General features: G+C 43.4%; 2 protein-coding genes and 1 long non-coding RNA gene across 3 annotated transcripts; 2 read left to right on the top strand and 1 right to left on the bottom strand.

Moving 5' to 3' along the window:
- The first annotated feature begins 24759 nt into the window (after window positions 1-24759).
- LOC142574066 (uncharacterized) lies at window positions 24760-27113 on the top strand. The gene is made up of 3 exons (XM_075683236.1): window positions 24760-24789; window positions 26130-26400; window positions 27030-27113. Coding segments are annotated over exons 1-3 (276 nt in total). The 5' UTR covers window positions 24760-24786; the 3' UTR covers window positions 27032-27113.
- Window positions 27114-39979: 12866 nt separating this feature from the next.
- LOC142574633 (uncharacterized) lies at window positions 39980-41634 on the top strand. The gene is made up of 2 exons (XM_075683673.1): window positions 39980-40010; window positions 41344-41634. Exons 1-2 carry the CDS (start codon window positions 40008-40010, stop codon window positions 41632-41634), a joined length of 294 nt encoding a protein of 97 aa, XP_075539788.1. The 5' UTR covers window positions 39980-40007.
- A 14572-nt stretch (window positions 41635-56206) lies between these two features.
- LOC142574065 (uncharacterized) lies at window positions 56207-63641 on the bottom strand. The gene is made up of 4 exons (XR_012826409.1): window positions 63247-63641; window positions 61921-62025; window positions 59097-59241; window positions 56207-56316 (listed from the first exon to the last, which is right to left on the bottom strand). It is a non-coding gene; the product is annotated as an uncharacterized LOC142574065 (long non-coding RNA).
- Window positions 63642-72089: the final 8448 nt, after the last annotated feature.

Raw genomic sequence — 72089 nt, 5'->3', positions numbered from 1 at the left:
AATCTACAATCTTCATCTGTGCAGCAACACGTTCTGCAAAGCTCGGCACGTTACATCCCGTCATGTTCCAAGGGCTGTCAATGTATTTTTTTAGCTGTTGTACTTTACAATTTGAGGGCTTTAACAATGTTGCATTTACTGATGTATTCGTTTGATATTGCTCAATATTTTTTTCATTGTGACCACCTGTATTTCGAACCCCTACGATAATGTCGCGCAGGCGATGTAGGTATCACGCATAATAAATAAAATAAATAAAGGTGTCCTATGACACGAATACCACAATTTAACCGACCGAACAAATTCACAATACAGATCTTTCGGTCGGATTGCGAAGAAGCCTCAAAAATAATATAATTGCCAATGTCAATTTGGCTTGGTCTGCAGGAGCCGGTTTTGACCTCGTGATGCCGTTCGATGAATAGCACCCCTAGAATCCCTGGAGGCGGCGCACCCTTCTTAGGCCACAGGAACCAACAAACACCGCGCAGTATTTTGAGGCTGCATTTATCGTGCATTTGTTGATGGAATCGCCGCAGGCACTTTTTTGTACTATATTGATCCACATTTGCACTGTTAACACTCTAACTAGCGGTGTCATTTCATAAAGTTTACCTTTTCTTTCATTTGACTTTACGTGCCAAAACCACTTTCTGATTATGAGGCACGCCGTAGTGGAGGACTCCGGAAATTTTCAACACCTGGGGCTCTTTAACGAACACCTAAATCTATGTACATGGGTGTTTTCGCATTTCGCCCGCATCGAAATGCGGCCGCCATGGCCGGGATTCGATCCCGCGACATACAGTTTACCTAAGGTTGGTCAGTAGTACCCACTGTTGACTGTAACAATGTTTAAGCTTGGTAGGACTGTAGAACAATATATGGACGTAGACTGAGCAGACGCAAGGAGGTTAGAACCTGATTTCGAAGGCTGAGTTGGTGCTCCGTGTAATAATTGCTGGTTTTAAGCTGTCGTAGCACGAGGGTGTTCTGAAGGCGAATAAAATGAAATATACGCTTGTTTTACTTTGTACTGCAAGTAGTAGTGCTACGAACGAAAAGAAGTAGCTCGAAGAAAATAACACTATGATATCGATATTAGATGGCAGCACTTGTCGTGTATTGTCCATGTTGAGTGTTGTGTTGTTTTTCAGGCAAAGATGAGAAAATCTGCCAGCTGTTTATCCTTGTGAACTTCGTATTATTTACAAGCAACTAAACCAGCGGCAGTCCATATATTTGCACAGTACACCATGGCTGGCAATGATCTAATACAGACTAAATTTTATTTAATAGGTGACTCTTATAACAAATTATTTCATTTCTTACTGGCTTCTAGTGCTTTCTTCTGGGCATTCGTATTGCTCAAAACATCCAATTGCTCTTGTTCCTACACCTGGAGAAAAAAAAATTGATCTGCTAACAAGAGACTGCAAGAATGTGCAAAGTGTAGTCATAGGCAGTAGTTTGAGCAAATTGTTTCTACCTCGCTTTTTTAATAACAGTGTCTTGTTGTATATTACGGTGTAGTTGTAAGCCTAATGCTGGCCAACAACAAATGTTCAAGTGACGTGCCTGCAAGTCTTTGTGAGATGAAATATTGGGAAATGTATTGTTTTTCTTTCGTGGTCTTCCAGGCCAGCTGAATCCTGTTGATGCTCAGGAAAACAGAAGAAACCGTGAACGTTACACGCGCAGAAGACAGTGAAGCCATCGAAATTGTACGGGAACACAGAGAGAGAATGCACATCTTTATTCAGGGACTCTTTAAGAATTGCCTTCAGGGTGTTTTATAGATTCCACGAAACCACAGGCTATCGCCGCGTCCACGGCTCTCCCTACCCGCTGGCGCTTGCTTGCGGAATGTCGTTGGCTAGGGCTGTCCCCAAAGCACAGGTGTATGGTATGAATTTGGATTCATAAGGGCTGATTGTACAGCCCCTTACCATGTAGTAAGACGTGCCCTGGGCTCCCCAAAACTGGAAAAGTGGAGAGGACATGTAGGAGGTGAAGCGGTAGTTTCTAGATAGGTGAAATCAGTTGCTTTATAGCACTCTGAGAATGCGGTCTTCACATTTGGTTAGCAAATCAATGACGCCTTATGTCATCTAAATCAATGGGCGGACCATTTCCTGTGTCAGAACCCACAGATTTCTTGGCGTAATTACCGACCGAGACCTCTGTTGGAGCCCGCACGCGGCCTACATGAAACGGCGCCTGAAAGCAACCTCCCAGTTGCTTAAATAATTGACAGGAAAGACGTGGGGATATCAGTAGACGCAATGTTGAAACTCTACAGAGCTCTCTTTCTCGGTTATTTAAGATATAGTCTACCTGTACTGAACAACACCTGCAAGACAAATGTTCGTGTTCTGGAGGCAGCACAAGCTCAAGCACTCAGAGTTTGCCTTGGTTTGCCAAGATGCACGTCAACAGAGGCAACTATTGCGATTGCTAGGGACCATCCAATGCAAATTCACATTACGGTGGAAGCCCTGAGAACGCACATCAGACATTTTGCACGTGCCCCCTACCACCACCTTGCAACACTACCTTCAGACAGGCACCAAGCATCATTCTCTAAAACTATCGCCAAGTACAAAGACAACCTTCCCTCGGGCTTCCCTGCTGCATCTAAACTATCGATACCGTGTTGGTGTCTTGTATGCCCACAGTCCAACTCAACGTACTGGGAATCGGGAAAAAGTCTGAGCTGTCGTCACCTGTGCTGAAACTGTTTCTGCTTTTTCTGCACGGGAGGTACTCGGACAGTGTAGATATTTATACCGATGGTTCCACAAACATCCAGTGTTCGTCCGGTGCTGTGGTCGTCCCAGCAAGAGGTATTACCATCAGCTTTAGCGCTGGCCACCCAACGACTCCTACATCCGCGGAACTAGCTGCTCTTCGCGCTGCAGTTTGTTTCGTCAATCGGGAACCATCTCGACAATAGTTAATCTTCAGTGACTCAAAGGCAGCCCTACAATCTGTGCTATCAGCTCTGCGTCGTGGGCCATTTTAACAGCTCGTGTTCGATATCTGATGCCTACTCCATACATCACATGAGAAAGGGCATCACGTGACGTTTCAGTGGCTGCCAAGTCACTGCGGCGTCATAGGAAATGAACACGTCGATAAAGCCACTCGAGCAGCTCTTGAAGACACACAGGAAGACGCCATACTACTTTCGCGGTATGCCGCAGACATCGAGTGCTTGCACGGAAGATCACGCTCTCTCTATGGTGCACACCAAGCAGCCAGACCAACCGGAACATTCGTCAATACAACCTGCCCTCTTTGATGCATCTCTGTATGCCAACTGGACTCCGCCGAAGTGAGGCCACCCTGCTTTATCGCTTATGGCTAGGGGTGGCCTTCACGAAATCTTACTCATTTCGCATTGGAATGGCCGACAACGCTCTCTGCAATGCCTGTCTTTGCGAGGAGACACTGGAACACATTTTGTACGACTGTCCTGAACATAATGTTCAGAGACAGTTCCTGGCGTCCGTTGTAGCGCACCTTGACAATAGACCATTATCACTTGCAACTATTTTCACATATGGCCGACAGAAGACATCGCAGCTGAAGGCGACGAAGGGACTACTTCGGTTTATGAAGGAGACGGGCTTGGACAAGCGGCTGTAACAGTGATGTCAAGTACCACGCAAGAGTGATAGACTGTAACTAACGATGTGTGTGCGGTGTTATGTGCTCTCTCTATCTCTTCTACCCATCTTTCATCTCCCCCATGCCGCTCCCATGTTTAGGGTAGCAAACCGGTTAAGCTAAACTGGTTAACCTCCCTACCTTAGCATCTCCACTATTTCTTTCCGTCCTCAATGAATAAAAGTTCGCAGTTCTCGACAGCATAGCTTGGACATTAGTGCTCGTGAATTTATGCAAGATGTATTGTGTACGCTGAGAAATTCTTGATGAATAGACTTCAGTGCCGAAAAAAAAGGAAGTTTTAGCAATTTTCGGCATAAAATGATGCCTTACTTCCTAAATTCTGCAGATTAACACAGAACATTCTTTGAACTGCAGGAGTCATGCATTTCTTCTCTAGAACAAGAGCTATTTATGCGCCGAATATTGCACTGCGCTACTTTAGCGTAAGAAAGTTCGCGTACCTAGTTTCACTGTGGTATTTTCGCTGAAATGGAAGACAAAGTGTGCCTTATTGATTTTTAGAATATATCATTGCGCGATGCTTTTCATAACATTATTCACCCTTTTGTACTTGTCAGGTTTGGTAGGACTGCACTTCAGTGTGCGCCAAGAAACATGTGCCATTCGTAATTTTCTTTTTCGATGGGTGGTGCCTGCGCACTGCGGAGTTCGGAAAATTCTTCAATAATTTCGTACACCTAATTTCTTGCACATAAGCGCCGCCGGCAAATATTTCAAGAAAAATAAAATAGCGACAGATTGCAGTCAAACGTCTCTACTGCAAAATGACCTGTAATTAAAAAATATTGACTATGTTTCGGCCGAAATGATGTATATCTATTACAAATGCGCCTACAAGGAAGACGACAAATTTGCCATTACAAATAATTTGGGTGCCTCGGAAGGGCCATTTGCCGCTTTACAACAAACCCCACGTAGCGGTAGCGCCATTTTCCACCGCCGATAATACAAAGCTATACTCTGCGCTAGCGATAACAGCGGCGCGCACAAAGCAATTGACGGATGTTACGGTGCCTGGTGTAGTCCTACCGCCGTGCTCTATGACTTGATCAACTCGTACTCGGCTTGTAACGCGACAGCGCTTAGGTCGCCTGACGTTACATCACAGTTATGACAATGTGATGATGTAATCGTAACTGAAGACGCCTTCAAAGCCATCTAAGGCGCAAAAGAACGGCAATGAATCTCAACGAAGGCAATAGTTAGGAAGCTACTCTAAAGGAACCAGTCAATTTGAAGGCTTACGCTGCGGATCGTGTGGTTTTGCACGTGAATGATGCTGGGGACCACGGTGCAATAACATTGGCGACAGTCATACATTTTGCCCACGAAAGCGCGAATAAAAACCGACGACTTATTTCACTAAGTGTCCTTGAATTCATGTTAAATAATGTGTGTGTGTGTGTGTGCGTGTGTGTGTGCGCGTGCGTTTGCGTGTGTGCATGTGTGTGCGTGTGTGCGTGCGTGCGTGTGCGTGCTTGTGCGTGCGTGCGTGCATGCGCGCGCGCGTGTTTGTGTGTGTGTGTGTGTGTGTGTGTGTGTGTGTGTGTGTGTGTGTGTGCGTGTGCGTGTGCGTGCGCATGTCTGCGTGTTTGTGTGCGTGTGTGTGTGTGTGTGTGTGTGTGTGCGTGTGCGTGCGTGCGTGCGTGCGTGTGTGTGTGTGTGTGTGTGTGTGTGTGTGTGTGTGTGTGTGTGTGTGTGTGTGTGTGTGTGTGGAAGGCGACTATCTGAATCGGTATTAAACGCACCATCATGCCCAGTACATAAGTTTCATGTAAGAGACGAGTGCGCTTATTAATAATACTATTAATTTAATAGTATAATACTACGCGGTATAATACTACGCTTTTAATTAATACTAGCACCGCGGTTTACTGAAATATTTTATTATTAAGTGAAATATTTAGTGAAATATCTTATTATCAGGTTCTTGTGGTAGTTCACACGTATATGTTGATATTGTATCCAGAAGACGAACTGAGTCACATGAATGAAATTATGATTACACCGTTATTATGCAGTGTTGGGTAATCTCAGCCGCAGTTACTTGGCTTTTTTGACCATCTTCCGAAACATGCACATGTTTCACGGAACAATAAGAATAAATTTACCCATCAATGAATGCCTTCATGATGTAGATTCAGATACATATAACCCGCCGTGGTTGCTCAGTGGCTATGGTGTTGGGCTGCTGAGCACGAGGTCGCGGGATCGAATCCCGGCCACGGCGGCCGCATTTCGATGGGGGCGAAATGCGAAAACACCCGTGTGCTTAGATTTAGGTGCACGTTAAAGAACCCCAGGTGGTCAAAATTTCCGGAGTCCTCCACTACGGCGTGCCTCATAATCAGAAAGTGGTTTTGGCACGTAAAACCCCAAATATTATTATTATTAGATACATATATACCATGGAGGAAACTTAACAAAACTATATAGTAGATAGCTTGCACAAGGTATAAAATGAGAGTTCTATTCGTTGACAGGCTCATATTTTTACACAATAATGTTGGAAACTAATGACTCCGAGCACACACCAAAATAACGATATTGCTCCTTTGACTATCAGTGTCTACTTCACAGAGACGTGATGGGAATGAAAAAGAAGTAGGAGCTCCCATGCGACTGACCTTACAAAATTGCAAAAAGTAATAGGACGACGTGCATAGACACTGATCAACAAAGTACGAAGGCTGAGACATTCCACGGCGTCGCGAGCATTTCTATATATTCCGCTGTACCTTCTTGTTTTGCATATCGGCCCGTGCGATCAGTGTGAATTACCCACAAAATTAACGGACCGCATGTAAATTGCTGCGGATGATGCAATAAGTGAAATATCCTGGCGTCCAGTCGTTGAGAAGCATTGGAGAGGGAAGATTGATTGGCGCGTGATAAAACACCCCTAATGCCATATTGGCTGCCGCTAGTATAAAAGGACCGCATATAAGGCTGAAGCTCGTCAGTTGGCTCATCTTATAAGCTGCTACTACATCCAAACATGGTGAGTTACTACAATCTGCTGCATTCACATGTCCGATTCATTCCTTAGTATTAAAGCGTATCTCCATTGAGCCCTTCCATTTTGGAACAGAGGTCAAGAAAACCAAGCTTTCGTGTGAAATTAAATACAAGACCCGCATTCACACAAATCTCTAACGCCTAAATTATTCGTAAACAAAAATTTAATCAATCGTGATGCACGACATGGTCTTAAGGAAGGCGGTTGGCCAATGACGAACAGTACTCACTCGAGACAAGCATTTTCAATTTGGCAATAGAATTGTAGCCGCGCTGAGGACAAGTGCATATTGGTCAAGACCTCAAGGAAATAGCCAAAACGTTGCCGCTAAATAGAAATTATCAATACATCCATGCCTGAAATAGCCTCAGAAGTAAAGAAATAACCTGCCTCACGGGTAACTCCACGGTGCATGCAATTTAACAACGGGATAAACGGGAATTTGTGTAACATTCCAACTATGCTTAGATGCGTTTCAAGAAATGTGTCTTCCCCAAACGACTTTCATTACCACGTCACCAGTATCAGCCTCATTTAGATGCACGTGAGATGTAAAAAACGCTCGTTCACTTTGGTTTAGGGGTACGTGAATGAACCCCAGGGGATCTAAATTAATCCGAAGCCGCCGACTGCGGCGTCTCGCAGCCAATATTCTACGCTAAACGTCGGGGGTTTACTTTTTTCCTATATTGTTTGGCAGATCCGTGCCTGTGTCCTCATCGCTCTGGCCACCTGTGCCTTTGCCGGCTTCGCCGGATACGCCGGCTACCCTGTCGGCTACTCCGTAGCTGCTCCTGCCTACGCTGCCTATCACGCTCCGATCGCCTCCGTGTCGGCCCTGCACCATGCCCCAGCATATGGCTATGGTCTTGGCTACGGTGTGCCCGCCTATGGCTTTGGACTCGGTAGCTACGGCCTGAGCTACGGATACGGTCTCGGCGGTCTCGGCTACAGCACCTTCCTCCGCAAGAAATGTGAGTGTCCATCTCCGGCTCAGATTCTGAAAAATGTTTCAGGAAAAAAAAAATATTACACTATTAGGGTTAGACTGCAAGGTCGCATATAATAAAAACATTCAAGGTACCACTGCACAGATATCAAAACAACCCAATAAATTCCTTCATTTCGTCTCTAATTCTACGAAAATGATTTTTTTCACAGCACCATTGTATCTGTTATGAGGTCGTTCTCAATTAGGCAGAGTTCTCCGAATTACATGAATTTTAAAATCTTTTAATCTTTTAAAATGTGCGTCAAGCTTGAAAAAGGTCATGCTCGTGAAATTTCCTGACATTAGGGTGCTTATTTTTGCTGTATAATTCGGTCGAAGCGCTTGTTGCACTGAGTGCTTTTTTGTGTTCAGTGTCTGGCGTTATTAAATTTTCATATGTATTTATTTGTTTTTTCAGAAATGCAGTACTTGGTGTCGATTGAAGTCCACAATGATCTTCAAAGGAACCAATGCGTTACAATAAAGCCCTCTAAAAATGTATGAGCGTTTATTTTTATAGTGATCGTCTACAATGAAACTGAAAAAGGTTTCCCTACAGCAGTGCAGTATAGAGTACGGAGGCATGGTACCCTGTCCTATTCGCTGATGCAAAGGCGGCAGGAACCTTGTCGATTGCCCTTTAACGGGTGGCGTGAATCACACTACCCACCTAGTTTTTAGACGGCAAGGTCACGGCAAGCATTCTTTCTGCATCAAAAATGTGGCACCATCCTTATAAACCTCATAAAATGAAGAAAAGGCTGTACCGCTACTCTCTGTGGCCCCAAAATAGATAAGAAGCACTTCCTGTGCTTTAAGTAGAAGTCGGCAACTCTGCCTGCTTTATCGGATCGCGTCAGTTGGAACTTGCAGAAGTGAGTACAAGTGTCTAAGCAATTTTCTGGTACAAGGACAGTTTAATTGAAATTTGCTGCGAATCAGTCGTATTTTTTTTTAGCGAATATAGGCGCCACAGTCGCAAATGTGAGGGTAAGTCGTGCGTTTGTTAGGACGACGTTCGTGCCACGTGGTGCAGACTCGAGCAGCAAACAGTATCGCAGCAATAAATGTTTCTTTTTTCAATTTGGCGCTTTCTGTTCCATGGAAAGGCGTTTATTCCAAGTTCCTTGTAGATCATCATGCAATATAAGAATAAATATTGCTTTTTACTTATCTGAAGCTTGTAAAGTAGCAAGAATACTTCCAACCTAAGTATTTGCGGAAATTTACGCAGAAAAGCAGAATAGTTTACAAAGAGCTTTCGCGACCATGTCCTTAAGATGAAAAAACAAGTTTAATAAACCCTAGTGTCTGGTATAAAAAACAAAAATGCCCTCTGAAAGGGTCTGAATTTTAGATATCCGCTACACTGAAGTATTGAAACAAACAATGCGCACTGTATACGGTTGCCACGCCGTTCGCTACATTAAGATATTTTGTCATGAATTGTTTGAGCGCTGTCGAGGTTTCCGGGTTAGCCTGCTCTGCAATAACGATTACAGCGAAGGCGCCGAATAAAACAATGGATGAAGGAAGGAGACACGGGACTACTACGTAGGCGCACTAAAAACTGAGCGTTTTATTTCTTGACACAGGAATAAACAGCTGCTACCAAGGATCAAAACAACAAAAAGTAACAGTGCCGTCATCGGCCTCGCACAACGAAAACACGATACAGAACAGCTTCTAAGTGCCGCTCCCAAGATACACCAGTTGCTTTGTCGATAGAGAAACTGAGGCTTCACTGATACAATCATCACCACGCTTCTTGTTCTCAAGCGCTTCCAGTATCTGACTTGTCAGTTGATCCTCAGCTCTGTTCACTGAGCACATGCTGCACCAGCATGTGCTCAGTGACTGTGATAACGGCACATATTTCTACTCCCACATATGTTTTGATTGGTCCGAGCAGCTCCAACTTCAGGTAACTAAATTCAGCTTGGATTTGGAACTTTATAATTGCACGCAAGAAAGGTATTGACTTATGGCCCTTTGATAGTTTACCAAAGTGGCAGTATAAAGAGTCCTTACACCAAGGTAATGGTGAAAAGAAATGAAAACGAAATACCACATGTAACTTAGAGGTTCAATTTACGTTAGCGAAACTTCGCTTTATTGTCCAATCGTTTCGATTTACGCAATGCAAACAAACATAGTATGCGTGCGATTTCAATTCAATTGAAATATGTCATTGTGTAAAACATTGGCTTAATTGGAAAACGAGGTTGGTATGGCATCATGTTATACGATGTGCATGCCGAAATGACTTGCCAGGTAATATGACGTTGCTCGAGAGCTAAAAGAAGCAACTTGTGTACAGAGATTAAGCACAGTCATGCCTGTTTAATGCATCAACACATTCGACGGACAATTCAGTTCAATTCAATCAATCAATCAATCAATCAGTCAAGCCGTCAGTCAATCAATCAATAAATCAATCAATCAATCAATCAATCAATCATTCCCAATACTCGATTCATGCGACATCTTAGACCTGCCGCGAAGTTTAGAAGTAGCCCTTTGTCTTTGGTATGCGTCCTTTGTGAATATTCTTCCGATTTTCTTATCGCCAACAACTGTATGGGTTACCCACCACCCATTCTGCTATTCGGCTAAACAAGAACGCCAGACAATGGAAAAAAATAGGGATAGAAACTGCTCAGCGATAGCACTGTAAGGACTGCTCTGCATCCAGAATCGGCCCTCGTTGGAAGCGAGTTAAAAATCCTCGCGAGAACAGATCTGTTGCACTAGTATAAGGGTCAACCCACCTGTTCACCGCCTTTGATAGGACGCTCTCCGGAATCGCCAAAGTTGTTGTTACACCTTTTCCCGGTTTGACCCAAGCACTACTTACTACTAGGCAAGAAACCCACGGAGAAGCAGCGCACCCCGTTTCAGGCAAAATTATATTGCTTTCAGAAAATTTTACCTGTAGCAAGAAAAATTACGCAGGAATGATAGCGACAGGGCCTGTGCATTAGGTAGGGTAGCAGCTGTAGTATATGCGGCTGCATCGGTTGCGATAAAAACTACAAGCGGTCGAATGAGTACCAAGGACGACCACCTCTATAGCAGCTGCGAGCTGCAAACCTGCGCCATTAGGCTTCCTCTTGAAAGAACACTTAATCTCGCATACTCAAGCCTTATCAGGTTTGCACGATACAGCATTTCACGATATATATATATATATATATATATATATATATATATATATATATATATATATATATATAGCGTTGTTCTAACGTTCTGCGTCTTGCGTCTTGGCTTCAAACGCATGTGCGTTTTTCTACATTGACATTCTTGAAGCTAATTCAATTAAGTTATTAGGTCCGATAAAGTTTTTTGTCGGTTTGCCTTTCCGTTAAGGTTAATTTGTCACCGTAACTTTGTTGTGTGGTATCCATCCGGCTCATTTACCACTATGTTACACGGAAACATCTTTATTAGGAATTATTCAGTCTGAGGCTTTTACCTTAATACAAGGGAAGAAAACATCGACTTATTCGTCATCACCTTCACCTCACTTGACGAATTTCGTAGTATGTAAAAGACCGGTTGGAATATCCCAGTAGCGATGTCCTTGCGCTGCTGAGCTCGAGGTTGCGAGTTCAATCTCGGTCACGACGGGAGCATTTCGATGGAGAGGAAACGGAAAACGTTCGTGTAATTCCTGTTAGGTAGACGTTAACGTACAACATGCGTTAAAATTTAATCCGAAATCCCCCTCTACGGCATGCCTAGTAGAAAGACAGTTGTTCTGGGACGTAAAGCTCCACAGTATAATTAATTATTATCATTTCATGGGAATTAACAGATTATCAACTAAATTTTTGGTAAGGCTATCAATTATCCTAAATAAAGCAAGATTAAAAATTGAAAAAAGGCTAAGAAAAAAATCTGCAGTGTGAATCTGCTACTCTCACAGCCTCGTTAAAAACATTCATCTACAATCTTTAATTCAGTCGGCGCGACCCGTACAGGGTCGGCAGGTTTGATCATGGGACAGCTACCGGCAAAGTGACGACGAGGAAAGATTGTCAGCAAGCATGCAATAAGAAACGCATCTGCGCTATCTCGGCTGTTCTTTTCGCCGGTTCTCGTCGTTCCCGGACACAGTTGGCTGCCGCCTACAAAGGCTGGGCATTCTGGGGCCGCATTCAAACTAAGCGTTAACCGTAGAACTGTTCATAAACGAAACTTTTACTAAATCTGCATCATGGACACATATTTAGCGGAAATAGTCGGGCAGTAGCAAATAACACTTACGCAGAGCTTTGTCAATTCAGCCTCTAGTTGGCAGACGCTTTGTGCTGAAACTTTCCCAAGTTGACAGAAGGGCCAGACCACAGTCTAGCGAGCAGTAGAAACAACAAGGTCGCCAATCCAGTGCCTACCTGCCAACTCGTATCGCTCATTGCGAGACATGAGTGTCCGTGACTTGGAAATATTGGAGTGCGGTTGCTCCAAGTGACGTGGCCATGTTTGCGGTAGAGGTTAGACGCGCAAATATTGCACAAATTCAGTTCGGCAAGGCTCGTGGAGTAACATCAGGGTCCCGATAACACTGAGATAAGTGATGAAGCATGTGTAGTTGTCATTTATAATGGCATTTTATTTAGCTAGCATCCCTAGAGGCCAGTGTCGGCGACGCTAGGATGACAAATAGAATTGTCGTAGAGCTCTCGGTGCAGCGCGTCATTCGTCAATCTTACTCGGGTGGTAACGCGGCAGCAGATACGTTTACGGACGCATACGTCAGCGTTATGAAATGCTGATGATCCCAACTGGCGACCGACGACGTCTTCAGAGCCATCTAAGGTGCAAACGAACGACAATGTCGATGAAGGAAGTGGTGAGTATGCTTCTCTAAACGAGCCAGGAATTTGAAAGCTTACGTTGAGTGTCTGTTGGTTTTGTCCGTCAGTCAGCTTGGAACCTCGGTGCAATTAGTTGGGCGGCAGCCAGGAATTTTGTGCGAGAAACCGTGAACAAAAACTAGGGCCTTATTTCGCTCAGCTTCTCTGAATTCATGTTAAGCCAAGATGCACGTGTTTCTTTTTTCTTTTGGAACGCAATTCGGCTGCTCTACTCAGCGTCGTACGTTGCTCGACGCTTACAACTAAGTTACAACTCACAAGTGACCATCATTACAACTATGGACGGATTTGGAGGTCTCAAGCACTTCATTATAAGGCGTTCGACTGCATTCCAGCTCTAGGCTTTTGGTGGCATTACCTCTTCTGGTGCCTCCGGCTGTGGTTCTGCAGAACGCCGAGCAAGGCCAAGTGCCCTTGTAACAGACGAGATCAGGAGATCATTAGCTCTACCGACCGCAATATTTTTGACTCAGTTTGAAGCGACAATACCAGTAGGCTCCACAAGTATATGCAATGCCCCACATAACCAACAAAGGTATCAGCAGCCTTGTTTCACTGGCCTGTAAACAAGTGCCTTATGCACATATACTGTGTGTAAGCTTCTAGACTTTACATTTGTAAACTATAAAGCTGGCAACGACTCATTTTGCGAAACAACATTTGTCAGCACAACCCTATGGAACACAGCAGAGGTTTGCTCGAGAAGTCATATAGGAAAACTGTAGACAAAACAACAAAGTGACATTGTTCAAAATGAGCGCCCTAAGCGACCGTCCTGTGCGCACGTTCTAAGCGATTCTAGACGACCTAGATGGCAACTTACGATCCGTTTCAAATGAGAACCCGTTGGCTCTGAATCACTATTATATACAACGTGATATCCAGTACATAAGTATAAGTTTCATATAAGTGACGAGTGCGCTTATTGCGTTAACTAAAAAAGCTTTAGGATTATGTTTGCTTCATTAGTATATAACAGACACAGTTTTATTGCTTCATTTTGGTAAGTTTTGTAATTTTCGTCTCGGATTATGTTTTGATGACAGTAAGCATGTATAAATAAATGTTAAATCAAGACACTGAATTGTGCCATTTCACTGAGGCGCATTAATGAAATTATGCTTATAGCGTTATGCTACAGTGCTGAGGCAATCTCAGCCGCTGTTACATGGAATTTGTTCTGTCTTCTACAACATGCACATGTTTGCGCGGCAATAAGATTAAATTTACCCATCGTTGACTGCCTTCACGATGAAGATTCAGCTGCAATTGTGACATGAAGAAAACTTCATAAATTTATAGTTACTAGCAGGGACGTACGCAGGGTTTATTTTCGGGGGATGGGGGGCGGCGGGGGGGCGGCAACCCAAAGTAATAATTCTGTGCAAATGAGAGGAGAGGTACCTTTATTAGTAGTTGTGTTAATAATGCCCACCGTTCGTCGTGAGGACGCGTAATCCCACAAAAGAGAACTTAAATAAGTTGTGTCTGACATGTACGCCTGTGAGATACGCCTCTCCTTTACTTGACAAACAAGGAACCACATGAAATGGGCACGCGCAGGCAGGAAACGCATGAAGAACACTGCCAAGAAGAAGTAAGCAAGCGAAAGTGCAAGTCAAAGATTTCTAGTAGTGTTTTTTAATTAGCACTGAAAGATAAATTACAGATAAACATATATTTGCGGAACAATCACAGGTCCTCTGGATCATTCGCTTACTGCTCTACCAAGTGACAAAAACGACTTGTATTGTTATTTGGGAAGTTGCGTAACGATGCGTGTCCGCCAGAGCAGGACGCTTCGGTTCTAGACGCACTGGGCCCACCGCGGAAGGTTAGAAAAACACCAAAATAAGCACAGCAGAGAAATGGCTACGTCTGGAGGCTCGACTGATTTCTTTAGAAGCGTCATTCAAAACACACGGAATCATTCTCCACTTCCAGGAGCTTTTTCTCTACTTTCTCTTTCAATAACAAAGGTGATGATCCATAAATATTTTTTCCAAACAACGGTTAAATTCGTTAATTTTGGCTTTTTCTTTCTGTTTGTCTGCTGCCTAGGCTTTCCCCCTAAGTAGTTCGCTTAGTTTCTCAACTCCTTGCTACACTTGTTTCCAGTGGCCAAGGTTGCATGAAAAGCTACTGATGTATATGTAGTGAAAAATCAGACGAGGTAGCGAGTGAAAGTCGTACTGTCTATAAGTTAACGGTTATTTGAGGCTTTGGATGATGGACGCTGTTTCGCATGATATTATTTTCCACCTGATCTAAGCCATATAGCGGGTATATGGTTCCGGGGATCTGCCAGCATCGCGGTGAGCTGCCACTCGAGGAAATAAGGAAGCAAAAGGAAACGTGAAACGCAAGTGTCGTTTTCTCCGGCCGCATACAGACTAGCTCACTATGAATCGAATCCAATTTCTGGCCCCTGAATCAGTCTAAACAAAGAAGGATGAACTAACGAAGCACCATCGATGTGCGCGACCGTTGCAATAGATGGTGACATCTGAATGCATCTCCAGTTAATTGTGTGGGCACTGAATCGATTAGAAAACTGGTCTTCAGATGCCAAGAGATGCCGATAGCTATACTGCCATGCAAGAGGCGTTGAAAAGGTAGCAAAATGTTCACCGCCTCAACATTGATTTGGCGGCGCTTTAGGTATGTTTGTGAGAAGTGGTGGCGTGGGCGGGGCGGGGGATACTCCGCTTAATATCGAGGGGGGAGGGGGGAGGGACAGGCCTTTTGGGTACGTGCCTGTTGGGTAGCGTGCGCTACAAGGTATAAACTAAGAGCTGTGCTTGTTGACCAGCCTATATTTTCGCCCACTGATACTGGAAACTCGTGACACCATGCGTACATCAAAGTAACGACTTTTCCCAACCGACTATCAGTGTTTGCATCACAGCTACGTGATATAAATGTATATACAGTAGGAGCGCTCATGCGAACGCCCGTAGGAGAGTGCAAAAAGTAATAGGGTGACGTGCATAGGCACTGATCAACAAGGTACGAAGGCCAAGACATTCCAACTCGTCGCACGCGCCTCTGTATATTCCGCTGTATCCTCTTGTTCTGCATATCGGCTCCTACGATCAGTATGAATGATCCACAATATTATCGAACAGCATGTAAATTGCGGCGGATGATGCAATGTGTAAGAGATCCTGGTATCGCTTCACTAATGAGCACTGGAAAGGGAAGACTATGTGGCACGTCGCAAAACATCCATAATGCCCTTTTGGCTTCTGGCAGTATAAAAGGACTGCATCAGGCACAAATTCGTCACGTTGCTCATCCGAGAAGCTGCTATTACCTCCAAACATGGTGAGTTACTACAGCCTGCTGCATTGACTTGTCCGGATTCATTCCTGAGTATTAAATCGTATCTAAACCTTGCCCTTCCATTTTGGCACAAAGGTCCAGAAAACCAAACCTTTCTTTCGAAACTAAATAGAAGACCCACATTCACAAACATGTCTCATGCTTAAATTTTTCGCGAGAGAAAATTTGCAGGACATATTTGCACGAAGAAGTGCAGGACGCATTATTAGTGAAGGCGGTCGGCCAATAACGAACAGCACTCACTAGAGAGAAGCTTTTTGAATTTGGCAATACAATATTTCCCGCGCTGAGGACAACTGCTGATTGGTCAAGACTTCAAGGCACTGGCTAAGAGAACTGCCACTATATAGAAATTATCAATTCATCCATGTCTGAAATAGCCTCAGAAACAAAGAAATAATCTGCTTCACAGGTAACTCCACTCTGCATGAAATTTAAGAACGGGATAAACGGGAATGGTATAACATTCCAACTATGCTGTCGATGCCTTTCAAAAATGTGTGTTCCCCAAACGACTTTCATTTCGTGTCATCGCTATCAGCCGCATTTGGGTGCAGGTAAAATGTACGAACACTCGTTCACTTTGGTTTACGCGCACGTGAATGAACCCCATGTGATCGAAATTAATCCGAAGCCGCCAACGGGGCTGTCCCGCAGCCTATATTCTACGTTAAACGCCGGGATTGGACATTTCCCTTTACTGTTTTGCCAGATTCGTGCCTGTGTCCTCATCGCTCTGGCCACCTGTGCCTTTGCCGGGTTCGCCGGCTACGCCGGCTACCCGGTCGGCTACTCCGTAGCTGCTCCGGCCTACGCTGCCTATCACGCTCCAATCGCCTCCGTGTCGGCCGTGCACCACGCCCCAGCATATGGCTATGGTCTTGACTACGGTGTGCCCGCCTATGGCTTTGGGCTCCGTAGCTACGGCCTGAGCTACGGACACGGTCTCGGTGGTCTCGGCTACAGCACCTTCCTCCGCAAGAAATGTGAGTGTCCATCCCCCGCTCAGATTCTGAAAAATGTTTCAGCAAACTATTACCATACTAGGGCTAGACTTTAAGGTCACATATCATGAAGACATTCAACGTGAGAATGCAGGTATATCAACATAATTGCTTTTTTTCTCTAATACAAGGAAAAGGTATTTTCACAGCACCACAGTATGTGTGATGAGGTCGTTCATGCTGACCTCTTCGGGTTACGTGAGTTGGTAACGTTTTGAAAACTGCTCAAAATTAGAAGACGCTTCCTCTAGTAAAAATTCATTACTTTCAGATGCTTAGTTAAGTGGTCTAATTCAGTCAAAACGCTTGTGGGAGTGAGTGATGTTATTTACTTCAGTGTCTGACAATATTAAGTTTTCATGTGTGCGTATCTGTTTTTCAGAAGCGCAGTACTTTGGGACGTGCGAAGACCACAAAGATCTTCAGAGGAATAAAGGCGTTACAATGAAATCTTCTACAAATGTATGAGTCTTGATTTTTTTTAGTGATCGCCTGCAGTGAAACCGAAAAATGATTTCCTTACAGCGGTGTATTATAGAGTACGGAGTCTTGGTACCCGGTCACCTTTGCTACTGTAAAGGCGGCAGGAACCATGTAGATTGCCCTTTAATGTGTGACCTGAATCATACTTCCTACCTACTATGTGTGCAAAGGTCACGGGAAGCATCACTTCTGCATCAAAAATGTGTCGCCATTTTCATAAACCTCATAAAATGAAGAAAAGTATGTACCGGTGCTCTCTGTCAGCCCAAAAATAGATAGGCAGCGTTTCATGTGCTTTGAGTCGAACTCGGACATTCGGTCTGCTTTATCGGTTTGCGTCAGTTGGACTTTTCAGAAGTGCGTAGAAAGGAATAAGCAATTTTTTTGGATAGATATAGGCGCCACTATAACACATGTCAGCAGAGGAGCGTACGTGGTACATTTGTTAGAATAGCGTCGTGCCAAGTGGTGCAGATTTCAGTATCAAACAGTACCACAGCATGTATATATCCCAAGCTCGCTGTAGCCTCATCATGCAATATCAAAATAAACCTTACTTGTTACTTATCCGAAACTTCTAGAGTAACAGGAATTATTCGAACCTGAGTATTTGCGCAAATTTACGTAGAAAAGCTCAATAGCTTACAAAGAGCTTTCGCCACATGTCTTTAAGAAAAAAAAAGTTTAGTAGACCCCTGTGTTGTGTAAAAAAACAAAAATGCCCGTCTCGAAGGGTCCACATTTTGGATATCCACTGCACTAAAATATTGAAACAAACAATGTGCGCACTCTATATAGTCGCCTCGCCGTTCGCTGCAAATAGATATTCTATCATGAATTATTTTAGCGCTGTCAAGGTCTCAGGGTTAGCCTGCTCTGCAATAACGGCACATATTTCTGGTCCTACAAATTCTGTTATTGCTCCGAGGAGCCCTAAGTTCAGATAACTAAATTCAGCTTCAATTTGCAACTTTACGATTACACACATGAAAAGAATTGACTGATGCCCCTTTTACAGTTTCACATAGTGGCTTTGTAAGTTGTATGGTGACCAAGGTAATGGGGAGAAGAAATGAAAAAGAAATAGCAGATGTAACTTAGTTGTTCAGTTTACGTTAAGCGAAGCTTTCTTTCAATGTTCAATCATTTCCATAAACGCTATGCAAACAAACTCATCATCCGGGCGATTTCAATTTGATTGACCTATGTCATTGTTTAAAACAAACACTGGCTTAATTGCAAACCCAAGTTGGCATGGCGTCGTGTTATGCAACATGGATGCTGCGATGATTTACAGGGTAATCTGACGTTTGTCGAGAGCCAAAAGAAGCACCATGCGTACAGAGAGATAAGCACTGTAATGCCTGCTTAACGCATCAACACACATGATGGAAACCGCAATCAATCAATCAGTCAATCAATCAATCAATCAATCAATCACTCCCAACATGGTAGTCACGCGAAGTCCTAGACCTACAACGGAATTTACCCTAGCAGAAGCCCTTTGTGTTCTGTAGACGTCCTTTGTTTTTGTGTATATCCTTCGGATTTCTTCTTTTACGGCCAACAACGGTGGGGGTGACTTGCCATTGTTTCTACTATTTGGCGAAACGATAACGCCAGACAAGGCAAAAAAAGTAGGGACAGATACTGCACTAGAGCCTATGCTGAGCGACAGCACTGTAAGGACTGCTCTGCCTCCAGCATCGGCCCTCGATGCAAACGCGTTCAAAATCCTTGCGCGATCACATCTCTTGCACTAGCACATGGATCAACCTATGCACCGGTTCACTGCATTTGATAGGGCACTCCCAGAAATAAAAAAAAGTTTTTATTAAATCTTTTCTGGGGTTCACCCACACACCACTACAAGGCAAGAAACCCACGGAAACACAGTAAACCTAGGGGCAGGCAAAAGAGAGACAGCTTTTAGAAAACTTTGCCTGTAGCTAGACAAGTAGCGGAGCAATGAAAGTGACAGGCTCTATACATTATCCATGGTAGCAGTTGTGGTATATTGCGGCGTATCTGCTGCAGTAAAAACTGCCAGCGGTCCACAGAGTACCACGAACCACCGCCTCTATCGCAGCTGCAAGCTGCAAACCGGCGCCATTAGGATTCCTTGCGCAAACGGGATATTATCTCGCAAGCCCAAGCTTTATCAGGTTTTCACAATATCTGAAAACACGTGCATTGGCCTAAAGTTTGGCACCTTGGCTCCAAACGTGCGTGCTTTTTTCTACGTTGACATTCTTGGAGCTAATTCAATCAAGTTAAACTCTACAATAAAGTTTTTCTGTCTTTCTGTCTTTCACTCTGCTGAAGCTAATTTGTCACCACAACTCTACTGCGTGGTAGCCATCCGGCTCATTTAGCCGCTCTGTTGCACCGTAACATCTTTACTAGGGAGCAATATCTCTGAGGATTCTACCTAAATACATGGGAAGGATAGATCAATTTGTTCGTCATCAGGTTCACCTCCTTTGATAAATTTTCTGGCATGTAAAAGACCCGCCGGAATATCCCAGTGGATATGTCGCTGCGCTTCCGAGCTCGAGGGTGATAGCTGAATGCCGGCCGTGGCAGACGCATTTCGATGAATGTGAAACGCAAAAATATTCTTGTAATTCGCGTTATGTAGATGTTAAAGTATAACACGTGGTCAAAATTAATCCAGAATCTCCCACTGCACCGTACCTTACAGCGATACAGTTATGGCACATAAAGCTCCATAATATATTTAATTATTATTGTTTAATAAAAATTACCCGAGTTATCCACTACATTTCTTGCAAGGCTGTCAATCGTTCTAAATAAGAAATGGTTCAAAATACAAAGTAATAAAACTCTGCGCTGCAAGTCTGCTGCTCTAACAGCCTCTTCAAAGAGCTTTCATCCACAATCTTTAGTTCAGTCGGCGCGGCCCGTGCAGGCACGGCAGGTTTCATTAAGGGGCAGCTGACGACAAAGCGATGACAAAGGAACATTCTCGCCAAGCATGCAATAAGAAGCGCCTCAGCGCTATCTCGGCTGCTTTTTTTTTTGTTAGTTCCCACCGTTCCCAAGAATCGTTGGCTGTCATTTACAAATCCTAGGTATTGTGGGGACGTATTCACATTAAGCGCTTACTGTAGAATTTTTCCTAAAAAGAAGTGTCAGTATGTCTTCGTGCTGCGCATATAATTAGAGGAAACGGTCGGCCAAAGCAAAGAACACTTACGAACTAGGAGCTTTCTGAATTCGGCCTCTAGTTTACAGACACTTCGTGATGACGCTTTGCCAAGTCCACCGAAGTGCCAGAACACTCAAGCTAGCAATCCAGGGAGGCATATTATACTTTTGCCTGCTCTGCCAACGCCTGATTGATAGCACAAACCTGCGCACCTCTTTCCATGATGCCAAGCTTCCTTGCCCGACATCCGCAGGAACTTCTAATAGGGATGCTCCAGAGTGAGCTATGGTGATTTTTATGTCACCAATTTGGTCATATGGGGCTTGACAGTGGAAATTTTGGTCCATGTAGCATAACGTTATGAAGGAGATTGCGCAGGCCTACTATATAGGATTTATTGACTCTGGTGCGTCGAGAGCTCTCAGCAACGGAGCATGGCAAGGCGTCACGGCGATGTCCTATCCTCTCTAGGAAAACTGGCGTGCTTATGCAGCAGCAGATGTACCCTTTCGCCGGCTGCACTACGTCAAGATGGAGTTTGTGACGTGGTGTCCCAGCCAGTGGTACTTAGGCCACATTGATACTTGCGAGTCGCACAAGTTGAGGGACCATCAGTCGCCTGCGACCTGGCAGCGGGTGGACAACACGAGTTTGCAAAACGGAATAATTTGCCGTTAATGAATACCTTCTTCTGCAAGCGGGATATCCGAAAGTGGGCGTGGAGGACTCAGAATGGCGAGACTAGAAATGAAATAGACCTCATACTTTGTGCTAACCCTGGCATCAAACAAGATGTGGACGTGCTCCGCAAAGTGCCCTACAGTGACCATAGGATGATAAGATCTGGAATTAGCCTAGACTTAAGGAGGGAACGGAAGAAACTGGTACATAAGAAGCCGATCAATGAGTTAGCGGTAAGAGGGAAATAGAGGAATTCCGGATCATGCCACAAAACAGGCCTTCCACTTTAACTCAGGAAGAGGACCATAGTGTTGAAGCAATGAACGACAGTCTTATGGGCATCATTAAGGAGTGTGCAATAAAATCGGTGGTAACTTCGTTAGTCAGGATACCGGCAAGCTATCGCAGGAGACGAAAGATCTAATTAAGAAACGCCAATGTATTAAAGCCTCTAACCGTAAAACTAGAATAGAAGTGGCAGAACTTTAGAAGTTAATCAAAAAGCGTTAGACAGCTGACATAACGAAATATAATATGGATAGAGTTTAACATGCTCTCAGTACTGGAGGAAGCCTGAAAGCAGTGAAGAAGAGACTAGGAATAGACAAGATTCAGATGTATGCGCTAAGAGACAAAGCCGGCAATATCATTTCTCATATGGATAAGATAGTTCAAGTTGCTGAGGCGTTCTATAGAGATTTATACAGTACCAGTGGCACCGACAACGATAATGCAAGAGAGAATACAGAGCAAAGAAAGCCTTGGAAGCTACGCAAAGGGTGAAATCAGCTGGAGAGGATCATGTAATGGCAGATTTGTTGAATGATGGTGGGCAGATGGTTCTAGAAAAACTGGCCACCCTGTATACGCACTGATTCATGACCTCGAGCATACCAAAATCTTGGAAGAACGCGAACATAATCTTAATCCATAAGAAAGGGGACGCCAAAGACTTGAAGAAGTATAGGACGATGAGCTTACTGTCCGTTGCCTACAAAGTATTTACTACGGTAATCGCAAATAGAATCAGGAACACCTTAGACTTCTGTCAGCCGAACGACCAGGCAGCATTTCGTAAAGGCTGTGCAACAAAAGACTGTGTTCACACTATCAATCAGGTGATAGAGAAATGTGCTTAATAAAACCAACCCCTCTATATAGCTTTCATTGATTATGAGAAAGTGTTTCATTCAGTCGAATCATTAGCAGTCATGCAGGCATTATGCAATCAGGGTGCACATGAGCCGTATGTGAAAATACTGAGATATATAGCGGCTCCACAGCCACCGTAGTCCTCCATAAAGAAAGCAACAAAATACCAATAAAAAGGACGTCAGGCAGAGAGATACGATCTCTCCAACGCTATTAACAGCGTATTTACAGGAGGTATTCAGAGACCTGGAATGGGAAGAATTGGGGATAAGAGTTAATGGAGAATACCTTAGTAACTTGCGATTGGCTGATGGTATTGCCTTGCTTAGTAACTCCGGAGACAAATTGCAATGCATGCTCACTGACCTGGAGAGGAAAAGCAGAAGGGTGGGTCTAAAATTAATCTGCAGAAAACTAATGTAATGTTTAACAGTCTCGGAAGGGAGCTGCAGCTTACGGTAGGTAGTGAGGCACTAGAAGGGGTAAGAGAATACATCTACTTAGGGCAGGTAGTGACCGCGGATTGGGATCATGAGAATGAAATAACCAAAAGAATTAGAACGAGCTGGGGTGCGTTTGGCAAGCATTCTCAGTTCCTGAACAGCAGCTTGCCATTATCCCCCAAGAGCAAAGTGTAAAACAGCTGTGTCTTACCAGTACTCACCTACACGGCAGAAACCTGGAGGCTTACGAAAAGGGTTCTACTTAAATTGAGGACGGCGCAATGAGCTATGGAAAGAAGAATGATGGGTGTAACGTTAAGGGGGCTAAGAACAGAGCAGATTGGGTGAGGGAACAAACGATAGGTAATGACATCTTAATTGAAGTCAAGAACACAATTAGCACATGACCGGGGTAGTTGGAGAAGTATGGGAGATGCCTTTGCCCTGCAGTGGGCGTAGCCAGGCTGATGATGATGAATAAAAGCCAAGCATTTGTGAAGTCTTCGTCTGGTAAGCTAAGATGATAAGAGTGGTACCCCTTCTGAAGACCCTTCTGTACGTCTGTTGAAAATTAAATGACATTCAGTTAGAATACTCAGTTGCTAAAGGTAGTCATTTGTGAAGCTACAAACCAAAATGCCGATGTATGTTGCAGCAAATCTTAAAAACAGAAGTGGTGCTAGTCTTTAGATTATTTTTCGGCTATCGGTGCCTGTGAAACTAACGACAAATATTAAAACTGTCACACGCATGCAGAGCTTCTTTTCTTCAAAAATACGTTTGAGCGAGAAGTTAGAAATTATATCCGTCATAGTTGGCTAAATTATTAATATTGATTTTTATGAGATGCATGCAGAAGGGTTTCTCACATCCAAGCATATGTTAGTGGCCCTGTATAAACAGACCCCATCTCGAGTTCGGTGCGCTGTATCAATGACGAGATCGAATTTTCTTAGAAACACCGTGAACTTCATTCTTACATTGCCGTCACTTTCCAGCTCTACGTAGAGCAACGGAAGCCAGATGAAGAATGTTTTGCGTAAGAATATCATTCTCCAGTTCAGGTATTCTTCACTGCTTTTGGGCATGGTTTATCGCACGCAACGTTGTATAATATATTCAGCTATTAAGGTCCGTGCAGCGTCGACAAGATCCGACTAATGCATTGGGTGGGAAAGTCCACAGCACGCATGAAAAAAAGATGCATGGCAAATGAAGGTGAATGTGCTGAATACTATGAGCGCAGAAGGAACAAATTGGTTAGTAGGGGACGCATAGATTCATATTAGATTTCGCCAAGCTAAAATCATTCCAAAAATGTATTTCGTATATATATATATAAATGTTGCTGATTCTTTCAATGTGCTTTTTGCCTGCGTATTTCTGTTATAATACGCCAACTAAGTGCTTGTGCTTGAAGTTACTGGTGACCTGATTCGTGTTGCTTCAAGGACAGCTTCTTGTATAGTGTGAAAATAATCCTAGTTATAATAATTATGATTGTATCATCAGTGTTTCACACAAGGCGACGTGACCGGACTCAGTGAGCTAGGGGATGCTGCCATATAGCCTGATGAGGAAAAATACACTGGCAAAGGCGTTGGTCAGCGAATGCTGTAGGCTGAATCACGCCTGTTTGCAAGCATTACGCTGTTCTTCTCGCAAAACATATCGGCCTCGACGATCAATGCAAGCAGTCCGGGCAGTCGTGGTACAGCATGCAAATTGAGGGAGAGGAGGCAAGGCTAGGAGGGCGGTGTCAAATACCTCCGAGAAGGTGCACACGACGGGGGAAAAAGAATGACACATGCAAAACATACCAGAAAAATATCGGCTGCTGCAAGTATAAAAGGACCGCAGAATACGGGGCGATTCATCAGTTGCTCATCCTCCGAAGAGCCGCCGTTCCACTTCGCCATGGTAAGGTTTACACACTACGCAATATTCTCTATAGGATTATGGTGGAGTTCCAAATATTATCTATTAGTTTGTAATCGTCTGGCAAAGTTTGATGTACGTCTTTTTTGTTTCAAAAATCCACAGCAGCCGAAGTATTGCCTCTTTTTATATATTGTTTCTGGCCAGTTATGTCCAGAAGTAAGAAGAAAAAAACGCGCACACAGAGATGCGTGTAGGCTGCACGCTACATTTTTCCAAAGTGAACAAAGACTGTTGTACTTCCCGCTGCTGATTCAGACCTTCCTGGGTTCCGTGGAACGCTTGGGACCCTCTTCTACATATCCTTCTCGTTGTAATCATGATTTGAGAGAAAATCTTTGATTGGTATATTCGGAGGAATGTACGACTTGCGGTATACCTTCATATGATGCCGAAGGAATAGTTTTTCTTTCCTTGCTGCGGTCTGCAGTAAATCATCTGCAGCCTTGTGCGTGCGCTCTGAATCGGTGATTCAAATTCTTTTATACTAAAACGCGAAATAACTGACTACGCACGTAACCGAAATAATTTTTTTCTATCACTGCGAGGACTCCATACAATTGGTCACAAGTTCATTCAACCTTTCTCATTATTTGTTAAGTCATGCCTAGGGCACATTCAGCTAAGACGTAAAATCTACACCATTTTTTGGCAGTGTGCAATACTACGTCTCTAAAGAGGTTGCAGCTACCGCTTTTTTTCACATTTTCACTCTACCATGACACAAAACACCCTACATTAGTGAGTTATATCCTCATGCGCTATAGTAGCCTATTCTTGCGTGGCAACGAAAGTAGGAAAATACGGTCGTTGCAACAGCTCTCTGCCTAGGGCATTCTTTGGTGGACCACGGAACCATCGTTCGGTTACCGTCCTAGGTGTATGAATTGGGATGGTTGTACAAGGCTCCAAGTAAAATGTACGCACTCTTTCTTTCACATAAGCTAAGTTGAACCCATTGTGCATATGTTTTGGTGGGCTTCAAAGAAATCAAGTAGGTCAAGGTTAACCTCAACCGTGGCGTCCTTCGTTATGCCAGTGGGGTTTTGAGAGTTTAATCACATGAATAAATTTCAGTCCAGAGAGCGAGAGAGAAATAACATTTAATAATAACAAAGGAACTTCAGTCCAAATCCGGGCTTCCTCGTAGGCTCTTGCCTTCATACCCAGCATGTTATTAACGTGCTGCACCAGGAGCGGCCAACATAGCTTTTCGAAGAAAACACTCTTCAGAACTTACACGATAGGGGATACAAAAGGTACATTCTAAGACATGCTTACTATGTGTCAAACTATTTGTTTCACTTACCATCTCTTCTCAGATTCGTGCCTGTGTCCTCCTCGCCTTGGCCACCTGTGCCCTTGCTGGCTACGCCGGCTACCCGGTCGGCTATTCCCTAGCGGCTCCTGCCTATGCTGCCTATCACGCTCCCCTCGCCTCCGTGTCTACCGTGCATCACGCTCCTGCTTTCGGCTATGGCCTTGGATACGGATATGGAGTGCCTGCTTATGGCTATGGACTCGGCAGCTACGGTCTGAGTTATGGATACGGACTCGGTGGTCTGGGCTACAGCACCTTCCTTCGCAAAAAATGTAAGCTTTCTGGTTGATAGCGTTTCTGTCCAGTGCAATTGCTACAATCACTGATGGCGTTCGTACGATTTGTTTAGCGAAATGATTGAGTAATCTTGCTCTAGAAAGCAGTCTTCTGAACTGGGTACAGAAGGTAAAAGTAATAATGTGGTGCGTCTTCCATAATTTGTTCTAAAGAGTAAATGGTAAAAACAACTGAAAGTCGGCTACCTGCCTGCCCGGCAATATCGAAATTCAAGTCGGTCCTCAGTGGAGTCAATATTACGTAGGTATACTCATGGCGGTATATTGAGCTGTGCATGAACGAACTTAGAAAAGAAAATACACATGACAAAGAACGCGCATTCTTTCCTGCAGTATTTTTAATAAAACCGATCATGTTCTGCGCAACGCAACAGCAGGAACCATGTCCAACTCGCCCACGCTACCATCCACACGTGCTCTGAGCTCTGATATCATAGTCTCTTAAACACCGTTAGTTGAGATCGTATAACCTTTGGAATATTTATATTGTAATTTGCAGTTTGCAATCAACGATGTCGCTTATACAGCACGTTCTCTCAAATCCCCATGTCATTGCTGTGCTTTGGAAGAATCTAAATGTTACTTCTATCTTCTGCCATTTTCAGGAATTCAAGCAAGAAGACTAGGTGGAGATGACTGCATACAGTGACCAGATTTAAATGCTGTAATAAACTGCCTTTTGAAACATTGTTTCGGACTCTCTTCAATTGGAACAGGTGCCATATTTGCGCTCAAGACTTCATGCCAAGAGTGCCGTAGACGTCATGGTGCCTTAGTGCTAACACTCATTTACCGGTACCCAAACCTGTCGTAGGTTCAAAATAGAAAACAAGGTGCATTTGTGAAGAGATGGTTTGTGGCATATTCTTCTCGTACGATCACATAACAACAGAGACGACGTCGTTCAATATATAAGTTAGGACAAGTTAAGTAGGTGGCTATACTAATAGAACCTAAGTAAAGCACATTAAGGAGCATGTTAAAGCGAAGCTTTCTTTGCCTCGATTTACGGCTTTCCCACTGCTATTCTTGCTGCTGTCGCTGTCTTGCACGCCGCGTCGGAAGGGTGTTCAAAGCGTGTTTGCGCATGGCAAGAGCGCTGTAGAGAAGAAAGGCGAAGCGGGACACTAGTTCTGGCCTTTCCATGTTGTCGCTACAATACGCACTTGACTTCTGTTGTTATTATCGACCCCCCGAAAAAGCATTGCAGAGGTTGCAGCGCCTACCTTGCTACTAATGTGCACGAGTCCGAATGGGACGTAGATAAATTGGTACACGGGAGGTAAAACGAGGAGGCGGGTAGACCCGAAGAAGTCACGAAGCGATTGAAGAACAGCCTTGCCATTTTTCGCTTGAAGCTCACATGAGTGCAGGGAGGAAGGCAGAGGGAAAAGACTGCATGATGATGGCGTTAAACGCAAGCAAACGCTGCTACTAGGCACGGCTACAGTTTTGAACTGGATCAATTTAAATTTTAGACATACTATAGTATGTGTCTCTGATTCCTTAAAAACCAAACACCGTGCAAATTTATTAAGCGCACGACTGCCTTAGGGCACGTGCAAGCAAAGCTGGAAAAAAGTACCGCAGCGTGCACAGAAATCGAGGAAAGCCGCCACCCGTCAAATCAACACTTCCGTAGCGACCACGTTAGTTTTGTGGCAATAGCAATACTCGATATTACGGGTTCGATCCTGAACGCCACCGTCGCATTTGGACGGGGGCGAAACGCAAAAGCGATCCAGTACTTAGCTTTAGCTGCACCTTATAGAATACCAGGTGATTAATTGTAAAACAAAGTACTCCACTGCAGCGTGCCTCATAGTCAGATTGTGGGCTTGACCGGTAAAGCCCTATAATTTAGCTAATGTTTCACTCTTCGGCCTTCCGTCAATTTCAGAGGCGTAAACTGCCACCCAGGAAGCCCGTCAGTCTGCTCAATCATTTGTACCGTCCTCCAGCGACGTTCCAACATATGGGAATGTGTATCCTAGGTCGGTTCCCTACGTTTTCTTCGGAAAACAAAATAATTGTCGCAACCTAATATCTAAGCCGTTACGCGGAGACTAACGCTGTGCTCCGGGGAACCGCTGCTGAAGTCGCGAAGTTATTCGTCCACGACATTATAATGCCGGATGGTGCGACCGCTGTCCTTATTACTGGACGCAGCGGTGGATTTACTACTGAAATAATACATGAAGTCGTCAGGCTGATGCTCAGCAACCATAAAAAGACCAAAGCTTATCACCACCAAACTAACGGTCTGAGAGAGCGCCTAAACTGAACACTGGGCGATATTTTCCCCTACGACACGTTTGCTTTTAATACAGCCTTGCAGATGACCACCCATATTGCCTCATTTTAGCTTGCGTCCCAGTAGACGATGGCGTCACGGGAAGTAAGAGCGCTGATGACTTCATCCAGAAAGCGGAGGAAGCTCGCCAGCTTGCTCAGAACTGCATCCAAAGCCAACAGAGTACTAACGCCTCTCGTTAAAGCGAGGGTCGACGGAATGTCGAGAGCACACCCACCCGGCAACTACGTGGGGGTGTGGACACCTGTCAATCCCCCTCCTCCTCCCCACCGTGGGCTCTCGCAGAAATTATTGGGACAGTACTCCGACCCATACGAGATTATGCACCACCTTATCAATGTGAACTACGAGTTCGCGCTCCAAAATGTATATTCTGGCTTAAGTCGACGACGTCCCCATCCCGAAGATGTGCAAGTAGTGCGGATGAAGCCGTACTAAACCCGCGAGTTAAGTGCACTATGCAAATACTTGGCCGTCCTGCGCAGTCTTCAGGTTATTCCTTGCCTTCTGTGACCAAATTTGCAGTTAGAGCTGTCCTATCACTTTATTTATTCGGCCTTATTTAAATAAAATACTTAAATAACTTTAGAGAGGGGAGAAATGACTTGAGGTAGGCTGGGCCCTGCGGCCACCTGCCACTTGAACGAAAACGGCGAGGGGCGTAGTAGGACGCGCGCTCTCCGAGTGTGAACTATTATAAAGATAACACTTTTGCCAATGCCTCATTCGTTAACCTCATGACAATATCATGTGCAATGGCGTCAAGGTGTTAGTGTCCAATACACACGGGTCCGAGTTCTTCACGTGCACCTTGCACCTAACGTTCTCTATCCATAGAGTAACCCTTTTTTTTTTGCATTTGCGGATCAATCCTACGCTGAGTACTTTGCTTGGTTGAATAATTTGAACTTTCAGCGAAGTTCCCTGACGGAATCAATAACTTCAGCATATAGTTCCACATTTAGGTAGTTTCCTCGATCTTGACTTGTCCTCCATTCTAAGAATATTTTGTGTAAAATTGTCTCAGTAGTTGCCACCATTCTTGCTGCATAATTTTGTTCAATATGTCTTTTGGTGCAATGCCTAATTTAAGGGACATACATTTTGTACGGATCAATATCGCTTACTCTGCTTATTACAAAGAGTACAGTAAAACAGGACGGAGCAAACAAATAAACAAATACGCTTATGTCAACACTGCGAAGCAGCGACGCCAGAAATGGCACAAAAATATGGGCAGTAAGTTGAGTGATGCTTCACGGTGTCTCCGATGGAGTGAACAGTCAGAGATGTACTCGAAGAACCCCTTTTCCAGTATAAGCAGCTCGAGTCGTCGTCGTTTCATGTAATGGTGGAGGTGGAGGTGAGGTGGAGAAGTGGAGCTATGCCCCATTTGCCGCTCAATTCGATGTGGTCTATTACACGATGAGAAGGTCGCAGCACAGTGAAGTTTATGACTTACCACGTGCTTGGAACACTGAGTGAAATATGGAAACTCCATTAAAAGAGCCTTCATATTATTTCATTCCACTAAATGGAAAGCTGAGGGATTTCCCACCTTCACTCTGCATAATAACCCCATCAAGGCTGCTAACCATTGTGCATTTCTGGGTTGTACTTCATTCCAACCTTAAGTACGCTTCACATAGCTCACATATAGAGCAAAAAACAGCATACCATATCTTGATATGTATAAAAATCGCGCTCATACTTCAGTTAAATTTTTTTTTCTCTGTATCACGCGTTCCTTCATAGAAAACACGGCGAAGGCGGGAGCTGGAAATTCAAGACGATGAGCAAAACGAGAACAAGGTAAAAGCGGGAGGCAACGCTGCGATAAGCAGACTTGTATTTTTGAAGGGGACATATGCTCTCCTCGGTTCAGTATATATATCTAGGGTTCTTCTAAAGGAGGGAGGGCGTAAGGCGGGCGGGTGAGGCAACGACCGAGGGTGTGCTAGCGACGAACGGTGTACAACTGAAAATAAAGGGGTGCTATGCACACCGCCGGTGACACAACCATGTGTCAGCTGGCGGGTCAACGGCCGTGTGCATAGCCCCCCTTTATTATCTGCTTTCCGTGGATGTGAGTTGGCTATCGTGTCTCTGAAAGAATATGGAACAAGAGGCAGAACATGGTTCTCGTGAAAAAAAAAATTGCCTAAATTCAATAAATATATAAATAAAAGAAAAGCAGAGAAGGAACAAAACACTAAGCTACCAAATGAAAATAACTAAGTGATCTGCCCTATGGTTTGAACTTTAGCATAGCTTATAGGTTTTAAAACTCCCTTCGAAGTGTTTGTGCCTATTGGTTGCAATCCCTTGAACTTATGAATGAGATATGATTTTCTGTTTCTTTTTTTTCACAACAGAAATTTGGCTAAGATGTACAGTTGAAGTTCATCAAATTATGATCTGGTTGGTTAAAATGCTCGACATGTATTTGGGGAGCTGTTTAGCTGTGTCCGTGCGATGTCCGTTTAACTTGAAGCTCATTGATTGTCGCGTTTCACTCATATATTGTTTCTTACAGAACGAACATTAAAGCATATAAATCACATCCTAACTTGTACAAGTGAAGGTAGACTTGACTACGTGTGTATAATTATTTGCGGTGGTTTTAATTTTAATGTTACTTTGAAGGAGCCTGTAGGTTTTGCACTTGGGGCGACAATATTCTTTCATTACAGGGGACTGATGCTTTTGACATTCCCGTGCACTAACATGTCTTTAAAGCTTCTGTTCCGGCGATAGGTAGCCCTTGCTACATTCGGGAACGCTTTTCTGAGACGCTTGTTACTTGATGATATTTGGTTGTATTTTCGTAGGGTGTCGTTTGTATTTGGGAGGGCATTAGAATATTTTGTTGTAAAGGCTGGTGGTGCTCTAGTTTCTGATTCAGCCTGTCTTCTTAGTTAAATACAACTGTTCCTGCAATCTTACGCGACAGCATAAGCTCTGTAGAGAGGAACTTGTGGGTAGTTTCTTTCTGCTAGCGTTGATTTACGGTAATTTAGCCAGTAGATACAATCATTGCCTTCGCTGCAGATTCTTCTTATTAGTTTCGCTTGTCCGACAAAATTTCCTTGTTTGTAATTTCGTGGTTGATGAGTGTTCAAGTGCAAAATTTTGCTGGCTATCCGTAGGCTTCCGGTAAAGCGTCGTTCACAGTTTTGAATTTTCTCTGTAGACCAAATATGGGCCGTCCAGCAGGCCCGCAGAGCGACGGACAGGCTTAGCCGGACGGTAGCTACCACGAACAAACGACGCCCTCTTTCGATAAAAGTGAAAAAGGAATGGAGTGAGGAATTATTGTTTTTCTTTTTTTTCGGTCAAATTATGCATAATTAGTGTGAACATATCAGATCGGGCGTTCTTGCGGTTTTCGTGACATCGCGTGACAGAGACGCGCAATGGGTGGTGGCTCGAAAATGTTTTGACCAATCGTGGAGGGCTGATGGCAGAATTGGAATAGCTTTACGTTAAAGCGTCCCAGGATTACATTAATGGGCTGTTAAGCCGTGCAGCTTGCTGGTGGCACAATGTCGAGTTGAATATTCAGATAAGAATCCGTAATAATTTCACAAGAATGTATGTAATGTTTTTCGCCCACTTCTATTGCACATTGCTCTTAGTTCTCGGTTGCAATCTGGCTAAACATGCTGAAGCGTGTAAAAAACATTATTGTGAGCCGGGTTTCTAAATTTTTTCTTTAAATTACATGCTAGCGTTTTACCAGTTCAGAGATGGATGACTGAAAAGGAGTTCGCTCCGTCGGGTAACAGCTTGTTTTCGTGCAGCAAACTAGAAATGATTGAAGGCGTGCTGAAGTTACTCTAAAGAATATTTTACTTTGCACACACAGGTAATACGTACCTTATGACTGATTATGACGGCGGATTTCCATATACAGTATTACTATGTTATTGGATCTACATATAAGTGGGACCTTACGCATGCCAGTTCACCATGTCAAAGTTGATGCTGGTGCAGCTGTAAAATGCCATTGTGGGACTTACTTGATTTCTGGTAACGAAAAAAGAACGCAAAATATGTACCCCATTTAGTTCCCCGCTTGCAATCGCTTGTTGCATGTGAAACAATTGATTAAATATATATCTGTCATTACAAGCTTGAAAATAGTAGCATTGATGTAAAGCAAGAAATTAAAAAGAAAGCTTCAATGACCGTTCTGGTGCTGCCATAGGAAGTCATCGGCACTGGATGCACCTGGTGCAATCGAAATCGTGGTCATGTCAACAGCCTGCTGATCAGACGCGAAAGCGCTCATGCCCTTCCATTCCTGAACCGCGTAATCTATCGTCTAATAACACACAACGGTCATACTGTCTAGGAAGTGATATTTTATACTGCGCCTACCCCTTTTATTCTCCTGAGCTTGAGACCACAGGTGTGATCTCGGCCGCACAGACAACACTTCTATGGAGGTGACATGCCAAAATTCTCGTGTACTTAGAGTTACAGGCACGTTAATTAAATCCCACTTGGCTAAATTATTCGCGTGTCCCCGACTGCACCGTTATAAATAAATATATCCTGCTTCTGACAGGCAAGACCAGCTTTTATTTTTTTTCGTTTTGAATCTTCCGTTTGGTAGCATTGGATGCGGACAGGAACTAGGGCGAAGTATGCTGAAGTCAACTGGCTGCTTCGTCTCTACTAAGCTTGGAGTGTGGTGGAGGATATCGTTTCCTGTGAAGTCGGTACTTCTTGGGGACACAACAAGCTGAAACAAGGAATGCAAGTACTTCAAGGCGCCCAACACCCTCAAGCACATGGTATGGAAATTTGGCGACACTCACATGCCGCACATGAATGAACCAATCGTCGAGTAGGGTGGAGGGCGGCGACGGCCCAGCCCCGACCTGAGAACCAGGTGATCGTGGTGGAAAAGCTGCGGCGAACTGTCAGCGCCCAGTGCCTCCTGGATTGAGTACGCCAACCACCTAGGGTAAATATCGTCACCAGCTTCTTTGATAAATAAAGTTTGATGCTGCTAATACTACTTCCCTTCTGCTTTCATTTCATTTCATTTCATTTATTTTACCCTCAAGGTACATAGTACATTATAGAGGGGAGGGGCTAAGAAAATACAAAGTAAACATCGGTAAAAGTAACTCAAAAAAGATAACAGCAGTAACAATTCCAAATTTTGAGTTGACATCCGATGATAATAAACAGAGGTACAAAAGATAAATACAAATGTGATGTACACAATGGTAAAGGGATTAAAAAAAAACATAATATGTACAGTAGATTTACAAAATGCATTGTTAGCTTTTTGATCATGATGCTGATGAAAACTGATGAAAACGCTGCAATAAAGAAAAGTACATACACATAGGCAAGACAAATGGTAAGTATATTACAAAAGTTCGTTTTCAAGTGCGTTTCTAAACATAAGTGGATTAATTATACCTGTTAATGAAGGGGATAAGCTGTTCCAGTCTTTGCTAGTCTTTGGCAAGAATGAATTTGCGCCCATGATAGTATTGAAATGAGATATGCTAACTTTCTGATTATGATCACGGCGAGAAGAAATGAAGGGTGCTGGCCTGATCCAAAGAGTGTGTAAGAAGGTGTTATGATAATAGATTTTGTGAAAAAGAGAAATGCGTGAGTGTTTTCGGCGGTCGGATAAGAGAGGCAGGTTTAATAAACATTTCATGTGTGTTACGCTTGCTGTCCTATTGAAGTTATTTAAAATGAAACGGGCTGAACGGTTTTGTATAGCTTCCAGCGTATGTATTAGTGTTGAATGCCAGGGATCCCATATTGATGAAGCATACTCAAGTTGCGTGCGAACGTAAGTGGTATATAGTAACTGTTTTAATGAGGATGGTGCACGAGAAAAATTTCGGCGCAGGTATCCTAAAGTACGGTTAGCTTTGGACACTATGATATCAATATGCGTTTTCCAAGACAAATTGTTAGTTATGGTCACTCCTAAATAACGATACGAGGTGACACATTCAAGTGATATATTAGTGAGAGAATAATTTGGAGAACTAGAGTTAGTACGAGAAACCCTCATAGTTTTGCACTTCTTAATGTTAAGTTGCATTTTCCACGTGCTGCACCAATCAGTTATTTTATTTAAGTCAGTTTGTAGAGCTGTTACATCGCAGTTATTGGAAATTTTGCGGTATATCACACAATCGTCTGCAAATAAACATATCTTTGATGAAATATTAATAGGTAAGTCATTAATGTATATGAGAAACAAAAGTGGTCCTAGGACAGATCCTTGAGGGACGCCTGAGCCGACAGGGACTAGAGAGGAAGTACATTCATTAGCAGAAACAAACTGAACGCGAGATGTAAGAAAGCTACAGATCCACTTAAGTAGTGTAGGGTCCATGTTTAAAATGCTTAGTTTGTGTAAGAGTAGAGCGTGACACACCTTGTCAAATGCCTTAGCGAAGTCCAAAAAAATACAGTCCGTCGTGAAGCCTGCGTCAAGGTTAGAGTGTAAATCGTTTGTAAATGTGACAAGCTGTGTTTCGCAAGAGAAGTGTTTTCTAAACCCATGTTGGTGAGGAGTAAAGAAATTATTGTCGTCAAGGAAGTTAATGAGATGCGTGTAGATTACATGCTCCATAATTTTACAAGGTACTGAGGTAAGAGAAATTGGTCTATAATTAAATGGATTATGAGTGTCACCCGATTTGTGTATGGGAATGATTTTTCCTGTTTTCCAATCTAGCGGAAGCATGCCAGAGTTATATGATTGCGAGAATAGATATTGCAATATGATAGACGAATATTCAACTGTGCTAATTAAGAATTTGGTGGTGATTTCATCGACACCGCAGGAGGAAGTAATTTTCAAATTTTCGATTATTTTCTTAATTCCTGTTGCATCAAATATAATAGGGTCCATAGGAGGAAAGTTACAGTCCTGTAGGACGGGACATTCGTTGTTAGGTGCGGGAGAGGAAAATGATTGCACAAACGCGCTGTTCAAGACGTCTGCGCAAAGATAGCTGGACACCTGACTACCAGATTGTGTTAGTGCAATCTTATTTCCACGTTTGCATTTTACTATGCTCCAAAAGCGCTTTGGATTGGTTTTTAGTAATAATGGGCGTGGTGCTCTTTGGGACACAAGTGCTCGCCTGGTTCTTTTTGTGTATGGTACTCATTAGTTTTCATGATATATTGTTTTTGTAACGTGTCTACAGAGAACCCCAGCATCCTGACCAGGCAGGGCAAATATAAGGGCTGTGAAAAGGCATGGCATCATTGGGCGCATCATTCAGGTACTGGAATTGCAAGTTCTTTAAAACACTTTCAAAGTAGAAAAAAGAACAGCCCCCAAACTTCGGCGTTGCTGGCTACACTGATGGAAAATATTTAAAAAAAACTTGCCATCTTTCATTGTATTTGACAATAAAGACCAACGTTAACATAGGGGTTCAAGGATATGGATATCCCCAGAGACCCAACCATTTTTTGAGATATTGAATATTATCCAAGCAAAATACTTTTGAATTTACAGAAGTGTTCTGTCATATTTCCAGAAGTCCCTCTGTCCCTCCTCATGCCTTCTACTCAGGCCTCTTGGTCGAAGTCTAATAGTTTCGTCCACTAAGTATGTGTTCGTGGTGTTGGCGTAGTGGTCGTAGTTGTATCATAGTCAGTCCATTTTCTCTGATCTTACTCTTGTCATGGTGTCGTGATCATGCCACCGTCGTCACCCAGTCATCGTCATGCTGCTGTGGTCACGCATGCTGTGTCATACGGCCTTGATCCTTCCACGACGTGAAATTTCCTGTGTCATGGCATAATAATCATATTGGTCCAAATTGTCTAACTTGTCGAACAGCTTGGTTCACTGGGTATAGCGTCCTGGTCGTGATGTCGTCATGGTCACTAGAAGGCCGTCCCGCAGCTTTTCCATCCGAGACTCATGATGCCATCATCGTAACAGCATCGTGTTCATACAGTTGTCAAGCATACGCTGTCACACCGTCATAGCGATCTCCGTTTTACTTCTTCAAACGAAGTTATTGCAGCTTCTTGATCTGACCGTGGTCTTGCTGCCGTCGTCACACCTTCTGCTCCGATCTCGATGTTCAATTTGTCCAGTAGCACTTGGCACTATTTTGTCGATCCCGGACACATGTTCGGTTTCCTGATGCCGTCGTTTTCATTTTACCGCCTTCATTTCAATTTTGTGATCCGACTCTCGTTATGCCGTCATCATTACCTAGGCGTCATCATGCTGTCGTCGTCACATCCTCTATCCCGGCCCAGGGTTCCAAGTTGTCTAATAGCTTTAACCATTGATTATGCGTTCTGGGTAGTGATGTAGCCATGAGCATTACATCATCATGGCTGCATCTTTGAATTTCGCCTCTCGTCATGCTGTCATCACATAACCATCGCAGTCGCCCACACACAGACGTTCTCAGATGGTCGTCATCACGCTGCCGTTTTGCCATTGCGATCACTTCGGCAACGTTATCTCATTGTAGTCATACCATCGTCGTCATACTGCACTGGTCATTTCACCCGGGTCAATTTTCCTTCGTAATTGTATTGTAACCACACCATCCTTGTTAACTTTTAATTACGCCGTGCTTGTGATGCCGCTGTCGTTACAGAGTCACTATAACACCTCCATTGTCAGGCTGTCGAGGTAATGCCCTCATAGTCGTGCCATCGTCGTCACTCAGCTTCGTTATCCGACTCTTGTCATCTCTTTATCGCTACGACATCGTCGTCATACAGCTTTCGCGATACAGTCATTTTCACGTCGTCGTGATCCTACATTCGTCTTCATCCCATCTTCCTCATGGCGTTTTCATGCTATTATCTCATACACTTGTCATTATGCCTTCGTTGTCATACCATAGTCGGAAGGTCGTCGCGCTCATTATTCTTTATTATTGCGACTATCCTATTCCCGTCATGTCGTCGTCGTCATACCTTTATCATCCCTTCTATTTAAACATGCAGTCATCGCCATACAACCTTCGTAAATCCATTGATGTCATTCCTTGATCGTCATTCTATAGTTACCGTGTTACCGTCATTCATTTGTGATTACGCCAGCGTTATTCTGCCATCGCAATCATTGCGTCGTGGTCCCACTGACGGTATCATGCATCAGTTGTCCTATGTTATCCTAGTCATGTCGACTTGGCCATGTCATTGTCGTCGTTTCTGCTTTTTGACCCAGTTGCCGTCATGCCATCGTCATCATGCCATCGTCGTCACACAGTCATCGTCGTCGTGTTTTCGTCCTTGTACCATCGTCATGATTTAGGAATCGATATCACATTGTCGGCATGCCGTGGTCGTTATACGCATTTGTCGTTCGATCAACGTAATTCCTTCCAGGTGATTTCATCGCCGCTCCGTCGGCATCATACCGTCGTCATCCTGCCTACATGCTCGAGGCCATCCAAGTGTCATGGGAAAGTGGGACGACATAGGAGTATGTGGTATATAGCGTAGCCAATGAAATCCTCATAAATATCCCTGAACGTGTTAAATAAGCGTGACTTCAGGAATTTGGTATATGTCTAAATTGAGCAACTTGCTATTCATATTAATGTCACCACTCGTCCCGAGATTAGTTCTGCCGTAGTTTCGTTATAATGCCGTGAAAATTATAGTCAAACTGTTCAATTAGCGGCTGAAAAAGAGTACTGCGGTACACACTGTTTTTTTGCCTCATAGGAGGAGATAAATTGCCTGCAATACACTCTTCCCCGCTACAGGATTCGAATAATAATATTTGATCTCTAATTATTATCTTTGCCACCTGGTTCACTAATGCGCAATAAAAGCGAAATAATTGTGAAATCATCTCTGGTTAGCTGATATGATAAGAGTAGTACCACTTCGGAAAACCCCTCTGTACATGTATTTAAAATTTGGTGACGTTCAGTTAGGACACTCAGTTGCTAAAGGGAGCCTTTCGTGAAGTTACAAACCTAAATGCCTATGTATGTTGCAAGAAATGTTAAAAACCGATATCTCAAAAGTGGTGTTTGTCTTTAGATTCATTTGTTGCTATCGGTCGGTGTGGAACTAACGACATATATTAAAATTGTCGCAAACATCTAGTGAATTTTTTTGAAATACATTAGGACGAAATGATATCAAAGGCTGATATCCGTCATAGTTGGCTAAATTAGGAATATTGATTTTTATTAGATGCACGCAAAATGGTTGTTATTACCCAAGCATACTTTGGTAGCCCTATATGAACCAACCCGATACGGACTTCGTGCGCTGTGTCGGTGACGAGCATCAATGGGCCCAATTTTATGAGAAATACCGTGGACTCCAGTCGTCACACTGCCGTCACTTTCTAGCTCTGCGCAGAACAAGCGAAGCCAGACAGAATGTTTCGCGTAAGAATATGGTCCTACAGTTGAAGTGTTCGTCACTCCTGTTGGATTTGGTTTATCGTACGCGGCCTTATATGAAAATATTCAGCTATTATGATTCCTCCAGCGTCAACAAGGTGCCACTAATCGATTGAGCGGGAAAGCCGAGAGCACGCATGAAGAAAGTGCGCGGCTAATGAAGGCAAATGTGCTATAGACTATGTGTGCAGAAAGAACAAATTGTTTAGTAGAGGAACCAAAGATTCGTATTACATTTTTGCCAAGCTAAGATTATTCGAATAATGGCTTTTGTGTATGTATATAGATATTGCTGTTTCTTTCAACATGCATTTTATCTACGTGGTATTGTGATAATACGCTAACTAAGTGCTGGAACTTTAAGGTATTGGTGACCTGAGTCGTGAAGCTTCAAGGATAGCTTCTTATATAGTGTCAAAATATTCCTAATTCTAATAAGTTTGATCATATCATCAGTGTTTCCCACAAGGTGACGTGAGCGGACTCAGTGAACTAGGGAATGCTCCCATAGAGCGTGATGAGGAAAATTACACTCGCAAACGCGATGGTCAGCGAATGCAGTAGGCTGAGTCACACGTGTTTTCAAGCATTACGCTATTCGTCTCGCCAAAGATATCGGCTTCACCGATCTATCCAAGCCGTCCATGCAGTCAAGGTAAAGCATGCAAAGTGAGGGAGAGGAGGGAAGGCTAAAAGGGCGATGTCAAATACCTTCGAGAAGGTGCACACGACGGGGGAAGGAGAATGACACATGCAAAACGACCAGAAAGCTATCGGTTCCTGCAAGTATATAAGGACCGCATAACACGGGGCGAATCATCAGTTGCTCATCCTCCGAAGAGCTGCCGTTCCACTTCGCCATGGTAAGTTTTGCGCACTACGCAATATTCACTGTAAGTATATGGTGGAGTTTCAAATATTATGTATTACTTTCTATTCGTCAGGCAAAGTTTGATTTACGTCTCCTTTTGGTTTCAAAAACCCACAGCAGCCGAAGTATTACCCCCTTTTATATAGTTGATTCTTGCAAGTTATGTCCAGAGGTAAGAATAAAAAAAAAGCGCACACAGAGGAGTGCTTAAGTTGAAAGCTCTATTTGCCCAATGTGAGTTCAGAGGGTTATGCTTCAGGCTGTTGATTGGGGCCCTCTTGGGAACCGTGGGCCCGTTAGCACCCTCTTCTTCATATCTTTCTTTTGTAATGATGATTTGAGAAAAATATCTTTGATTGGTATATTCTGAGGAAAATACGACTTGCAGCATGCCGTCCCATGATGCCGAAGGAATACTTTTTCTTTCATCGCAACGTCTGCAGTAAATCGTCTGCAGCCTTGTGCATGCGCTTTGGAACGGTGATCCAAATTCCTTTATGCCAAGACGCGACATAACTGACTACGCGCGTAACCAAAATCATTTTTTTTCTGTAACTATAGGACTCCCTAAAAATTGTCATAGGATCAATCAACCATTCTCATTATTTGTTAAGTCATGCCTAGAGCACCATAAAGTAAGACGTAGAATCTACACCACTTATTTTCAGTGTATAACAATACTTCACTAAAGGGTTTGGAGCTAACGCTCTTTTCACTTTGTCAGGCTACCAGGATCCAAAATAAGCTGCGTTAATAAGTTATATCCTCATACGATAGAGTAGGCTATTATTGACAAAGAAAAGAAAATACGGTCGTTGCAACAGCTCTGTGCCTAGAGTATCCCTTGGCAGAGCAGAGAACCATCGTTTGGTTACCGTCCGAGGTGTCTTCATTAGAATGGTCGTACAATGCTCCAAGTAAAATGTACGCCCTCTTTCTCTTATGTAAGCTCACTTCCACCCTACTGTACATATGCTTAGTTGGGCGTCAAAGAAATAAAGGTGGTCAAGGTTAATTTATGAGCCTCTACCATGGCAGCCTTCCTTATGCTAATGGCGTTTTTGAATGTTTATTCACATGAATCAATTTACTCAGTCGAGAAAGTGAGAGAGAAGTAACAATAATAATACCAAAGGAACTTAACCCACAGTCCGGGCTTCCTCGTAGGCTCTTGTTCTTGACGTGCTTCACCAAGAGCGGCAACTATAGTTTATCGAAGATGAAAACAGTCTTTAGAACTTACACGATAGGGGATACAAAAGGTGCTATCTAAGACATTCTTACTACTTGTCAAACTAGCTGTTTTACTTACCATTTTTTCTCAGATTCGTGTCTGTGTCCTCCTCGCCTTGGCCACCTGTGCCCTTGCTGGCTACGCCGGCTACCCGGTCGGTTATTCCCTAGGTGCTCCTGCCTATGCTGCCTATCACGCTCCCCTCGCCTCCGTGTCTACCGTGCACCACGCTCCTGCTTTCGGCTATGGTCTAGGATACGGGTATGGAGTGCCTGCTTATGGCTACGGACTCGGCAGCTACAGTCTGAGTTACGGATACGGACTCGGTGGTCTCGGCTACAGCACCTTCCTTCGCAAGAAATGTAAGCTTTCTGATCGATAGATTTTCTGCCCAGTGCAATTGCTACAATCACTGATAGCGTTCGTACGATTTGTTTAGCCAAATGATTGAGTAATTTCGCTCTAGAAAAGAGTCCTTTGAATTGGTTGGAGAAAATAAAAGTAATAATATTGTGCGTCTTCGATATATTGTTGTAAAGTGTATATGGTCAAAACAAGTGAAAGTCGGCTTACTGCCTACCCAGCAATATCGAAATTCAAGTCGGTCCTCAGTGGAGTCATTATTACGTAGGCACTCATGGCGGTATATACCGCATACTCATGGCGGTATATTGAGCTGTGCATGCACGAACATAGAAAAGAAAATACAGAGAACAAAGAACGCGCATTCTTTCCTGCAGTATTTTTCATAAAACCAATCATGTTCTGCGCAACGCAACGGCAGGGACCATATCGAACTCGCCCACGCTACCAGCCTTACGTGCTCTGAGCTCTGATATCATTGTCTCTTAAATACCGTTAGTTACATTATACTTTAAATATTTATATTGTATAGTGCAGTTTGAAATCAACGATTTCGCTTATACAGCAGATTCTCTCAAATCTCCGTGTCCTTCCTGGGATTTGGAAGAATCTAAATATTACTTCTTTCTTTTGCCATTTTCAGAAATTCAAGCAAGAAGACTATTGGAGATGACTGCATACGGTGACCAGATGGAAATGCTGTAATAAACTACCCTTTGAGGCATCGTTTTTGTCGCGCTTTCTCTTGCAACAGGTGCCATGTTGGCGCTTAAGGCTTCGTGCCAAGAGTGTCGTAGATTTCATGGTGCCTTAGTGCTAACACTTATTTACCGGTACCCAAATCTGTTTTAGGTTCAAAATAGAAAACAAGCTGTATTTATGAAGAGGGTGTTTCTGACAGATTCTTTCGTACGATCGCATAACAACACACACAGCGCTGTTCAATAGGTTGCGACAAGTTCCGTAGGTGGCTATACTAACATAACCTGAGTAAAGCACATTGAGGAGCATTTGAAAGCGAAGCTTTCTTTGTCTCGATTTTCGGCTTTCCCACTGCTACATTTGCCGCTGTTGCTGCTGTCGCTGTCTTGCACGCCGCATCGGGAGGGTTTTCAGAGCTAGTATAGGCAAGGTAAGAGTGCGGTAGAGAGGAAAGGCGAAGCGGGACACTCATTCTGGCATTCGCATGTTGTGGCCACTATACCCCCTTGACTGCTGTAGTTATTATTGACCCCCTGAAAGAGCGTGGGAGAGATTGCAGCGCCTGCTTTGCTACTAAAATGCATGAGTCCGGAGGGGAGTTAGATAAAACGGTACAGGGGAGGTAAAACGAGGAGGCGGGTAGAATCGAAGAGGTCACGAAGCGATTCAAGAACAGCCTTGCCACTTTTCGCTAGCAGCTCGCACGAATTCAGGGTGGGAGGGAGGGAGAGGGAAAAAGCGACATGAGAATGGCGTAAGAAAACAAGGAAACGCTAGTACTATTCACAGCAGCAGTTTCTAACTGGATAAATATAAATTCAAAATATACTACAGTATCTGTCCATAATTCCTGAAAAATAAAACACCCAGCAAGTTTATCAAGCGCACGCGGCCGTGAGGCGCGTGGACGCAAAGCCGGAAGAAAGCACCGCTGCGTGTAGAAACTCTACGGAAGCAGCCGCCCGTCATATGAACACTTCGCTGGCCACCACGTTAGTTTTGTGGCAGTAGCGTTGCTCGAGGTCGCGAGTTCGCATTTCAACGGGGGAGACATGCGAAAACGATCACGCACTCAGATTTAGGTCAACGTTATAGAGCACCAGGTGATTAAATGTAAAACAAAGTAATGCACTGCAGCGTTCCGCATGGTGAGATTGTGGGCTTGGCTTGTAATGCGCCATAATGCTTTTCGTATGTGATGCAATGACAGTGCTTGAAAACATCCACACAGGCTACAATCAACGCACCAGAAGTACTCGAGAAATACTACAGGTCACGGCTATTTCTGTCTGTTCAGCACTATATGAAAAGCTGCCGTCAATACCAGATGTGTAAAGTGCCGTCCGTCAAGCGCGCAAGTCTTCTCAAGCTTCTGTACCGTCCTCCAATGCTGTTCCAATGTATGGGAATGGAACTCCTAGGTCCGGTCCCTACGTGGTCTTCGGAAAACAAATGGATAATTGTCACAGCCTAATATCTAAGCGGTTACGCCGAGACCAACGCTGTACCCCGGGGAACCGCTGCTGTGCAATGGCGTCCAGGTGTCGAGGTCCAATACTCTCGGGTCGGAGTTCTTCACGCGCCCCTTGCACATGACGTTTTCTCTCAATAAGATCAACTATTTATCTTTACATTTGCGGATCAATCCTTCGCTGAGTAATTGCGTTCGTTGAATGCTTTGATCTTTTCTCAAAGTTCCCTGACTTTATCAATACCTTAATTAAGCATATAGTTCTACTGTTAGGCTGTTTCGTCGACCTTGACTTGCCCTCCATTCTGAGAATTTTTGTGAAATTGCCTCAATAGTGACTGCCATTATTGCTCCATCTTTTCGTTCGATGTGTCTTTTGGTTCAATGCCCAACAGGAGGGGCATATATATAGTACGGAACAATTTCTCTTATTATGTTTATTAAAAACAGTATAGTAAAACAGGAAGGGACAGATAAATAAACAAATGCGCCTGCATCAATACTGCGAAGCAGCGACGGGACACATGGTACATAAATATGTGCAGTAAATTCAGTGATGCTTCGCGGTATCTCTGATAGAGGAAATTGTCATAGATGTACTCTAACGATCTCTTTTTTACAATAAACAGCTCGAGTCGTCGTCGTTTCATGCAGTGACACTCTGGGGTGGAGAAGTGAAGATATACCTTATTTTCTTTCACCTTTTACACAAATCGTATTTCGGTCCTTACCGCTCGCGTCGCCTAATTTCGTCACCTTATATTGATTTATTGCGTGATGAGACGGTCGCATTATAGTGAAGTTTATAGCTTACAAGGCGCTTCTAACACTAGATGAAATATGGAATCTAACCGCTTGTAAAAGAGCTTTCATAGTATTTTTCTCCCCTAAAAAGAAAGATGAGGAGATTCCCACCTTCAGTCTAGATAACTCCTTTAAGGCTGCTAACGATTGCGTATTTCTGGGTTCTTACTTGATGCTAATCTTAAATACTTTTCCCATTTATCATATCTATAGAGTAAAAAAAAACTGCATACCGCATCTTATAAAAATACTGCTTATAAAACTTATAATACTACTTATAAAGATACTTATAAAAAACGCGCCTATACTTCAGCCTAAATTTTCTATTTCACGCGGTCATTCAAAGAATACATGGGGAAGGTGGGAGATGTAAATTCAAGACGATAAGCAAAACGAGAACAAGGTGAAAGCAGGGGCCAACGTTGCGAGAAGTTGACTTGTCTTTTTCAAGGCGACATATGCTTTGCTCGGCACAGTACGTCTAGGTAGAGTTCTTCGAAAGGCGAGCGGGTTAGGCAACGATTGAACGTGTGTGAGCGGCGGGAATGTAGAATTGAAAATAAAGGGGTGCTATGCACACTGCCGGTGACACGACTGTGTGTGAGCCGGCGTGTCAGAGACCGTGCGTGTAGCACGCCTTTCCTCTCTGCTCCCTTGAGGCCAGTGGGCTATCGTCTCTCTGAAAGACAAATAAATAAGCGGCAGAAAATGATGCTCGTGATAAAAAAACTGAGATCGATCAAATATATATATAATAGAAAAGAAGAGAAGGGCAGCAAAAACAACACTAAGCTGCAAAATGAAGATGACTAAGTTCGGTTACCTATAGCTTGAAATTTAGAATAGCGAATAGATTATAAAACTTCCTTTGAACTGTTTATGCTTATTGGTTAAAATGCCTTGAAATGGATGAGGTATGATTCTCTCTATTTTCTTTCTCGTTCAAAACCGAAATTCAACTGTAAGATGTAGAGTATAAGTTCATCACTGTTATGAACTGGTTGATTGATATTTTGCGACGGCTTTGGGGAGCTTGTAAGCTGGGTCCGTACGACGTCCAATTAACTTGACGTTCATTGATTGTCACATTTCACTGATATTTTGTTTCTTAAAGAAGGAACATTGAAGCAAATAAATCAGATCGGGAGTAGTACAATATAAAGTTAGTTGTCGCTTTGCATGTATAAATGTTTGTGGTGCTTTTAATTTTAGTGTCAGCTTGAAGGTGCCTGAAGGTTTAGCACTTGGGGCGACGACATTCTTTCCTTAAGGGGGGAATGATGTTGGTGACTTTTGCATGTACTAATACGTCTTTTAAGCTGCCACTGCGGCGATAGGTAAACCTTCGTACATCCGAGAACGCATTCCTCAGACGCTCGTTACTTGATAATATTGGGTGGTATTTTCGTAGGATGTTGTTTATGTATGGGAGGGAATTAGGATATTTTGTTATAAAGGCACGCGGTATGTCAAAAATTCAGGTTGTTTCTCAGCTAATTCCGACTGCCTCTCTCATCTTTACGCGACCTCATAAGCTCTGTCAAGATAAACTTGTGGATAGTTTCTTTCTGCTTGCGTTGATTTAAGATTATTCAGGTGGTGGGAATAATATTCATCTTCACTGCAGATTCTTCTTATTCGTTTTGCTTGCCCGACAAAAATTCCTTGCTTTCAGTGTCGCGGGTGATGACTGTTGTAGTCTAAATATTGCTGGCTATCCGTAGGGTTCCGGTAAAGTGTCCTCTCAGTTTGACATTTTCTGTGTAGACCGTCATGTCGAGGAAGTTGATCTGACTAGAAGAGCCGTGAGCAGTAAATTTATTACTCAAGCGAAAGCAATTGAAATGGCTAAGTAGGTCAGTTAACGCTCTTGTGCCGTGTTCCCATATTATAATATGTCGTCAATATAGTGAAGATAAGTTTTGGATTTTAAAGGGTAGGAATTAAACAGGTCGGCTTCAAGCTATCGCATGAGAACGTTTGCATACGTGGGAGCGAATGGTGTTCCCACGGTAGTGCCGAAAGTATGCAGGTAGTGAATAGAATCCAATTAGAAATAGTTGAGGGTGAGAACCAACCCAAGGAACGACAGGTAAGCTTCAGGGGCGGGCGCTCGGGGATTGATTGCAAGGTATTTAGAAACGGCTCCAATTCCTTCACTCATGGGAATGTTGGTGTAAAGGGCAGAAATGAGCAAAGTTAGTAGAATAACGCGGTCGGAAAGGATTCGGTTGGCGTCGATGCCTTCGATAATTCGAAGAAAGTGCGGCGTGCCTTGAACAAAAGATGGGAGGGTAGTGGGGATGTTTCAGAGGTGGTGATTTAGGAATTTATATAGTGACTCAGTAGGCGTGCTTTTATTAGGCACAAAAGGCCGAGCTCGGATTTCTGCTGTAAATATTTCTTCAAAAACCGGCCTGCTTTTTGTGTTAATGGGCATCATGAAGCGATATTCAGATCGCGTGATTAGTTCCCTGGACAGGAGCTCCGATATTGAGTTTTGCACAATATTGCTGTAGTCTGAAGTTGCGTTAAAGTCGACTTTTTTTTTTAATTGGTGTGGTTGCTCAGTTGTCTCGCAGCCACATTCTTGTGTGAAAGCATATGCCTCTTGAAAAATACAAGTCCGCTTGTCGAAACCTTGGTTCTGGCTTTTACCTTGTTCTCATTTTGAGTTCATTCCTAGTCATTTCACCTACTGCATTGCGTCATCGGAGAACACATAACCCTTACACAATAACAACGTTCAAAACCATGCCATCCGCAAGATTGCATTTCAATCGCCCCTATGTAGGTCATCGACATTAAAACAGCATCACATTCTGACAATTTATAAGCAATTAAAATTAACCTTCCCAACCCTTGTCTTCAACTCGTTTAACTCAAACCTTCCTTCAATAATGTTTAACAGAGAACTTATTGATAAAAACACAACTCAATTTGGATCAGCTCATCATCAGCCTGGTTACGCCCACTGCATGGCAAAGGCCTCTCCCTTACTTCTCCAACTACCCTGGTCATTTACTGACTGTGGCCATATCGTCCCTGCAAACTTCTTAATCTCATCCGCCCATCTAACTTTCTGCGGCCCCCTGCTACGCTTCCCTTCCCTTGGAATCCAGTCCGTTACTCTTAATGACCATCGGTTATCTTCCCTCCTCATTATACGTCCTGGCCATGCCCCCCCCCCCATTTCTTTTTCTTGATTTCAACTAAGATGTCATTAACTCGCGTTTGTTCTCGCACCCAATCTGCTCTTTTCTTATCCCTTAACGTTACACCCATAATTTTTCTTTCCATGGCTCGTTGCGTCGTCCTCAATTTAAGCAGAACCCGCTTCGTAAGCGTCCAGGTTTCTGCCCCGTAGGTGAGTGCTGGTAAGACACAGCTGTTATACACTTTTCTCTTGAGGGATAATGGCAACCTGCTCTTCATGATCTGAGAATGCCTGCCAAATGCTCCCCAGTCCATCCGTATTCTTCTGATTATTTCAGTCTCATGATCCGAATCCGCGGTCACTACCTGCCCGAAGTAGATGTATTCCCTTACCACTTCCAGTGCCTTGCTACCTATCGTAAGCTGTTGTTCTCTTCCTAGACTGTTAAACATTACTTTAGTTTTCTGCAGATTAACTTTCAGACCCACCCTTCTGCTTTGCCTCTCCAGGTCAGTGAGCTTGCATTGCAGTTGGTCTCCTGAGTTACTAAGCAAGGCGATATCATCAGCGAATCGCAAGTTGCTAAGGTATTCTCCATCAACGTTTATGCCCAATTCTTCCCACTCCAGGTCTCTGAATACCTCCTGTAAACACGCTGTGAATAGCACTGGAGAGATCTTATGTCCCTGCCTGCCGCCGTTCTTTATTGGGTTTTTGTTGCTTTCTTTATGGAAAGCTACGGTGGCTGTGGAGCCGCTATAGATAGCTTTCAGTATTTTTACATACGGCTATTCTACACGCTGATTACGTAATGCCTCCATGACTGCTGAAGTTTCGACAGAATCAAATGCTTTAGTAGCTTTAGTTAGTAACCTCTGATTGCCTGAAATTAAAGAGAATTGCTCAAACTTTATCTGTTTACGGCGCGGTCCTTCTGGATGCAAAATAGGTGAGGCGTGCAGAGCGGACATAAGACGTGGTTATAGAAAGCAGTAATAGCAGAAAAAGGGTAGTGGCTATTCCGTACATTCATTCAGTATCACACACGCTTTAAAAGAAAGTTGCAAGTAGATATAATGTTAATGTTGCTTTCACTGCATCAGAATAAAGATGCGCGTCTTATGGTGGAGGCATGGCATATCGATAATGGTGGAAGTGCGTGCGTGAGTCAGCCTTCGATTACGTTACATAAGAAAGAGATTAAGTGCCTTAACAGTTATCTCTCACGTAGACCAGCACAGGTACCCGACCGACTCGTGGTGATACCATTCCAGGGCTTGCGCAAATGAGTTTTGTGTCTTCTTTTTTCTTTCGCCTCAGTGCTCCTTTCAGTTGATTGTCGGCGTTCGTGTTGTCCACTTCTCTTCTCTTGTGTCCTGTCTGCACGCCTCACCTTTTTTGCATAACGAATCCTTACCAACTAGCTCAGCATTCTGTCGTTCTAAACGTCCTTCCAGAGCTCGGTTACAACTAACACAAAGGCGGCTTCAATTATAGGGAGTTTCATGAAGGTTATATCTTCATTTTCGCTTTACCCTTGGTTATTTTAGTGCAATGCCACTTACTCCATTTTGTATGCTTTAATAAATTTTGAAATATTAGTTCTGTACAACTCCATATTATACTATGTGACACTATGCCTCTATCAGTTATTTTTTTACCTTGGCACTTCTTCGTTGCGCGAATGTTGGCCTTACGTCTGCTGTTGTATTTGCGTTAACGGGAGTTCTTTTTAAACAACTTTTTGTTGCATCTGCGCAGAGCTCGTTGTTTTTTCAAACAATGCACAGGAGGTCCCTCGAGAGCCTACAGTTTTAGGGGCTCCTTGTGTATATTTTTCAGCCGTCTTTATTTTCATTAGTAAGTGTGTATGTGTTTCTCCTTCTTCAAGCTCTCTTCCAACGTTTATAGATTCCCGTGGGATGCGTGCGCAGCATAAGGGTGCCACCGAGCTTCTGTTGGTATGGGATTCAGGGATGGCGGATAGTGGGATGTCAGGAGAAGCTTATTTCATTGCGTCTGCGATGGGCTACCTGGTTTAATAGCATTTATTTGTTACAAAAAGCAGTAAACTGTTTCTTGCACATTAGAGGCGTTCAGAACTATTTCCTGCGTACGGTTTGCTAAGCAGGTTTGGTGAAACCTTTGCTCGAGTTCACTATCTCTTCAGTTGGAATGGAAGATAGATTGAATACAGGGACCCTATAACGTAGAACTATTCCATTCTGTTTTTATTACAATTTCCTGACGACAAACTTGCGTAACCGCCGACGCAAGCATTGGGCGGCAATTCGCTTCTTGTTTGACAAGCCCAATCAAAATCGTTTATATTTATAGGATGTCACTTTCTTTTGCTTTCAAAGCGAATATCATTTCCTACATCGAGAACTTTTTCTTATATAATTGGCTCACAAGGGCTAGGAGCACGCTCAAGTGGATAGAGTTTCGATGGGGCCGAGCCAACGCAGTGAAAGTGGATAGCCGGATTAGGAGGGTAATGCCGGCGTCTGAGATTTGTTCGCCTCCCCTTACTTCCCTTGCGGTGGCTGGTCGAAAATTGCGGCTACTTGCAACGGAAGGTTTAAAATGCTGTTAAAACGCATCCTCAGAATATTAGAGTTGGAAGAGGGATGTCGTTTACTTGCTCAAAGGTCTCGATAACCTTATACTTCCCCGCAAAATCTTTTATTATAAGCAAATAAGTGCACGCTCCCCGGCTGCCCCGAGTTGCTTGTGCAGCAATCGGTGGTCAGCCGTCTTCTATTCCTTTCGGAACGGGGCAGTGTCCGACTATTCAGAAAAACTTTCAGTTTTCTTCAGCATATTAATGCGTCCTTAACGCGTACACGTCCGTTTGACGTGGACAGTTTTCGTGATTTTGTGACGTCGCGTGACAGACGGTAAAATGGGCGTAACCCGAAAACCTAAACTATTCTCTTTCTTTTGTTCGGCCTAACCATGCATAATTAGTGAGCACATGTCATATCAGATGGGGAGCTTTCGCGGTTTTCAGGACGTCGCGTCACAGACAGGCGCAGTGGGTGGTGGCTCAGAAATTCTATGACCAATCGTGGAGGGCTGATAACAGAATTGGAATAGCTTTAAGTTACAGCGTCCCAGGACAACATTGAGTGGCTGTTAGGCCATGTCGCTTACTGCTGGCACCATTTCCAGTTGAATATTTAGGTTAGAATCCATAAAAATTTCACGAGAGGTTATGAATTGTATTTCTCCCACTTCTACTTTAGAATGGTCTCAGTAGACTGTTGAAATCTGGCTAAACGTTCTGAAGCGTGTAAAACATTGCTGTGAGTCTAGGGACCTAAATTTTCTTCTTTAATTTACATGCTGGCATATTACCAGTTCAGATATGGATGACTGAAAAGGAGTTCGTTCCGTGGCGTAGCCGCTGCTTTCTGTGCAGCAAACTAGAAAGAATTCAAGACGTGCTCCTGAAATGTTGCACCAGGGAGTTCTGACACGTCTTGCAAATTACCCTAAAGAAATATTTTCATTTGCACACACCTGCAAAACTTATCTTATACTGATAACGACGGCGGATTTCCATATACGATATTATTATGTTATTGGAACTACATATAATCTGGACGTTAGACATGGCAGTTCACCATGTCAAAGTTGATACTGCTGCACCTGCAGAGTACCTTTGTGAGACTGATTTCATTTCTGGAAACGAAAAAAGCACGCAAGAAATATACCCGATTTAGTTCCCCGCTTGCAATCGCTGTTGCATATCAAACGATTGAATAAATGTATATTTGTCTTTAGACGGTTGACAATTGTAACATTGCAATAAAGCAAAAGAAGTCAAGAAAAGGCTTCAATGACGGTACTTCTGCGGCCATAGGAAGTCGTCGGCACTCGATGCGCCTGGGGCAATCGAGGCCATGGTCGTGTCAACCACCCTCCGTCTCGGCCCCAAAGCGCTCATGCCATTGCCATTTCTAAACCGCGTAATCTATCATCGGATAACACAAAAAGATCACTCTGTGTGTGACGTCAATACTGTACTGCGCCTCCCCCTTCGCCTGATCTTGAGGCCACAGGTTTGATCCTAGCCGCGCCGACAATATTTCTATGGAGGTCAAATGCCAAATTGCTCGTATACTCAGAGTTACGTGCACGTTAACTAAATTCAACTTGTCTAAATTATTTGCGAGTCCCGCACTACAGCGTTATCATTCAATATATCCTGGTTTTGAGAGGCAAGACCAGATTTGTTTCTCTTTTGATTCTTCCGTTTAGGAGAATTGGATGTGGATGGAAATTCATGTAAAGAATGCTGAAGTCAACTGGCAGCTTCGTCTCTGCTAAGCTTGGAATGTAGTGGAGGATAGCGTTTCCTGGTCAGTCGGTACTTCTTGGGGACCTAACGAGCTGCAACAATAAATGCAAGCACTGCAAGGTGCCCAACACCCTCAAACAGATAGTATGAAAATTTTACGCACGGGCGTCCAACACGTGAATGAAGCAACCGTCGAGTTGATGTGAGCAGGGGGAGGGCAGCGCCGACCAGAGGACCAGGTGATAGTGGTGGAAAGGGCTCGGCGATGTGCCATGGCCCACGGCATGCTTGATTGAGGACGCGAACTACCTAGGGTGAAGATCGTCACCTTCTTCTTTGATAAATAAAGTTGTTGCTACTACTACTATTTCCCTTCGCCTTCCGCTGGGCGTGGTGCTCTTTGGGACACAATGGCTCACCTGCCTCTTTTTGTTTATGGTACTCATATGCATCCATGATATATAGTTATTGTCACATATCTACATAGAACCTTAGCATCCTGACCAGGCATGGCACACACGTGTGCTGTGAAAAGGTGTGGTATCATTGAGCGCAGTATTGAGGTACTGGAAATGTCAGTTCTTTAAAACGCTTTTTATGTAAGGAACAAACAAACAGGTATGGTACTTCGGCCCTCCTGACTACGCTGATTAAAAATATTAAAAAGAACAGGTCATAACTCATCTTACTTGACGTTAAGAGCAGCGTAAAAATAGCGGTTCAAGGATATAAACATTCCCAGAGGCCCAAGCACTTTCTTTAATATTGTATATTATCCAAGCAAAATACATTTCAATTACCAGAAGTCCCTCTGTGAAATCCCAAACCGAATTGACCAGACGTTAAGAAACATATGCGTATCTACCGGGGAGGGGGGGTGGAAAGGGAAACGCGGGGCCCTATAACGTAAAACTATTCCAATATGTTTTTATTCCAATCTCCTGACGCTAAATTTGCGTAACAACCGACCCAAGGAACGAGTGGCCACCCGCAGGGTTGTCTGAACAGACCAACCAAACGCTTTCCTTGTTCATAGGAGGTTAGTTTTGTGTGCTTGAAAAGTCAATAACATTGCCTACACTGAGCGGCTTGTCTTATCTAATTTGCTGACAAGAGGCGAGGAGCACACTCAAGTGGAGAGGGATTCAATAGGGCCGAGCCAGTGCACTGAAAATCGATAACCGGATAAAGAGGGTAGTGTAGGCGTCTGCGATTGGTCCACTTTCCCTTACCTAGCTTGCGATGACTGGTCGAAAATCGCGGCGCATGCAACAGAAGCTTAACATTGACCCTAAATGGATCCTCAGGAAAGAATAGTTGGCAGAATGAGGTCGCAAACGTGCCGAAAGTGCTCGAAAACGTTACACGGCCATGCAAGAGTTTTATTATACGCAGAGGCGTAGCTAGGTCGTCTGGCACCTGGGGCGCTTAGCTCTTCTGTCACCGCCCCTCCCCCCCCCCCCCCTCGGGTGTAGTCGAGGAAGGCGTGGATAACAATTTTCGGGTTTCTTCAGACGTATATGACACCCTCGCCCCCCACCATCCTGCTGGCCCCGTGCACCTGCGCCCCCCCCCCCTTTGCTACGCCACTGATTATACGCAAATAAACCCATGCTCTCCGACAGGTGTGAGAAGCCAGCGCCTGAGCGATCGGCGGCAGCCATCTTTTATTCCTTTCGGAACGGGGCAGCCTGTGGCTATTCAGAAGAAAATTAAGTTTTGTTCGGCATAATAATGCATCCTTAATGCGCAGACGTCAAATTGACGAGGTGAGTTTTCGCGGTTTTGTGACGTCGCGTGACAGGCAGGTGAAGTGGGTGCAGTCCGAAAACGTTTGACCAAAAGCCGGGGGCTAATGCCGAAAAGGCGTCGAATCAAAAATAACTGTTTTTCTTTTGTCGGTCAAATCATGCATAATGAGTGTGTACACATCATATCAGATGGGAAGGTATCGTGGTTATCGTCACGTCGCGTGACAGACAGCAGAAAGGGGGGGGGGTCCAAAAAGTTTCTGACCAATCGCGGAGGGCTGATAGCAGAATTGGAATAGAAGAGTTTGGTATAGTTTTACGTTATAGCGCCCTTGCTCCCCCTTATCTAGTATGTGGGGGGGGGCAAAGTATCTAATTTTCCCCTCCACCCCCTACTATCGAAAACGGGCACTTGCGGCGGCACGCTGGAAAGTCCGACAACACTGCAGGTGAAACTAAATTTTCTTTTTAATAAAGTGATCGCATAAGTAATGCTTTTTTTTTACAACGCAGCCCCTGCTTTACAGCGAGGATTCTTTTAAGGCTTCTCGGGACACCGCGTAGTGGATAAATCGCGGGATTCGCCATACAGGCTGGCGTTGCGGAGCATAGCTGGCGCTGGGCAGTTCCCGTCCTAGCAAATGTCAGCTTGGGCAACTTCCACCATGCCCAGTTTTATTGTATTTTTTTCACCACTATGCGCCTATTCAAATCACGTTGCTACGCTTAACCTGCAGGTGAGTGAGAAGTCCGGATAAAGAATTGTAGTCAGCCGCACCCAAAGGTTGCCTCGCCTTGCCGCATGAAATCGTTGGATTGTCAAACGCTGGAACTACCTGCACTTATTCTGTGTTCAGTGATAGCCTGCATAGCGTTACAGTCTCAGTGTCTTATTACCAGCAAAAATATAACCAAACTTCCTGCAGGTTTAACTGTGGAATTTGATTGTGTTATAATGACTTATCGTAGATATGCGCGTGAAAATGACTTTGGTCGAAATTGCGTCACTTCTGACCTTGACGATTTCATTTTCAGCTTGTTTTTAAATGCGACCTACACGATTACTTATTAACCGATAAGAGGAAAAATAGCACATATTTTACATTTTTTAAGTATTTCTTAAAAATGAGGGCCACTATTTGGTGACGGGTACCGAAAATTTGCACTGTGTAGGTTGCTCATGTGGTCTGAAATCTGTTACTGAACCGCACCTTTCTCGCAATCTTTATTCGTTATACGCTACATTTAGGGGTTTTCCCCTGCTATGCTCGGCAAAATATGCGGTGTACGGTGTTTATATTTATTCGAACTACGAGCCGATGTTCTGAGTGAGTAGCGATATGCGTTTATTCTGTGTAGGTTGATTAGAGCGTTTGTATAATATTACTCATTGAAGCATTCCAGGGTGTCATACTGCCACTAATCGAAATGCTTGGCAGACTCCTAAAGCAACAGCACGATATCAAGACGTGAACATCCGTGAAAACAGGAAAATTTTAAACGTAATGCGTTGCGAAAATTTAATTTTCTTAATTTAAAAGTAACCCTACTAGAAAATCCTATTTGTTTTCAAACGGGTTTCATCAAATAGGGTTATGGAACGGGACCCCGTTTGATCCTGTTCAATCCTGACCTGTTTAAATCCTGTTTATTCCTGTTTAAACCTGACCTGTTTAAATCCTCTTTAAACCTGACCCGTTTAAATCCTGTTTAATCCTGGCCCGTTTAAATCCTGTTTAATCCTGACCCGTTTAATTCCGTCCTATCTAACTCAGACCTGTTTGCCCCTGTTCAGACCTATATTTTGCGACATTCATACCAGTTCCTTTCAGAATGGATTGATGTTGCTTAATATAATTTACTCTTTAAACCTATTATGTACACTTGTGTATTTGCGATCAGCATTGAAGAGAAGTAGATCTGCATTATGTTTGCAACAAGAATGCCACTTTCACATGTAGGTTTGCCTGGTAGATTGCTTGACACGAAGATGAACACAATTTTCGGCATAAATTGATAGCACTACCAACACTGATGTGATACATCATGAACAAGTTTTGTATGACCCACGAGTACGTTCTCTATGTATGACCTGCAAGAAAATGCACCCTGAAGAAGACTGTACCTCATTTTCATATTTACTATAAGTATGCAAATGTAATTCTTGCAAGTTTAGTATATGTTCGATTACTTGTACTCGTCTTAATGCAGTGCTTTTTGCTGTAATGGTTTGTTCACAAATCCACAGTAAAGCGTAATTTTGGGGTGAAAAATGTCAGGCAAAGTATTGGCATGTACTTGTAAGTGAAAAAGACAAGTATACTTTACGTACGTATTTCTGTACACCCACTTGAGCTTTCATTAAGCCTGAAGTCCTCCGGCTTAAGTAAAAGCATGTCATAAATGTCCCAAACACTGTTTATTGGACCTTCTAACGGTATTTCGATGCATCCAGTCTGCCGAGAGAAGACCGCTGGAGTGGGTTGCTTGGGTGAGAGCGAGCAGGGCACCTGAAACAGTAAAGCCAATAATTTATCTTGACTCATGCAACAGGTTGGCACATAGGCAAATTTGCCTATGTTCCCACAGATAAGAAAGGTTCAGCATTCCGGTCATAGGAGATAATGAATAAATCTTATTGAAAAATATGTGGTTTCATGCAATGCCTATGTTTCAAGGGAACATGGATTACTGTGGGAGAATAAGCTGTCATAATTAGCAGGCGATTGAAGCAAGTGTTATAGGAAAAAGATGGACACATCGTTTGATTTACAATAATTACTAGTATTGAAGCAACAGCATACAAACATGAAATACCTTTAAAAACAACACCGACAGGTTGAGATAATAAATTATTCAGAAACTAAACCCTTCTGCCAGCAAAATACCGTAGTGTACTGGCTTTGACATTGCGCTGCTCAGGCAGAGGGCATGGGATTGAATCCCAGCCATAATGGCTGCATTTAGATAGCAGGGAAATGCCAAAACCCCTATGTAAGGTCTATTGGGTACACGTTAAAGGAGACTAGGGATCCCGCCAACTTGAAGTTATAAAAACCGGGGTAAATTTCGAGATAAGCAAACTCACAAAAGTAGAAGGCCCTGGCCATGAGAAGACCATATAAAGCCTTTTAAGGTAGGTGCCAGCAGCCGCAAAATTTCTTGCAAAAGCGAAATATAGCAGAAGCGGTATTTTTCTGTAGATCACTTTTGCAAGGTATTTTACAATTTGACACCCGACATGTTGGGCATCTACGGGCAACAGCAATTCTTGCACAGATCATAGCAAATACTGTTACACCTAGGTATACATAGACACATAGGTATAGGTACAGTCACCGACTGACTTTCCGGACTCCGAAAATTCAGTCTGCTTCACGGCACCGCCATTCTCCCCATGGACCATAATGTATAACAACTTCCGAAAGTTCGGACGCCTTGCAACCTCTCATCTTATTTTTCGGACACTCCTTGAGCCAACTTGATCGAGAGCACCATGCACCGACTCTGACCGTTGGATGGTTCTACTTGCTGAACGCCATTTTTGTTTTGAACGGAGCCTCCTTGCTGCCCCACGAAGTGGCGCTACTGCAAATCCCTGCGCATCATCCATCGTTTCTGCCTGGTGTGTAGCTACAGCAGTTCCGGTCTCAGCTTAGTATGCCATGTCAAGACAATCCAGCAGCTGATTTGTTTGTTTCTTCGTGCACGACGCTGCGAGTAGGCCAGGTTTTTGTTTGTGCAACTGATGTCGGCGTGACGATGTTTGACGAAGCAAGATGGGCCAATTCATTTCACTAATATCTAGAATAGCTACCTGTAAGCACCATCTACCTTTCAACAACATTTGCAAAGCAAAAAAGCTCATCCTGAAAAGTCTGCACATGAAGACACCAGTAGCATCATCAGCGTGGGGCCTCAAGATAATTCGGCAAGCCAAGAAATTACTGACAGCAAGAGTGCAAGCATGCCAACAGGAAATCAGTGGCTGAATAATGCACCTTCTACCAATTGGTAGACAGTGCATTTTCGCAAAGCCCTAACTACAGCAGATCATTGTTCAGGAGTTCCCGAATGCACAACTCTATGCCATTTTCACGCCGACTCTAGGGAAGCACCTCTGCACAGTTGCAAGAAAAAAAGCTAGATGCCCCAAGAGAAATGAGCCCACTCAAGCCATGGAAGTTATGTTTACCTTGTCTTCCTACAACTACTCAAAACCTAGGACTGCTGTTTTGCACAAGGGAACAAACGTCAACATTGGTGCCTCGCCCAACACAAGTGGTCTGCGCAGTAGAAGGTGCCATCAGTCAGTCCACAGATGAGGCCCACATCAGTGCTGTCAGTGTGCTGTACAAATTGCAGAAGCACAGCCTACAAGCTTGTCTGCCTTAGTGTGATCGCACCAATGAACGAAAACCAACGAATCAAGTTTGTTTCGTGCCGAGAACAGTTGCCTCATGCTGGATTTTCCTACAATTCTTTCTAAGCACAGATAATGCTTGGTTTGTTGTGTAGGCATGTAAATGATGAAAAGGCCTGCATCACTATCTCTGAAAAAAATCATGTAACAAAGCACGTACAGTACACAGGTGCAGTGTCTATCACATACCATTTCGTGCAGTAGAGGCTACATCGGATAAACCGGCCAATGTATAAATGACTGGCAGCGTGACCAAGCAAACTTGATGCGTGGGTCAGTTAGCAGTGGTAGTGCACTGCTCTCGGCGCACATGCACCTATGTTTGAAAGCTGCTTGATCGTGACAAAATATAAAGACAAAAGCGCTGGAGAGATATCTGAGGCTTTTCTTATATGTATGACGAGGAACCTAGCACTAGCTCCCCAAGCAGAGAATTACTAGACAGTGAGACTGCTTCTTATCATTGTAAAACAAGTGTCACGCTCACCATGTGATGCATCCTTTTCGTTTCTGTGCGACCAGCATGTATTCAGATCTATTCTCCCCCTTTCACCTTTTGCACAATATCACTGTGCGAGCAATAATACTGAACTGTTAGTAGCAGTCTGTCATGTTGCCTCCTTTCTTTCCTTGTGAATTGTGTGCTAAATAAGGCTTTTTTTGGTGAAAGAGTGTTAGTTTAACGCATAAACTAGCGCCATGGCACTTTGCAATAAAGGAGTTATAATTATCTAAAAATATGTCCATGCAGAACAGTGTCAAAAGAACACCTTAAAGAAAGAACATGAGCGTATCTATCATAAAGACCAATCCTTGTCTTTTTTCCTTAACATAATTTTCAATACCGATATTGAAGTACAAGCTCACCATATTATATCACCTTGTCAATGAAGCAAGGCACAATGGTGCCCAACTGTCGCGGGACCAACTTGGATGTGGAGATCAGCGCAGATCAACAACATAGCATGGTCTGTTTACACTTCTTCTCCAGGTCCAGCAATACCTATAGCAGCTATAAAACAAGTGAGCTTAGAATCAGAAGCGAAACAATATAAAAAGTGACACTGAACAAAGCAACTTTCGTTGAGCATAAATAGGATCGAAATGCTGACATTATGCCCATAAGTAACTTCACTTTGAGCAACAAAGCATCCAATTTAAGAAAGATTATATGTATGAGCTATCTATGTGAGAAAGATTAATCGAACGCCCTCTATTTGCCTTACCCCTCCCTTTATGCATGGATGTCTTCCTGACTGAGTGAGCTGGGCTGATACCAAGTATAGTGTAATTAAAGGTTGTCACTTGGTGGGCTAATCGCGATACCATTGCATGACTTGTACAATAATTTTAATGTGTATTGTAATGCTGGCCATCCTGCAGGCACTGCAACATTATAGCACCCATAAGGCTAATGGTATTACCTGATAAGGTTAACTAATAAGTTTCCCCAGAAGCATAACTCGGCATGTATACTCGGAGGCCATTATTATAAGAGAAGCAATAGCAGAGGTGAAGCTTTATCCTGTGCCATATGCGAAATGGCCGAGCACGCCCAGCTTTTTGGTTACATTCTCACTTGTGACCACTGCAACAGGCTGACTGACATGCGTAACCAGCAGTTTGTAGGACCACATTTTCATAACCTGCAATTTTTTTTACATCTGCAGAGATCAGCCTCAAGCTCCATGATGCGCTGCACTCGAGAAGCATTATAAACTGGCAACATTTAAATGCTATGCTGCATGGTTTGTTGCATGCTTTAGGAATTTACTTATTTATTATAGACATAGCTCATAGGCTCCAGTTGGAGTATTGCATGAGGTGGCAAGAAAACAAATTCTGAACTAACAAGGAGAACATTCAACAAAACAAGTCAGACCAAAGAAGAAAAAATAACATACTCTCATAATAGGACTATGTATCTGGCAGCTAGCTTATAAAAAAGACAATTAGGAATGTTTTACTACTGGTAGCGCTTTAGGGGATGGAATGTAGAATTCCAAGCTTCTTACACTTTTAAGCCACCTTTCGTGGCTTTTTGTTTTGAAGTCCTATTCTCTGTACTATTATAGAAATCAATACCCCCCTCCAAAATTAAACGAAGAAAAACATGTAATGCACAGTAATGTAACACAATAATGTAATGCACAACAGTGAATACTTAGAAAAATGTAATTAAGAACATGGAGTCTATGTGGGCACAGATGTTAGAAGTCTACATGAAAGCATAATAATAAAGGTGGGCAAAGCATTTATGCTTTTGTCGGGCAACCTGCAGCAAGACATACAGGTAAAAGGATATGCATGCCTCACAACACAGTCCCTAAAAATATCTGTCACAATACAGTGTGTAGGTATATCATGCATATCTACAATAGCCCCTAATTATATTTAACTCAGAGGGGGCTACCTATGTAACTTGATCAAACTGAAGGTGGGCCAAATTCTAAATATACGATTCAAGTAGACAGAAAATGGACATATGAAAATGCATCTACAGCAAAAGTGTTGTACATTATGTCATACCTGCCAACCTGTGAACATAATATTTTGTAAAAATGCTGCAGACACTAAATTCTTTGTTGGGGACATAGCACACATTATTTTAAAGCTTGCTCTCAGCACCCCCATTGTTGCATACACATACACATTATTAATAAAGGGAAAATCGCACATCTACCCGCTCGTAGCAATTGCTACAAATAAAACCCGTACGGATTCCTCGAAAGGAAAGCCTCACATTTGAAAAAAAGAAACTGTCCAGGTCTGGGACTCAAACCCGGGACCACCGCCTTTCCGGGACAGCCGCTTTACCATCTAAGATAACCAGGCGGCTAGCAGATGGCCCGGCGAAGTCGAATTTGTCGACAACATGAAGCAAAGGCAAGGGTCTGACGTAATAGTTCTGCGGAAACGCGCAAGGTGTAGAGAAGTAATGAATAAAGGGGAAAAAATATTACGTCAAACCCTTGCCTTTGCTTCGTGTTGTCAACTAATTCGACTTCGCCCTGAGATGTGCTAGCCACCTGGTTATCTCAGATGGTAGAGTGGCTGCCTCGGAAAGGCGGTAGTCCCGGGTTCGAGTCCCAGACCAGGACGAGTTTTTCTTCAACTGTGCGGCTTTACTTTTGAGGAACACATACGGGTTTCCTTTGTAGCAAATGGCACGAGCGGGTGGATGTCTGATTTTCCCGTTATTAATTACGTCTCTCCACCTCGTGTGTTTGCGCAGAACTATTATGTCACACACACATTATCAACCATTATTTAACTTGTCGTGCAGCACAAAAAGCAGCAGCGAACTTGAAACCAGTAACTGACAACATTGTTTTTTTTTAGATTACAGAGCTTTACGCTGCTTCAGGAATTTATCTGACCAAACTTCCCAAAAGCAAGTGCCCCTCTGATGTTCTCGTTAGAGATATTGCATCGTTAATAATAAAGCAGTACAAGTACCATTACAATTAATTTTTACATGCATTTTAACAATGTCATGCCATCAATCTCTCAACAGCTTCAAAACATCTTAACCAACACAACTTCATTGTCTTTCTAAAGTGACATTCATAAAATTGTAAAATGAGCCCACATTTGTAAACCCACGCAAAATTCAGGAGAGTTTCCAAACATGGATGATACCAACAAAATCTGCAGCTCGTGTAAGTGGCAGCAACTGCTTTGCACACACCTTGTCACAGCATGCACATCAGGTACTTTTCCGTGCTGTTGAGGCTGCAGAAGTGCCGCAGGTGCATATGTGGAGGTGCCTCTGGTTCACAAAATCTTGCCATCCCTAAAAAATAATAAATGCTTAATTTATTGTAATCCCTGCTGAAACTGCAAACTTGTGATATAAAAAGATCACGTCACATTTTGAAAAAAGTCTCATACAACCAGTTACATGAAGCTGCAACTGGTTGTGCAAATATCTGATTGTAACATCACAGGCGGTTAAATAACGCGTAAATCGAACTGTAGCAAACATGAATCTACTATGAAAAGGTTTACACAAACGTACAGCTGTATAACGTGAAATGTGAATTGTACAGGCGCCCAAATCTTTAACTGGCGTGCGCGAGCGGCGACTTTTCCGTGCGTCAGCGCCGTATGACGGGGCGCGGCTGGAAAGAGTCTGAGGCTAAGCGCATGCGGACAAAGCGCGCTCAGCTGGGCCCATCGTCTGCTAAGCTGTTTCCAGCCTCGCCCCGTCATAGGGCGCTGACGCACGGAAAAGTCGCCGCTCGCGCACGCCAGTTAAAGATTTGGGCGCCTGTACTATCAAAAAATTCCGTAGGACATGAAAAGCGTTCCAAAACCTAATTTGTTTATGCGGCGAAACAAAGCACTGCTCCCAAAGGACGATGCGCTCAAAATTACAACAGACCACCTCTTTTTCTGGAGAGACAATACAGAAAAGAGAAAGATTTTTCGATCAAAAAGAAACATTGCTTATGTAATTTCGGCTTCTCTGCAAGATCGGAACCCTTTACAAGTACACGAAAACACACAGGACACTAATACACGTCATCTGACGACACTCTATAAACAGAAGAATTTCCATACAAGCTAAAAATCTGGCCATGCGTCGACGAAGGAATCGGGTGCTATCTCGCGCAGCTGTTAGCTGTGAAGACGACACATCGACGTACTACTTCTAGAAATGCCTATACCATTTCTCAATGAAAAATTATGTACACAAACAGTAACTTTCTTTGCTTGAATTTTTATGCCCATTTATATCAAAGAACCACCTGCGCTAGCGTGCTTCATAGGTGAAAGTAAATAAACCACAGATAGAGCTGTTGGTAACATGAATACGTTTTAGGGCAATTTCCATGGAACTTTTTGCTAAATGTGCACTGCGGCATGAAGAACAGCCATTTGAAAAGCACATTTATAATTCTTGCTGCTTTACAAATCCGGATTCGGTTGTTGTACGGATCTTGCGATACGTACAACAGCGCACACTTCACGAACCATAGACAAGAAGAATGCGCGCAAGCGCCGGACTTACCTTTCTCGGCGTACTCGGAAAACGCTCCTTCTAGTGTCACAGGTGCCGCGGCATCGACTGCACCAACGGTTCTTCAGGCGCACGCACTGTTGAATTGCGGATCAACTACAGGACGTAAGAGCACAACTTTCACCAAATTCTTCCGTACAGTGCGATACGATGCGACAGTGCCAGAGGAGGAGATCCTTTTCATGAGCCCGGAACAAAGGAAGCGCGAAGGGTCATATCTTCGACATCGGCGCACCACACGAAGGTTACTGCGGGCTACATTACGCGGTCCCAGGGGTTTTGTGATTCTCAATGCATACAAAATGCACCACAATTTCTCTCGGCACAGCGTACACACGATTAAACAACTACATCGGACGGCGTCAATACACAGCAAGCACTCACATGTAGCGACAACTGCAGGCGGCAAAATAATATCACCTGTAACTTTACCGGCGCTACCTGTGGTGCCATCTGTAGGCCGCCACCGAAAGCGACCGTGCTTTCGGTGATCTCATGGATGGTGACGGCGTTGTATTTCGATGTTATGCGAGTCGTACAGCGTCTTGTACGACGTGTTTCAGCAACGTTGCTTTTAATAGAGAGGACAGCAATCTGCGTATACGCGGTATAAACGTCTCACCCACTTGAAAAACACAACAGGAAATTTTCAGTCTGTCGTATTTTGGGACGTTGTGACTGTCGTTCTGTTCTCTGTAGTGTGACGTCCTGTAGTCGAAAATTCTGTAGTTCCTGATCAATATTTGATTAAAAATTGACAGAGACCACTTTAAGGATATGTAAAATTATTAATACGAAAAAAAAATAAAAATAAGAAGTAGAGAAAAAAATGCTTTCGCCTAGGATTCGAACTTCAGATCTACCGGTCCCGAGACAAGCATCTTACCACTGCACCAAACCGAACTTTTTTTTTCTTTATTTCCAGCTTGGCTACAAGCCTCAAAAGTGTTTGTGATCATAGATCACACTCGTTTTATATGTGTCAAAGTATCAAGCATTGACACCACAGCTTCATCACAGTCATTCATCTTGTACACGTCACGTACCTTCACAACCATTTCCACAATATATTCATACACAGTTCGGCCTTTAACATCGCAATGTCTATATGCCAACAGACTGCGCCATACTGCGTGCAGTCCAAGTAAAAAGATCACATCCATCTGTTCAAAATCCCGTTCAGGCGGTAAAAAACGAATGCCATGTGGATTGAGGGGTAGGTCTATCTTTAACGTTCTCTGTAATATATCCCAAAAGAATATGGCATTATTACAATCGATGAAAACATGTTCAATCGTTTCAGCTTTGTTGCACAGAAAGCATCTGCTTCCCCATGGCACATAAATCCCTCTTTCCTCTAGCCACGTTTTAACAGGCAAGGTTCCCGTGTGAAGCTTGAAAAAGAATGTTTTAACGTTCGCCGGTATACACATATTTTTAACCCTTTTAAGTACGTCTTGCCCAGGCCCTTGTTGAAAAATTAATCGATATAATGGCACCACACCGAACATAGCTACTATTGAATTGTTTAAGCTATGCCAACAGTGTAGATCGCTGTCTGGGTTGCTGTTTACATTTACATTTTAAAAGCCAAGATGCGCTTTCACTTCACTGCGTCAACTACCGCATCTCTAGATGAGCAAAAGTGTTGTTACCATCGACAGGTACATCGTGGAGTGCTAGACCATCGATTTTGCTGTAACGATATCCATATTTGATAAGAAATTCAGAAGTAGACAACGGTGACCGGGGACACTGAGGGTTGTTACTGCTAATTTCGACAGTTGTCTCTTGCTCTTTACACTTTTGAGCTCGCATATAATTCGTGTTCAATGCTATATAGCTACATAAACACTCGTGGGTGAGTCTTCATCCCGACAGAATACTGGCTTCTCACGGCAGCGCTGTACCAGATTAATGAGACCCGAGCGAGACAGCTTTTCACGCAACTTTGTGGAACAATCCAAAACTTCCTTTCCGCTTCGCATAAGCTTGTGCAATATTTCTGGGAAATTAACTAATGTGTCAGTGTAACCGCACATGTAAGTGCACAGGCCTGTGTGCCCCATCTTACCAAATAAAACAAAGCGGATACGCAGCCATTCCCGCAGATGGTATGATTTTGATCAGCGGCCGCTTTTGAGGAGGCCGGTAGGGCGTTGCTGGTGCCGCGTCGTCACGGCACAATTATAACAATTGGCCACGTCAACTTTAATACCGGTGTCGGTGCTATCAATATTGCCGCCTTCAGAGAAGCACGATTGAATACCGCGCAAGAGAAAAGTACAGTGTACACCACCGATGCGAAGCTGACATTTTAAAGGGCCGCGACGGAAAGTGCTTCTGCTGCGACTTCAGAACTCTTGGCCGTCGCGACCGAATGTTTCTGTTGCGACGTCAGCATTGCTGTCGTAACGCCAGAAATGTCTGTCGCAACTACAAAAACGTTAGGAACTTCTTTCGTACAACAGAAATTTCTGTAGTTGCAGCAAGAATTCCTGTTGTCTTTTTCAACTGGGCAGGACCGGGAATCGGTTTGAAATTCGCAGCTAGCATATCGCAGTTTGGTCTGTGAATGTTCCGAGGTGGTCACGCAATTTCTGTAGAGCTTGATAATAGCCCCAATTTAGCACTAGGGGCTAAATTGTCAGGATGTAGAACACTAAAAAAGTTCCTCCCCAGTTCTATTCAAGCATTAAACTGGTATGCATGATACCATCCAGTGTGGTTGCCACAAAGCTCCAGATTAAACCAGCTTTTGTGCCAAACAGGCGACCCTATATGGTGCCACTGCGTCCAGTATAAGCCAGTTTAGTTGCGAACAGGGCCCCTGTTAAGACCCATTTCTGCGTGAACTGGTCGTGCCTATACCTGCTTGCATGCCAAACGGGACCCCGCTCAGACCTGTTCGTGTGTGAACTGGTCCTGTTTATACCTCTTTGCATGCCAAACGGGACCCCGTTCAGACCTTTTCGTGTGTAAACTGGTCCAGTTTATACCTGTTTGCATGCCAAACGGGACCCCGTTCAGACCTGTTCGTGTGTAAACTGGTCCTGTTTATACCTGTTTGTTGCTAAACAGGTCCCTGTTAAAACCAGTTTAAATCTGTATAACCCAGTTTGAATTTAAATAGAATTTTCCAATAGGGAAGAGTCACCGATGAAAGCTAAACCCTAGTTTTTCCATGTGTTTTCGTGCATCATACAAGATTCGTAGCTTGTTTCTCCGGGCTCCTCGGGGAGCTAAACATGGTATCTTGTTTAAATCTGAGGAAAAATAAGGGCGTGATTTGGCCAATGTGTACGCAGTGTTTAAAATGGGTTGATTAAATGCGCGTTTTCCAGTATAATACGTATGCAAGTGGTTCATGGCGTTACTAGTCTGTTTAACGAGCGGTGTAAAACTCAGGCGCCTGCGCTGTCATAATTACAACTACCACTGTGGCCAAATTTTGTGAGCATAAGAAGAGCAATACCCCAAGATTATGTGCGTTGATAAATCCATGTTCATAAAATACAGCGTTAGAAAAATCGTAAGCAAGCGTTCAGAACTATCACGCTGCTTGTATTAGCTAGTTTGCCAATGTTGCAAGAAAACTCGACATTTCAGGTATTTTACTCTTTGAAGGAACAGGCAGCATTTTAAATGAAGTAGGTCGCGTAGTTTAAACACTTCTAGCTTATTTAGAAGCTTTAAGAATAATTATTTAACCTTCACTTCTCTTTCTGTTTACTTGTTCATGTTACATGATTAGTTTTACCTGGTGACCGCATTGAACTAAAGGAGGCAGCTTCATTACGTTCGGAGACTAAAAGGACAAGTTCATTGGTAATGTGTAGGTGGAGTTCAAACTAGATGGGTAAATAGGGCTATCCAAATAAATTACGAACGCAAGCACTCTAGATTCTTAGAGCGTCAAATTAGGAGCGGGGAAGAATTGATCCCGCGGCCCTAGCCGAACTATAAAAGCCACCAAGACAACATTTAGCGAAAATTGGCGGTACGCTATGCAAACTCTGTGTCCGAAGTTAAATGTGGTTGGCTGAATCACAGTCTCCGTAAAATAATTCTTCAAGTTTTAGAGCGTGTGATATGGACGCTATCAGCTGTGCTTCCCAGTGTCCCGGCATATCTCTAGGCTACAGCAGGTATATAGTTTGTGGAAATGGGAGGTGAATCACGCTAAGTGCAATGTGCGGCAAAATTTTCGCGTTTCTGTCCGGCTAGAAGCACTGCAAACGATTAGGGGGCCGTCGCTTACCCCCCTCCCCCCACCCCCCACCCCCGTTCTTTTCAGGCGTCATAACTCGTTCCGACTTGGTTTGAGCGGTGTCCTGGGTGAGCTAAACGAGACACGTTGTTTATATTTGGAGAAAATAAAGGGAGCGTTATGGACAATATGCAGGCAGAAACTTCAAAGACAGCGGAATAATTATGACACTTGCAGCAAATTACGCATGCAAGCGATCCGGAGGTTGATGAATTTGTTTTGACAAAAAAGAATTCATCCCGTAGCCCTGGGATAACTGTGAACTCAACCAATATCAAATCAGCGGAAATTGAGGGGAGGGGAGTGCGGGGAGGGAGCGAGGACAGCGTGGTAAATGTTGTGGCGACGTCACATGTGGACTGATGAATTACTGGCGTTTTAAAAATTCCAAACAAGAGGCGCTCTAAGGCGCTACATGGAGGTAGGTATTCAAATGTGACTATCATTTACAGGGTCTTTCACGTAACGCGAACCGAGGATTTAGAAATAAAGTGGTTAACCGCAACTGAATGAAACCCACGACATATGTTATGCTGTTATGTGGGGCTCCTTACGGTATATGTTATATTACGCTTAATTAGTTATTGCACTAACATCAAGTATGCCAGATTTTTAATATTCACTTTAGGGGCAAGCGCGTTGCGCTACGTTGTAGAGGGCATTCCAGAACGACCGATACAATTTCCCGTGGCAACGTGCGCGCTGCCTGGTGGTTTCTTTCCGGCGTTTACAAAAAGCCCGCGACATATGAAATAAAGACTGCGCTCGTGCGCAGTCTTTATTTGGCGTCGTCTTTATGGCATTATTTCTGGCTTATGTGGCAGTCTTTATGGCATCGTTCTCAACTGTACGTCGAGCCTATCGCTTATAAGGGATGACGGCGCTTCCCTTTTCGTGCGCCTCCGTCAAAGATGCTGACGCACTGTGAAGCCGATGCCTAGAGCCGCGGCCGCTCACTTCGCTACGGCTCGCGTGCACGGTTCTTTCCCACGAAACGCGGTTGAGAGCACGGCAACCAGGCAGCGCATGAGCGCGGTCACTTGGTTTTAGTTTCGATTCCGCGGGATTTCTTTAAACACCGGAAAAAATCACCATGCAGCATGTACGTTGCCACAAAAAATTGGGTCGGTCATTTTGGAATGCCCTCTACAATGTAACCAAACGCACTTGGTCCTAAAGTAAATACTAATAATGGTGCCTAATTGATCTTAGTTAATTAACTAATTAGACGCGATGTAAGAAAAATACCCTAAGAAGTGCCACATGATGGCAAAACATATGTCGCCTGTTTCATTCAGTTGCGGTTAACCACTTTTTCAATATATTTGGTTGAATTTACGTGAAACATCCAGTATATATGGGCAGTGTTTTAAAGTATGTTATAAAATTAAAGAAAGTGAAACGTTTGTTGCAACAGTTAGAAAGAAACACCTTCGTTGGAAATTTGGGTTCTGGTTCTCCAAGGTTGCGCACATCCGCCCTTTTTTCTTCTTATGATTATTGCAAGTAATTTATGTTGACTGTATTTAGTTTCCGACAACCACGCCAATATTATTACCTGAACTAGCGCTACATTTATGCTGCAGATATACTGCAGAAACCAAGTACAATTCTTTGTTTATTTATTAAAATTGTTTGTTCCAAATGCGCCCTTTTTATGTGCGCTGTAAAGCTACTACAAGACGAAATCCCGGACCTCTGAAATGCACTCATTATATTTTGTCCCTATAAATTGTGAGATTTTATATAGCTGCAAGAAATAAATGCAAATTCCAATAACATTTCGGTCCCCCGTATTTCACCAAATGCGATTAATAGATAGGTCTATGTCTGTTAAACATGAATATAACTGACAGAAGCATTACGAGGCTCGTTCACTTATTGTAAGAGCAATTCAACCTGTATATATATATATATATATATATATATATATATATATATATATATATATATACAGGTTGAATTATATATATATATATATATATATATATATATATATATATATATATATATATATATATATAATCGAGAAGGAAGCGAACCAAGTGGCCAGAATTTTATTAGTCATATCATCAGAAGCCAACAAAGAAACGAAGGCACCAAGGACAGCTGAGGGGGAATTACTTCTACTTACTAATTGAATCACAGAAATGATAAAGCAATGAAAATGAAATCCCAGTCTTCCACATTACGCGTGCTTTGGTCGCGCCAATTGCATTTACTTGAACAAAAGTCAATGCAATTGGAATGCAAATGCAACTCAATGTACTTCATCAGTACAATTTAGTTACCCTGTGCTATCTTTGGTGTCCTTGCTAGTTGGCTTCTGATGATATGACTAAGTCTCTCTCTCTGTATATATATATATATATATATATATATATATATATATATATATATATATATATATATATATATATATATATATATATATATACATGCAGAGAGAGAGGACCGATCGTTTGCGGTTCGGCCTCCCCCCTCCTCAAGAAATAGTTGGTGCCAAGCAGTGCTCTTGTGCCATATCATGCTTCCACTTTCTTTTTCGAGCAGCTTGTTTACTTATGTGAGCGACGCATACTTCAAACCACACGATGGAAAGTCCTACGGAGAGTGCAAAACCGGCTAAGGTGAGATGTAGGTGACCCCGAAAGCGCGTCTCCAGACGTGACGCGAATGGAAAATGCAAGTATTCGCCCAATTGAAATCTATTTCTCCTAGGCTGAACGCAGTGTTGATGAACCCGTAAGAGGTTCTAAATTTAGCATGAAAGATGCCGCATTCGAGTGTTCACGTGGGCTTGGGACACGTGGCAACCGGAAGGTCACTGAACACGTCGTATTGGTCATTGCCAGCGGTCTGTGAAGCGCCTATGAGGGCTGCTCACGATCGATAGCAGTAAAAAAAGTACCAGAATCCTAATGCAGAAAGACCGGCCTGACTTTTTGGGCAACGCCTTTATATTACTCCATAAAACAGAGACAAAAATACTGAATGTTGGGATCCCTATATAAAGAGAACCACCGCTTGAGTGAAAACATCAGTTGCTTCGTTTCGAGAACTGCACAACGCTTCAGCTATGGTGAGAAACGCTCTTGATACCGCATGTACGCCAGCCCTCAGGGTAATACTTGGGCTTAGGGAACCACGACAATGACGGACAAAACTAGAATAACTTTTTTGACTGTTTCGAGCCATGCCACATATGGCCAACAGGTCGCTGGTTTTTAATTAACAGTATCTTACGCGTGGAAAGTGGCTAAATTGTGGCTTATGCCTATGGCGGCTACCTACTGCGTCTTGGAGCCTGCTCATCCAGCGATGTTGTGCATACATTTTGTGCATTGTTTCCACGGATGCTAAAAAAATATTTTCCACCTAACGGGAGCTCGTGACGCAATAACTCACTAGTTTTAATGCTCAGTAAGCTTTTCGCTGTTTCGTGCGGCCTTTCTTCGTGTGAACATTCACAGATGAGTGCGAGCAATTAGCTTTTAAGAAGTAGAAAAGGGCGAGTGGTATAAGCTTGCGGAAGTTGTCCCTTCCACTATTCAAGCGGAAGGACTTAGCTTGGCTTCGTGCTCTTACTTATCCGTATATAGCCACTGGTCTCTGCTAGAACAACCCTTTAGCTTCTTACTGCTAAATGTGTTTCAGTTATCGCAAATTAATGTTTGGGTGAGCCCAAATATTCGATCTCACGTTATCCTACATAAAGAAAAGGCGACGGCCGCGCCATCCGGTGAACATAAGAAGAAGCTGAGCGCTAGAAGAAACCTCATGAAGATGAAGCAGACGCGCTAAGTCATTGTGATTACATGTAGAAGAAAACAACCTAAACAAGAGCATCCTCCAAAACAGAAAGGGTGTGTTCGTAGAACACAAAGGATGAAGGTGCGGACGCCAGTTCTATATAGTACACAGCTGTTGAGGGAGCATTAGCCAATCATGGAAGCTGTTGACGCGGTTAAGCTCCCGATGGTCAGTATTCTCCACTTCTGTAGCATAGTCCCAGTCCTGGATAGGTTGAATCTTTAACTGCTAATTTGCTGGTTGGATGTTCGGATGTTAGCGGCGTAATGAGAGATTTTTTTTTACTTTCTTTAGCCCTGTGTAATTTTCTTTCTGAACATTTTGGGATTCCGAAGACGACACTAACAGACATAAGAATGGCTAGATGAGTGAGACTATAACGGACTATTTAGCAGAATAAGTTATTTATAAGAGCAATCGCACAGTTACATTCTACGTTTATATGGTAACATTGTGCTACCTGATCACAGTTACAGGATGCTTCATATATATAATGTTAGGTTAAAGATAAATCATTTTCACATAATGGTACTAAAGCTAGCATTTCCACATACAAATTTGATCTTTTCCTGTTTTACTCTGATTTATTCTTCTAGAAAAGGTCCTAAATAACGCTAAGCGGCGGTGTAAACGACCGGCCAGAGCTCCAAGCATTCGTGCGTTGTCTAAATCATTGCCACAACTGGCCACTAAGTTTTCTCGGGGAGGTGCTTGATATGTGATAGAAATATTCTACTTTCTTCGTGTGATG

Source organism: Dermacentor variabilis, chromosome 3 (assembly GCF_050947875.1).
Source record: "Dermacentor variabilis isolate Ectoservices chromosome 3, ASM5094787v1, whole genome shotgun sequence".
Classification (NCBI taxonomy): Eukaryota; Metazoa; Arthropoda; class Arachnida; order Ixodida; family Ixodidae; genus Dermacentor; species Dermacentor variabilis.
The sequence above is the reverse complement of the archived record's forward strand: the minus strand, read 5'-3'. Positions and strand labels throughout refer to the sequence as shown.